Below are 72,089 nucleotides of genomic sequence, written 5' to 3' on the forward strand. Positions count from 1 at the left end.
CACCAGAGAAGTCATTTGGTCCTAGGGTTTATTATTTGGGTTTTTTTTTTTTTATTACTAATTCATTCTCTTTACTTGTTATAGATCTACTCAACTTTCCTGTTTATTCTCAAATCAGTTCTGGTGTTTATGTCTTTCTAGGAAAATGTCTATTCCATCTAGGTTGTCTAGCTGTCGCCATACAATTGTTCCTAGTATTTTCTTACAGTCCTTTTCATTTCTGTAAGATAAGTAGTAATGCTCCCTCTTTCATTCCTTATTTTAGTAATTTGAGTATTCTCTCTCTTTTTCTCTTCTTCATTCTAGCTAGAGGTTTATCAATCTTGTTGATCATTTCAAAGAACAAACTTTTGGTTTTGCTATTTTCTCTATTGGTTTTCTTAGTGTCTATTTCATTTATTTCCATTCTAATCTTTACTATTTCCTTCCTTCTGCTTGCTTTGGGTTTACGTGGCTTTCGTTTTCAGCTTTTTAAGATGGAAAATTAGTTTATTGATCTAAGATCTTTCTTCTTTTTAAATATATTTCCTCTAAGCATTGGTTTAGCTTCATCTCATAAGCTTTGGTATTTTTTTTTAAATTTTCATTCATCTTGAAGTATTTTCTAATTTCTCCTTTGACTAATTATTTATTTAGAAGTGTGTTTTTTAATTTCCACATATTTACAACTTCCCCAAATTTCCTTCTGTTATTCCCTTGTGGTAGGAGAACATACTTTGTATGATTTCAACCCCTTTAAGTTTATTGAGGCTTGATTTTTGGACTAACATATGGCCTATGCCAGAGAATATTTCATGTGAACTTGAGAAGAATGTGTATTTTGCTGTTGTTGGGTGGCGTGTGCCCTAGATGTCTGTGAAGTCTAATTGGTTGACAGTTGTTTTCAAATCTTATATTTCCTAGATTATCTGCTTTCTCAATGATAGTTGTTCTATCCATTACTGAAAGTGGGATATTGAAGTCTCCTACTCTTATTGTTGACTTAAATATTTCTCCCTTCAATTCTGTCAATTTTCACTTTGCATATTTTGGAGCTCTGTTGTTAGGTGCATATGTGTTTATAATTATTATATCTTCTTTATGCATTGACTCTTTTATCACTATAAAAAAATTTCTTGTCTTTAGTAGCAATTTTGTCTTAAAGTCTATCTTTTCTCCTGTTTGTATAACCACTACAGCTTTCTTTTGGTTACTGTTCATGATATATTTTTTACATTATTTTTCTTTCAAATTCTTTGTTTCCCTGAGTCTAAATTGTGTCTTTTGTACACAGCATATATTATTTGGATCTTTTAAAAAAAAATCCCTTCTGCCATTTTTTATTTTGAGGAAGATTAGCCCTGAGCTAACATCTGCCACCATTCCTTCTCTTTTTGCTGAGGAAGACTGGCCCTGAACTAACATCCATGCCCATCTTCCTCTACTTTATATGTGGGACACCCACCACAGCATGGCCTGACAAGCAGTGTGCAGGTCCGCACCCGGGATCTGAACCAGTGAACCCCAGGTTGCTGAAGCAAAACATGCAAACTTAACTACTGTGCCACTGGGTTGGCCCCCTCTTCTGCCAGTCTTTAATCGGAGTGTTTAATTCATTTGCATTTAATATCGGAATTGATGGGGTAAGATTTACATTTGCCATTTTGCTTTTGTTTTCTAAATGTTAAATCTTTTTGTTCCACTGCTCTTCCATTCCTACCCTCTTTTGTACTAAATAGTTATTTTCTGGTATACATCTTAATTCTCTTTTGTTTAACTCTCATTTATTTTGTATATATTTTTGAGATATTTTATAAATAATTTGGTGATTTATAATTGATTTAAAACAATCTATTTTGGATTAATGCTAACATAATTTCAAGGGAGATAAAAACTTTGCTCCCCATACCTTTGTTTCCTCCCCCTTCATTTGTGATATTAAAAAGAAGTTAGATGGTTTTGATGTATGAGGGGGTCTCTTGCTGTACTTGAAGGAGAGAGCTATCACTTTGTAGAAAGAGCCAAAGGACAGGCAATGCTAGGCAGCCTCTCCCTGCTCAGGACAGCCCCAGGCTGACAGCTTGCAGGAAACCAGCCATCTTAGGCCTACTCTTGCAAGTGACTGAATTCTTCCAAGAGCCACATGGGTTTGGAAGATCTCTTGCCTCAGATGATATCAAAGTCCCAGCCAATACTATGATTTCAGTCTTGTGAAACCCTGAGCAGACAGTCTAGCTAAACCATGCCCAGGCTTCTGACCTATGGAAGTGTGAGATAATGTTTGCTGTTTCACCCTGACAAATTTTTGATATTTCTTATACAGTGAAATAAATAAATACAGCAGTATCCTAAGGAAAATCTTTTTTGGTAAGGACATTTTTGTGTTCTTTCAACACTCCTGTGGGCTGCTGCGTTGCACAGTTTCCTGAATGGTTAACATTCTTTCTAGTTGATGTATAATGAATTTACCTCAACTCCTCTCCTCCCAGGGCTATATCCTAAAATGACCTACTGCTGGATCCCTTTGCCCTAACAGGCCACATTATTGGGTATTTTTCCCTTCAAGATGATTTGAGCCCAGTGACCTTTGTAGCATTCACTTGGTCAATGGGATTCACACCCCTTTCCCTGCCTAATATCTAAGTGCAGTTACTCCACTACTACTCTTTTCTTGTCCTGCCATCATGGGCAACTCCAGCCAGAGCTCTTTAGTGGCAGATAATTTCAGGTGTTATCAGGCATGAGTACCATATGGTAGCAGGTTGAGTTCTCCAAGTAGCCTTCTTGAAGTCAATCGCATAAGAATTGGCGTGAAAGAGATGTTTTCCTCCTGCATCTCCCCTGATAGGCAGAGTAAAGTCACAATCGAAACACACCAACTCATTTTCCAAAGAAATCCTGTCCCTTGCCTTCTTAAGCTGTCTCTTACACCCTCAAGTAGGTAGAAGCTAAGTGCTTCAAATCATATTTTCTGGTCAACTTCTTTGTTATTCCTGCATCTGTGGTCCAGAATCTCAATTGGCAATGCAGGAGTTCATGGTACTTAGTGTTTTGTTCTATGCCTTTTGGGAATTCAGTCCAAACTGATCAATCTTGCCCTATAGACATTGTCATTCCCTTTATGAGGGAATTTTGAAGTGGAATTCAGAACCAAGAAAGGATACTAGGTGGTTAGCATAATAAGACCTACAATAGCTACAATTTCAGAATTAATACAGTTAACATCGTGCTAAGCAGTATTATTTGGACTAACTAGAGTGGAGATACTTCAAGAGAAATGCAGCTGCACCAGTGTCCCTTCTTCCTCGCCATTTCTCTCTGACCACCCACCATTCAGAAGGCCTTCCCCTTGGGAAGATCTCACGAAAACTGATGTCAGACATCTCCCAAGTTGCTATGGAACTAGCAGAAACTTATCTGAGGAAGTCAGGGGCATCCACTTGACACCTAAAAGGGCTGAATTTTCCAGTAACAAGAAATTAGTATCTATTGATGCTTTATTATTCAATGGGAAGGACGTGGTGTCTCAAGGAAGAAGGGGAAATTGGATGGAAAATTTATAGAAAGGAGCCAAGTGCAGAAGAGAGCAAGAGAAAGAGAGAAGGGGGTAATTTGTGAATAGGTGAGCATCTATGGGACGTGCCCTCTGTGACCATAAGCTATTTGACTCTTGATGATATTCAAGGTAATTAGTAGGGTAAAATCAGGGCACAACCTCTGCCTAATATCTCTGTTGGACTCTGAGACATACACATGGATTCTTCTATAAAAAGAGACATAAATTAGGTCCCAACGCATTTTCAATTTTTGGAATCAAGCAATAAGGTATTTGGAATGAGTAAGGAATATCCTGGTTTCATGATCCTCTGTAAACCACAGTCACACTCCCGCTGTGGAGATCTGATCAGGAGGAGTATTCATGAGCAGGTGATTACTCAGCTGTAGATTCTTAAGACCGGTATCCTACTTCCAACTTCCCTGAGCGAATTCCTGTGAAAATGAAGTAAACACTCGAGAGTTCAGAAAGATTATGTCTCACATCTCTTTTGGAGAACAATTGATCAAATATAAATAGATCTGACAGTAAAACCAACCTGAGGGTCAAATCAGACAGGCTCCAAGCATGAAAAGGAGCACAACAGGGAGTTCAACAGGGAAAATTTAACATGGACAGCGGGTAAGAAAGTGTTGGAAAAGCTGAACATGCAAAATGGGAGCAATGAGGCAACCCTTATGTTGGCCACAGCTGCAATCTCCCACTGGCCTATAGTTGGTGGAAAAACAGGAGACTATGTGTGAGCCCAGAAGTAAGGACTGGTTGGCAGGAGCTGTGCCTGCAGTGGGACTGCCAAGTGATAAGTGAGGACACAGAAGCAGAGGCTTTACTATGGGAGATGGAGCCATTGCTGGAGCAGAGACAGCCAGGGAGAAGACTCCTGAGGACTTCCTTCCTCCATCTACCACTCCGTTACCAGGCACTTGCATTGACTAAAACTAGCCAGAAGCCAGGAAGCTTGGAGAATGTAGTTTGCAGAGAATAGTGCCAATTATCTAGAGCAGAGCAGGAAATGGAGCTGAACACAAAGAGACAGACGATACAATGGTACACTCAAATGTTAAGCAAAATAGAGTTCAGTCTCACATGTTAAAACCGAATGATCAAATTTGAGTCACTGCTCATAGGTCTAATAATTTTGACCTTTATTGTATGAAGCTAACATTTTATTTCAGAAGGCAAAAGTCATACAGTCAACTATTCTTATACATTCCATACTCAACTTTTTAAATTAATCTCTAACATTTTCACTCACTGGTAAAAGGAAAAAGGCAAAGTTGGTGCCATGGACATTAACTGAGTGGATGAGAGTGGTTTTAAAATGTACCATAAGTACTAGAATAAATGAATGAAAATCTATTGATATATCAAGAAATCATGTGGATAAAAAATAATTTCTTATACTCTATAGAATTATAATTCCATTAACATAGATATGGGTGTCATTTCCAATTATCCATTTTGGGAGATTTAGAACACACATACAGATACACAAAACATGACCTCGGTGTGTGCATCCTTTTCTGGTCCCAGCTATGACCTTCAGGAAATGACAGCCTCCCTGAGTCTCAATTTCTTCAAATATAAATGAGGATGATAAAATCTACCTTATAAGGTGATCTTGAGTCATATGACAAAAGTATGAGGAAAGATTTATAAATTATAGGATACTCTACAAATATGCAGAAATAGTATCTGATTAAGCAAGTAGGTATCAGGAATCCACTCATGATTTTGAGCTCTTAGGTACCCACTCATGTCTAGATTTTTTTAAAGATTGTCTTAAGAAATTAGCAAAAAAACAAAACAAAGGGAGAGAGAAATGAGAATGACCCTGACACTCACACATGACTTGGGTCAGCCACATAACTTCTTTTGACCTTCCCTGAGTATCCAGTCCTGCTTCTGAGGCCAGAGGAGCGCTGGTCTGGTTTATCAGATTCTCTGTCGGCAGCAGAAAAAGTTCAGCTTGCAATTTCCCACAGCTTTTTCATCCTCGGCGCACATCCTCCTGCATTTGCCCCGTCGGAGCCTGCAGGGCTCACAAGCAGCAAACTCACCTACACGGAGAAAGAGCTGCTGATAGGCCTTTCCCAGGACTCTGTGGAAATGGGGAGAAGCTCAAAGGCCACAAAAAAGGGAGGGTTTGGATCTATGATTACAAAGAGTGTTTTCAAGAACCAGCCAGAGTTTTCAAGAGCTTCACTTTTTTCAGAATGGAGTTGGGGAGAGTTAATTTCTGAGCAAGAATTAAGCACAATCCCTGTTCTCTCTGGTTTATAACCTGGCACGTGTCAAAAGGAAGACCAGTCAGACAATGTGTCATATATTTTGTTGAACTATCACAATACATGCCTGATACAACTATAGAGGTTGCAAGATGGAAATGGGAGGGATAGCCTGTGGCTTTGAAAGATCCTTGAAGGAGGAGTTAGAAGACTTAGGTTTAATTCTTGTTTGGGCCTGGCATTGGTCAAGGGTCCTCACTAAACTGCTCAATCTCAGCTGTCCCAGTTGTCCAAAGGACATTCGAGAAATACTTGTCTATATTTTAAATTCTTTTAGTGGTCAAATGGAATAATTTATGTTAGAATACTTTGCAAAACACTATATACTCAATTATCAATTTTTGTTGTTACTTTAAGCAGAAGCATTTTCACACAACCAGAAATCATTTTCCAGGGTAACTTTCATGGATCAGGCAGGTAGTGTCTTTTCCATGCAAAAAAAGTTTTGTTTGTAGCCTACCACTTATTATTTATCTCCCCTGGGCAAAATTATTTAGCATCTCTTCTATGCTTCTGTTTCAACTCTGTAAAATGGTGGCTATAATAGTGCCTACCTCACAGAGATTTTTCAAAGATTAAATGACATAATCCACATAAAGTTGGTAATAGACTGCCTGGTCCATAGTAAGCACTCAATCATGAGTAGCACCCTTAAGCTTTCTCACTCTGAAATTCTGTCTAAACACTTGTAAATTTTGTTTGCAATTACCCAGGAACATTTCTTTCAGTTCTGTTTATAATATGATTTCTTCCTGTATAATATGAGTCCACAAAAATAGATCAGTGGGCCATTCATTATGAACAGCTCTTCTGTACTACGGTGACGAATTTTCATTGAACCATCCTCACTCCTTTATTTGATATTTCTTAGACCAACAGCATACATTAGCAACATACTTTACTGGATTTAGGAGCAGAGCCCATAAGAGCTGGATAAGCATGGCTCAGAGCAGTGCTAATTGGCTGCTACAAGCTTGATCCTGTGACCTTGGTTTAGTTTGCACCATGAGCTAATGAGAATAGCCACCAGGTGCAAATCTCTATGGCCAAAATTACAATCCAGTAACAAAGAGCTTTCTCCGAAAAATGGAAGATCCAGATATGATGCTGGGAACAAAAAGAAGAGAAGAAGGTAGAGCTGGTGGACTGGTTTTCAGGCAATTCTATTTTCAATACTATCTCTATTGCCTCTTTGTCTTCAGAAGTCAGACATAGCTGATGGGTCAGAGTTCCTAAAAGTAAAAATTATACACAAAGGATTTAACTCACCTCCTGGAAATGGCTGGGAATACTCAAGTCCTGCCTGGCACCCTAAATTCAAAACAAAGCACATTTTGGGTATTAAAATCAGTGCAGGAAATAACATTGTGTAAAATAGTTTTCCCAAATTGACACATCTGCTGTCAGGGAACAGCAGACCACAGAGTTTGCTTCTTTATTCTACTTCTGAAGGCTAGCACTCCTGTTAACCAGTAAGAAGAAGGTATAAAAAGAGGGAATAGCACTCTGCTCTTAGAAAATGCCACTGCAGGGTCAAGAAACTCCTACAAGAAGTGCAACGGGGAGCTGATTGTCACTCTCAATTTTTAAGGCCGTACATAGAATCATCAAGTTTTATGACATGCCCATCAAAATCCCATCCGTTTTCATTTACCTGATGGAAATTGAGCCAAAACAAAGAAAAAGGCAAAGAAAAAATAAAACATCTTCCTGTTTGGGGCCATCTCTGAGGAAAGACTCTTCAGAACAGAGGTTTGGGATTTCTCTGAGAGGTCAAGAGGCCTATTTATATTTGAAAGTGATGGGCTATGCTCTTGGTCAGTGAAGTGAATCAATAAAGAAAGCACATTTATATGCTCCATTTCCCAGGATCAAGGACTCACATGATGGATAGTAACCCTGGGCCTCCATAAAGCATTATATTTTGGGCATTCTGACTGGAGTAGGGGAAAGAACACCAGACCAGGAGTTGGAAGACCAGGAACCACATACAGCTCTGCCCTACTGATCTAGGCACTGTGAGCATGTCACTTCTCTCACCTCTCCCAACTTCAGTTCTAGCATCTATCAGATCAGGACCAACTACAGTTATTGAGAAAGAACACAGTTATTCTGTCAGCCTCTCAAAGTTGTTGTAAGGACCTGGCATAACTATGAAGCAAAAGTGCTTTGAACGTATGGAATGCTTAGAAGGAGAGCTGGTACCTGAATGAGCTCAATAAATGTGGACTGTTACTATATTGGCTTTCATTTGTGCTGTCTATAAATATCACAAGGAAAACAGGAGGAGAGCAACCATTTTGCCAAGTTAGCTCTGCATCCCTGAGCCTGTAACAATGTCACCAAGCAGATCAGTCATAATTACTACGCCCTTTTAATTCATTAAGAATATGGATATTAGAAATGACCTTCATATCATTGTACCCCCAAATAAGTCCCATCTTGTTGCCTATCCTTGTACAATGCTCTCTTCTTCATTTTTAGAAAGAAAAATAGGATAATTTTAAAATGTCGACTCTAAGGTCAGACAGGTGGATTTAGCAAGTGTATGAACTTGAACGGGTTGCTTAATTTTTTGAACCTCCCTTTCCTCATCCTTAAAATGAAGATGTAATAATGGGACATAGTCCATAGGATACTTGAGAGGATTAACTGAAATACTGTACATAAGGTGTATATCAGTGTGAATGTCATGCTATAGCCATTCACAATCTCTCTATCTCTCTATCACATATCTCTCTATCAACTTTTCCATAGACTCTTTTTCAAGTCCACTAATTCGTAATGAATATTTCCTGACCTATAAAACACAACAGTGCTGCTATCTGTATGCTGGTATCCGTGGCAGGCAAACAATTCACCTTCAGGAACACAAGCTAATACATACGCACTAGGGGATAGAGAGCTGCTTCTAATGCCTTTCAACTTTTAAGCATTTTTAATAACCTGGACCCAAATGGCTTTGTGGCCATGTGACACTTGCACACATTCTTCTCCCAGACTTGAGGTTTAATGCTCTGCAGTTGCAGTATTGAAGTTCTTAACAATTTTATCTTTGAACATGTGCTTTGTAAATGAAGTCTGATGGAACAAGCAGCATGCTCTGGGACCTTGAGACCTCAACTCATGTATGTTCCTTCCTTCCTTCTCCCCCTCCCCTTCCTGGGAAGGTTCCTGCCCTCTGCCCCTGCCTCATGAGCCCTGGGCCCCCAGGTGAGAGGGTTGGAGATGAGTTTCTGAGCCATGAGCATCTCATGGAGATGATCTGCTCCACCTTGCGCTCACAGTGCTGTGCTGTAGGCAGGTAACTTGACACGAATGAGCCTCTCCCCAATCCCCAATCCAGGACCTAATGCATGCCTGCACAGATGTCATGATATCCATGGGAGTCACCCAACACCATGGAGGGGCCCAAGGAAAAGAGAGATGCCTGGCTTGACTCTCTCTGGGGTAAGGCACACTGGTCTAGCAGCAGCTGGCAGGAGGGGGCAACCCAGCAGGCAGTGGGGCACACACATATGTGCAGAGTAGCAAGACGGGGGATCTCCAGGCGCCTGTGACGGTCTGCAACTACCACTTGCGTATCCCTGTGCCCAAGGAAGTGTGACATTAAATAGCAAACAAAAATACTATGACAGATTGAAGAGACAGGGAAGAAAGGAAAAAGCTTTATATTTTGGTGGCTTTAATGGCACCTTTTCCCTACTTTTTGAATATGGGACTGTGCATTTTCAATTTGCACTAGGCCCAGCAAATTGGGAAACTTGTCCTGACCTGGAGTGAACTTCCAGTCTTAGAAAAGTAAGATGACTGTTGGCCTCTTGAAACTACCTAAGTAAAAGGCTTGCCCTCATCATGGGAATCACAAGGCCTACGTGTTGTATCTGTGGGCCAAGGATGGCCCCTGAACATTGCTCATTATGGTATTTGCTTCTTTACCTCAAAGCCCCCTGCTCCAAACTCAAATTCTTCCACACCCAATTGCTTTGAGTAGAGTACAAATAAGAATATTTTTAGCCAGTTAGAGCTTTCCTGCTTTGCATACCCCACAAAACTTGTACTCAGCACCCGCTGATCATGGACAAGACAAACTCTGTATCTATAAAAGATTCCAAATTGCTGTCGCCCTTCTGAGCTCTCTGAGCTGGAGACTCACTGCTTGCTTTTGAGCAACATCATCCAGATACCTGCGTCCCTCTCTGATGCCCTTCTCCCCTTGGAGTTTCCCTTGGAGTGGAGGCCTCCTTCCACTGTCTCTGGGGAGGTCTTCCCTCCTCATGCAACCCTGCCCAGGTGCCACTGAGGAATGATCGCTGTGTGTTACTGCCTCTTCCTTGATCAGCCCCTAAATCCTGGAACTCCCTACGCTCCTGTCCCTAGCATTCACACAATCAAATGCATCTCCTCTCTCCACAGTGAGATATGGGCAGGAAGACTGTTCTTTTGGCAGTTTACAAAGCTGCACTTTCCTCAGGAGGGTTAGTTGGTTATTTGCGGGAGCTCACACAGATTACTGTATGCATTGGTGTGAATGTTGGTATCTTCTCGAAATTTATATGTTGAAATCCTATACCCCCAGCTATGGTATTAGGACGTGAGGCCTTTTGGAGGTTATTAAGTCATAAGGATGGACCTGTCATGAATGAGATTAGTGCCCTTATAAGGGAGAGCCCAGAGAGAACTGTTGCCCCTTCCCCCGTGTGAGGACACAGGGAGAAATAGGCCATCTGCAACCCGGAAGAGGGTCCTCCCCAGAGCCCAACCATGCTAATGCCCCCATCTTGCACTTCCAGCCTCCAAAACTGTGAGAAATGAATGTTTGTGGTTTATAAGCCACACAGTCTGTGGTATTTCATTACAGCAGCCTGAATGGACTGAAATGCTATACATCTTGCATTTAGATGGAAAGGCACATGAAATCCTAAAACAGAGTGGCATTTCCATAGCCTTATTAACAATCATTCATTTCAGAGGGTCCAACTGTGGGTCTTTTATGTTCACAGCTTTCATTTTCTGACCAATCAGATCCACTTTAAGCGCAAAAATAAGTGAGATAATGACATAATCATTAAGATCAATGAGACCGTGCATAATTGAAGATGTCTGGAACTTTGTCTTTTCTTGTGGATTTAAATCTTTTTAAGTGAGGTTTGGAAGGGAATAGAGAAAATGTGTATTTCCAATTTATTATTCTTAACTGGACAATTCATAACACATAATCTATATACACACAAAAAATACTTAACAAAAATATCATGGTGACCAACAGCACAGAGCGAAGTGTCCTTCTCATCCCAGCCTCGCATCAGGGGTATGTGATACGACCGTGACTGACCATGCTTGATGGGACCCTGGTCACTGGTTGAGATCGTGTCTGCCAGGTCTCCACTCTAGCGTGCCCCCCACCCCCATTCTAGTCTATGAAGTAAATCACTTTCACTTAGGTTGAGGAAATCGAGCCCTACCTCCTGAGAGGCAGTATCTCCATAAACTATTTGGGATTCTTCTGTTAAAAAAAATGTGCTCCTGTTCTCACTTTTATTTATGTAATCTATCATTTATTGATACCAGTATAGCATGAAGAAGCAAATTCATGATCTTATGTATATATGAAAACCATGTTTTCAATAACATAGCAATCATTTGTTGTTTTTCAGGGGTTGATCATCATTTTAACAAACACTTCTAAGGCATTTCGACTTTTAGTAGCAACGATAATAGTGGGGTGATGAGGAAGGATGCTCGTCTCCCTAATTTCAATTTTCTTAAAGAGAGGCATCCCACCCCCTATTTATCAAGAGGGAAGAATTAAAGTGGATAATTCAGATCTTCCCTCAACCCACTCAACTGACTTACTCCAAATTGGGAAAAAGAGTTAACCAAAATAGTGACAGCCTGTAACATTTGAAGTACTTCTCTTCCTGGAGGAAAACATCACACCATTAAAGTCACTGTTATTATTTAAGATACCTAAGAACATTTATATTTCTACACATATTTTAATAATTAAAATACTGTATATAAAATACTATATCAATATTCATATATATAGTCAATCAAATATTCGCTAAGTTTACAACTATCCAGGGAGCTAAATGAGATGATGTATGTAGCACTTAAAGTGTGTAGTTCACATTTTTAAAAATAAATAGTGAAATATATGCTTCAGTCAAGCAATTTGTCAAGTGCACACAGCTCATAGATGTTGGAGCTGGAATTCAGACTCTCTCTGACCGTAGTGCACCAGCTATTAGCTGATGTACTATAATATTACATAATTATGCACATTTTACATGTGTGTAAACTGAGGCTATTAAGGAGCATAGTCAGGTTTTCAATCCAAACCACCAGATTCCAGACCTTTCGTTCTTGCTGACTTATGTGTCTACTCTTGGTCATCAATGTACACCCTAGCCTATCCTCCCTTCATCTCCATTTGCCTTCTTGGGAACTTTCCAGAGTCAGAAAAATGATGAGGTGTAGACTGAGTGACACCCACTGAGGTACGTGGGCTCTACTCAGCAGAGCACGGAGACATCCTCATTTCTGACATGGCTCACTGATCAAGATGCTATTCGGTCTGGGGAAATGTATAAATTTGGGTGTTTGCTGTTGTTTTCTCATGGATTCTGTGCTGATCTCTCAAGACCCTGCAAGTCCTGAGGAGGTTCCTCTTTCTCTTTGCTGTTCTCTTCTTTCTGGCCCCAGGTAAAATGAGCTCCTTTGCAGGAAAGGTTAGTGGAGGTGGTGGCCCAGAGAGAGGGTCTACTTCAGTGAGCACCTGGATGTGATCAACTGTAGAAAGCAAAGGTTCCCTTGGCCAGTATCCCTACAGGGGAACATTTGCTACGGAAGGCAACTTTCCTCTAATGCCTCTTCCATAAATGTTTTCATTTTTCATTATTAGCTAGGATGGGGTGTCACAGATTTGAAGAAATAAAGATACGCCAGGAAAGATGCCTTTTGGTCCCAAGTCTCCTGCTCATTAACAAAACAAAAATTTGAAAAAAAATTTAAAGCAATACTAGCTCATCTTTAAAAAAAAAAATAGTTGTGATAGAAATTAAGACAGGTAAAGAAGAGAGACAGAGAAAGGAAAAAATGGAAGAGAAAGGGAATGGAGCTTAGAGAAACTGTGCCATGCCACTCATGGCATTAGGCAAAATAGCAAAATAGCAAAACTTAAGCTGCCATTCTTTAATCCATACTATAATCCATCCTATAAAACTGGATTCTATGACAAAAACACATAATGAAATGCCTTGAGTTCTACATTGCCGTTTCCTTGAAAGCACTGAGTCTGACCCCAAATTTAGTGATATTCAGAGTAACTCTTTTGAGTTGGGGGCTCCTTTACATATATTTTACAGATGCTGAAACTGGCCCCCTCAGTTGGGCTAAGCTGATACTCAAGGTCTTACAGAGAAGCAGGAGTGAAACCAGAATGCAGTCCAACTCTGTCTTGTCATGGTGAGGGGAGATGTCCTTCCCATATCAGAACTCTTGTCACTCTCTCCTGCTCCTCGGAACCTCCAGTGGCTTCAGTTGAATCTTCCCCAAAATTAAAGTCCAAGACCAGACTCATCCTAAGTTTCTAGGGAACTGAAGAAAGGGCTTTCCAGAACCTACAAAGAGCCCAAATTTGTGCCAGATGCTAGTCGTGTCCCCTGTGTGAAGCTCAGAATTTTCACACCAGCTCTGCATATCTCTGGTCTGTTTTGAAATAAGCCTGTGTGAGTAGATACTTTGCCAAGTATATGGGGACCTATAACCTATGGGGAGCCATTAATTCCACCAGCTTTGATGTATACATTGGAAACTGACCAAGGTATCCTTCTCAGATTACGCATGCTTGTCATGTAATTAGTCAACACAATAGCAGATTATATTATATAAATTTATCTAAGATAACTAAATGAAACCAACCTATTAATATTCCATATGTACACACACACTCACACACAGAGTTATATGAACCTCTAGATGAATCTCTGTAATGATATATTAGAAGCCTTGTAGGCATGGATACTCTTTCTCTTTCCATAGGCTTTGTCTTTCTGGGCCTTCCCTGTGAATTGGATCCTATACAAGGACTCTTGTTAGAGTGAGTCCCAGTATCTCCAGCCTAAGACAGCTATACAATATTAGGAGGGCAGAGAGAGTACAGACCCTGCAGTTGGAGCCACAGTTTATTTAACTCTGAAATATTGGGGTATTTATATTTATAAACTTATATGCTGATGCTAGATATGATTATTGCTCATGCTAGCACTAATCCATCTGGTTTTAATTTTACATATATGTGAATTAGGCACCTTTATATGTTGATATTAATTGCAATTTGTGTCCATCTGACACTTTCATTACATACATCAAAATTAGTCAACTCTAAAATGTTGATTCTGATAAGATGTGCTGTCTGTGCTTAACGTGAAGCCAGCTCTCTTATGACTGCTACTGATAAAATACTAAGGCCTGAATCTGTATTCTATGCAGAATGACACAAGAGAACTCTTGGAGAGCAAGTCCCAACATATGCTCCCTTCCTGCTCTTGAACACAATCGATGGAATGAGGAGGAGAAATCAGATTGAATTTTCTAAGCAATCTCTTTACTATCCACTACTGTAAACATTTTTCTTTCTATATATTTGTTCTTTTTTACTCAAGTCTTGGACCATCTCCCCAATCTCAGGTCTCGTTCTTTTCTCCAAGTAGCATGTTGAGAGTGCTGAGGAAGTTACTGACTCTGGAGGTGTTAAGAGGAACAAGTTGATAATTACCTCAATGGATTTTGATAAAGGAACAGTAGCTTCTGTTTCCCAAATCCCTCCAAAGCCTAATCCAAAATGCTGAAAGACAAATCTATTCTGCCTGATCTTTCATCCTCTATGACAAAAAGACAGAAAACTCAGAAAGAAAATATTTCACCTGCCATCTAATCTACTATCAGGATAAGGCAATACGACGACAGCGCATAAAGAAATCTTCACCAACTAGTTACATGACTGTTCCTGGTAATTTGACATATCTGAGAAGAGAGTTAATCCAGGTGACTCCTTCCCTTGTATAGCCAGGGGTGCATTTTTTGATGAGAAATGCTACCAGCTTGAAGGGAGATGCAGGAAATCTTGTCATAAAAATGACTATCTTTTATCCATTTGTCAAGAGCTTCACTTAGAAGGGGAACATGAGTAGATATCCTTGATGGTCCCTGCCTCCTGCTTTATTTTTCGGTAAAGTTTTGGTGAGGGAATTGCCAAAAAGACCATATCATCTTTATTTTTAAAGGGTAGTGGAAGAAAATATGATCAAGAAATCTCTAGCATGCTCTCATGCAGTCAGCCCCAACCAACCTGTTGAGAGAGTGAGGAAGAAAGATAGATAATAGACAGATAGATATATAGAAAGACAGGTTACATAGATGATAGATAATAAATAAATGATGGACAGATAAAGACATGAACATATATCTAAATGGATAGTTATATTAATGATAAATGGATAGGTAGATAATCCATTGATCAGGGAACTTCATGTGTCACACATCTGTCTAAACTAATCATCTTGGCTCCATGCCTTTAATTGGAGACAGTTAAATACTTCCTATGCATTTATCCCCAATGTGTAAGTCAGGAATTAAATTCACTGATGGTCAGAGGGATTGTAAATATCACTATAATTCTCAGTAACTCCAGTGATCTGAATCCTGGTCCAAATTGACTTTCTACTATTTTCCTAGGAACTGGCTAACTGCCAAATTACTTTCTGACTCTAAGCTCTCATGTTACCTAGTTCAAGCAAGGATTCCTTGTCATATTCCCTCCACTTAAAATCCAGCCTTGGTTCCCTGCTGTGTCAGAAATTGTGCCTTATCTTCCTCTTAATTACGCAAGAACAATATGCTTAATCCTATAGGAATCAATGTCCCTTTTTATGACGTTTTTCTGTTTTGAGACAATTGTAGAATTACATGCCGTTGTAAAAAATAATGTAAGCCATCTCCTATGTCTTTTATCCAAATTCCCCCAATAGCAACATCTTGCAAAACTATAGTGCAATATCAACATTGATACAGGACATTTCCATCACCACAAAGATCCCATATTTTGCCCTTTTAGAGCCACATTCTCCTCCTTCCAGCCCCCACCTCCTCCTTAACTTCTGGCACTACTTATGTCTTCTCTATTTTTACAGTTTTGTTCTTAGGAATGTTGTATAAATTGAATAATTCAGTTTGTAAATTTCGGGGATTGACTTTTTACTCAGCATAATTCCCTGGAGATTCTTTGAAGTTGTTGCATGTATCAATAGTTCTTTCCTTTTTATTGCTGAGTAGTATTCCATGATATAGATAGACCACAGTTTGTTTAACCATTCACCTAAGGAAGGACATCTGGTTTGTTTCCAGTTTTTTGTGCTGTTACAAATAAAGCTATTGTAAGCATTTATGTTTATAGCTTTTTAAGCAAATGTAAGTTTTCATTACTCTGAGATAAATGTCCTGGAGTGCAATTTCTGGGTCATACAGTACTTGCAAGTTCAGTTTTTGTAAGAGAATGCCAAACTGTTTTCCAGAGTGGCTGCACCATTTCAGATTCCCATCAGCAGTGGAAGAGTGATCCAGCTCATCCAATTTCTGGTGAGCTTTGGCTAAAAATATTTGTCAATATTTATTTTATTTTTGCCTTTCTGGTGTGTATTGAGAGCTCATTGTGATTTTAACTTGCACTTTTCTAAAAGCTAATGATGTTGAATATCTCTTCATGTGCTCCTTTGACATTTTTCCATCTCCTTCAGTGAAACCTCTGCCTCATGCTCCTTTTCTTATTGGATTGTTTTCTTATGTTTACTGTTGAATTTTGAGAATCCTTAACACTTCCTTGATGTTAGTCATCTGTTGGATATGTGGTTTCCAAATGTTTCTTCCCAGTCTACAGTTTGTCTTTTCACCCTCTAAATAGGATCTTCTGCAGAGTGAATATTTTTAATTGTGTGAAGTCCAACTTATTTTCTTTTCATGGATAATGATTTTTGAGTCAGGTCTAAGATTTTTTTGCATATCCATAGATGCTGAAAAGCTTCTTCTATATTCTTTTCTAAATGTTTTATCATTTCACATTTATATTTAAATCCAGTAACCATTTTGAGTTAATTTTTCTAAAACCTGTCAGATGGTCAAGGATTTTTGTTTTTGTTTTTGTTTTTGTTTTGCCTATGGATGTTCCATTGCTCTAGCATCATTTGTTCAAAAGGCTGTCTTTTCTCCATGAAATTACTTTGCACTTTTCTCAAACATCAGTTTGTAGGATTTTGCTCATTTGATTTGAAAGTTTATGTCCACACAACCTCCTGCCTGAAATGTTTATAGAAGCTTTATTCACAGTCACCCCAAAGTAGAAGTAACCAAGATGTCCACCAATAGATGAGTTGATAACAAACTGTTGTTCATCCGTATAATGAAATATTATTCAGGGATGAAAAGAAATGACTGTCAAGCTGCAGAAAGACATGCACGAATCTTAAATGCATATTTCTACATGAAAGAAGCCAGTCTGCAAAGGTTACATACTGCCTGATTCCAGTTATACAGCATTCTGGAAAGGGAAAAAGATCAGTGGTTGCTGGGTTTTGGCGAGGAGATGAACAGCAAATGCATTAGGGCGGTGAAACTCTTCTATATGATACCTTGCATTTGTTAAAACCCTTAGAACTTTTCAGCACAAAGAGTGAACTAAGGTTCACTATGTAAATTAAGAGAAATAATTAGGAAGTCAGGGCTTCTCCAGGATGGAATACAGAATGTGACAAAACTATCTGTATTCCAAATTTATAAAACAGCTTCACTGAAGGCAGGGAGGGGAAAAGTGCTGACCTAAGTAACTCTGGAAATGAGAGCCATCTCTAAGTCTAAAGAGAAAAGGAATTGTACAAAATATTTTACACTACTGCACTCTAGTTGATAACATTGTTTCTTATGTAATCCAGGTGTAACAATTCTGATACTGCTATACATGCACACTGAAATTGAACCACTCGGTAAATGCATGGTATATGGTGGGAGCTAGGTTCATGACTATTGGAGTGGGAGTTTACCGATAAGCAAGGGAAAGTTAGAATGATCCGTGTGGGGATGGATTAGAGTTGGAGACATCAATATGAAGTCATGTTTAGCTTAGTATAGACAGAGATGGCTACATATACAAACATTTATAGATATGTGTGCATATATATAGGTTATTAAACAAACATATTTACTTGTTCTTTTAGTTGAGGAAGTCTAGAAATATCAACACTACATCAACTATGAGCACACCTGGCACCCCGATATTGGTGTTTTAATATCATTCTCCAATTAAAGTAGCCAAAGATCCTTGTAGAAATGACTAATGTCAAGCCTGGATCAGGAATACATGAGATAAACCCAGAGCGACTTGTAGTACCAGAACATAACAGAAGTACTAAAAACAAATAAACAAAATGAGAAAAATGCCAAGGATAGGTCAGAGGGATAGACGAGTTGACTGAAAGAGTTCCTAATGACCAAAGCTGGATTAACTTAAGCAAAGAAAACCAAATGAAGTATTATTGGATTATAATCCAAAGTATAAAATGAATATCCATGACCCTGATTCCATACTGACATAAATAACTGATTGAATAAATAAATGGGGAAGAAGACACAGGTCTAGCATACAAATTAATTTTAAATAATTTGTGTAGATACTATGCCCTCAAAGAAGTGGGCATAATTCCCCACTCCTTAAGCCTAAAAATGTTACCTAGTGCATAGTGACTTCCTTCCAAAGAGTACATTATGGGATGGGGAAATAAAATAACTTCACAGGGGTGTAACCTGACGAACACAACCTCAACCAGGTGATCAAAGTCAACAAGAACAGTAGTGAGACATGTTGATAGGATGGGCTCTTAATACACGACAAGAATGGCATTTTACTTCATTGGTCTTCCTTCCCCAAGCGTATAATACCAGGACAATTATGAGAAAAACGTCAGACAAATTCCAAGTGAGGGACTTTTATCCCTGAACAATATTCCTCAAAACTGTCAAGGTCCTGAAAAACAAGGGAAGTCTTGAGAAACTGTCACAGTCCAGTGGAGCCTAAGGAGACAAGACAAGTAAATGTAATATGGTATCCTGGATGGGATTCTGGAACAAACAGAGGATATTAGATAAAAACTAAGGAAGTTAAGTAAGGTATGGACTTTAATTAGCAACAGTGTATTGGTTCATCAGTTGTCACAGACCTACCATATGTTAAGGACAGGGGAAACTAGGTGCCAGGAATATGAGAACTCACATATAAACATGTCTTCACAATTTTTCTATGGCTATTTTAACATCTTTGTCAGATAATTCTCACATCTCTGTCATTTTGATGTTGGCATCCATTGACTGTTTCTTCATTCAGTTTGAGATATTTCTGGCTCTTGGTAGATGAATTATTTTCAGTTGAGACTTGGACATTTTGCTTTTTATGTTATAAGACTTTGGATCTTATTTAAGCCTCCTGTTTCACCCGGCTCCTGCAGATAAAGAGGGAGTACCACTTTGTTACTGACAGGAGGGATGGGAGCTCAGGTTCAGGTTCCCCGTTAGGCCTCTGTTAATGCCCCGTGGGGTTTAGGTGGGTGGGATGCACTTCTTGTTACTGCTGTGGGTGAGGTGAGGCATGGGTGGGTGAGATCTCAGCTCCCTAGCAGGCCTCTGCTGATAACAACCCTGGCTGGTAGGAGTAAGAGTGCCTTGTTGCTTCTCTCCAAAAGACCTCCACTGACTCCACGGGGAGGGAGAAAAGTCCTTATTACCTCTGGGTGGTGGTGGAAGTCTTGACATACCACAGCAGCTGGGAGCTGGAGAGGAGCTCCATCACTGAGGGTGGTGGGGTAGCAGTGGGTGTCTTTGTTAAAATGAAAGCATGCTAGATTTACTCTATTAAAGATGCAATGATTCATTTCTACCTACTCTTTCCCCCGCTAACATGGATTTGACCTATATATTTTAATATATTTCAATATATATGTAACTTTCTGCTTATAACTATAAACTTATCCCAACTTTCTCACTTTTTAATGTATAAAAAACACACAACAACTTTGTTATGTCTGTAACAGTTGGCCTAAATTGGCCTGAATGCCAATAGGCTGACCTTCAAAGAATAGGGAGAAATAGTTACGTCACACACTGAGACTTTCCAGATTTCTTGGTGACTGGATAGTTGTTGGGAGAAGAATTATTATTCTAATTGAAAAGAAAAACTTCTAAACATCTTAAGTATCTCTTATAAGTTGCTAAGGCCTGGTTTGTAATATATTACACTAATATTCATAGCTGTATTACTGATGAAAGCAATTCCATTCTCAGATATGAAGTTTCACAGTTTTTTTTTTTTTACATTTAATCTATGATCAATATTGAATTATTTTTTGTGAAAAGTGTAATGTATGTCTGGGTGTTTCTTTGGGGTTTTTTTGGTATATGGATGTCCAATTGTTCCAGTATCATTTGTTGAAAAGGCTTTTCTTTATCCATTAAATTACCTTTGCCCCTTTTGACAAAGAACAGTTGATTCCATTTGTTTGGGTTTATTTCTGAGCTCTCTATTCTGTTCTATTGATCTATTTGTCTATTGTTTCACCAATGCCCCACCATCTTCGTTACTGTAGCTTTATAGTAAGTCTTGAAATCAAGTAGTGTCTGTCCTCCAATTTTGTTCTTTGAGTATTGTGTTGGCTATTCTGTGTCTTTTGCCTTTCCATGTAAATTTTAGAATGAGTTTATCAATATTTACTAAATAGTTTTCTGACATTTTGATCGGATCAAATTCCTCATCAACTCCCCTCAATGGCCGATCACCCTGGCTTGTCTTTTGCCGGAATCCTGCCAAGTCAGTTTAACCACATCACTCCTCCTCCTGGTGTTTCATCTTAATAATTTTCCACCCACTGACCCCCACTCTGCTCCTTGGCTATAAATTCCACCCTGTTCTTATTGTGTTCTGAGCTGAGCCAGATCTCTTTTATGGACTACTAATCCCACCGTAGTAGTTCTCCTTGCATAATGGCTTCCTTACTGTCTTTACCAGTGTCATGAAATTTATTTATTTTATATCAACTTTATCGATATTTTCAAAGAACCAGCTTTGAGTTTCATCGATTTACTCTATGTTCCTATTTCAATTTGATAAAGTTTTGTTTTTATTTTTATTATTTATTTTCTTCTGCTTGCTTTGTGCTTAAAGTGTTCTGTTTGTTCTAGTTTCCTAAGGTGGAAACTTAGATTATTGATTTTAGGTCTTTCTTCTTTTTAAAATATGCATTTAATCCTATAAATTTCCCTCCAATCACTGCTTTTGCTGCATTTCACATATTTTGGTAAATTGGATTTTTATTTTCACTTAGTTTGAAATATTGCTTTAATTTCTCTCGAGATTACTTCCTTGACCTAGGGATTATTGAGAATTGTGTTCTCTAGTCTCCAAATATTTGGAGATTTTCCAGTTAGCTCTTCAGTATTGTTAATTCCTTGGGTCTCATAGCAGACATTGTATGGTTTCTAGTCTTTTAAATTTGTTAAGATGTAGTCATGACCAAAACTGTTGTCTATCATTGTAAACGTTACATGTGAGCTTGAAAAGAATGTACTGTTGTCGGATGAAGAATTCTGTTTTGTCAATTAGATCAAGTTTTCTACAGTGCTGATCAGGTCAACCATGTCCTTACTGATTTTCTGCCCACTGTATCTGTCAGTGACTGAATAAGGGATGTTGAAATCTCAAAATATAATAGCAGATTTGTCTATTTCTCCTTGCACTTCTATCAGCTTTTATATCTGATATTTTGTCACTCTATTTTTAGGTTCATATACCTTAAGGATTGTTATGTCTTCTTGGAGAATTGACTCCTTTATCCTTATATAATGCCCATCTTTATCACTAATAATTGTTGTTGCTCTGAAGTGTTCTCTGTCAGAAATCAATAAAGTGACTCGAGCTTTTGATTAGTGCTAGTATGAACAGTCATGGCTTGCTTAATGACGGGGCTGTATTCTGAGAAAAGCTTTGTTAGGTGATTTCGTCATTGTGGGAACATCATAGAGTGCAATTACACAAACCAAGATGGTATAGCCTACTACACACTTAGGCAATATGGTACTAATCTTATGGGACCACTGTCATATATGTGGTCCATCCTTGACTGAAACATCACTATGCAGCACATGACTGTATATTTTTCTCCATCCCTTTACTTTTAATCTACGTTATTTTTATATTTAGCTTGGCTTTCTTGTAGACAACATAGAGTTGGGTCTTGTTTTTTGATCCACTCTAAAGTGATTTTTGGATTAACATCTACCATATTTGTTAATGTTTTATATTCCTTGCATTTCTCCTTTGTTTCTCCCTCCTTCTTTTTCTGCTATCTGTTATTTTAGTTGAGCCTTTTAGATGATACCATTTTACCCTACCTCTTATCATATCAATTATACTTCTTTCTATTTGTTAGTGGTTACTTAGAGTAAGCAACATGCATTTTTAACTAATCTAAGTTCACCTTCAAGTAACATCATCCTGCATCCCATGTAGCCCAGTACCTTATAGGAGAGCATTCCCAATTCCTTCTTATAGTCCTTAGGGCATTGCTGTCATCCATTTCATTTAGCTATGTTATATAATAACAATTCATTGTTGTTATTATTATTTTGAATAAATCGTTATGTGTTAGAGCAATTAAGAATAAGAAAAATGAAAGATCTTATTTTACCATCATTTATTTCTTCTCCAACACTCTTCCCTTCTGGATGTAGATCCAACTTTCTGACCTATATAATTTTCCTTCTTTCTAAAGAGTTTCTTTTAAAATTTCCTGAAGGGCCAGTCTACTGGTGAAAACTCAGTTTTTGTTTGTCTGAGAAAGTTGCTATTTCCCCTTCACTTTTGAAAGATAATTTTTCTGGGTATAAAATTCTAAGTTAGTGATTTTTTCTTCTTTCCTTTTAAATATTCCACCCCATCCTCTTGCTTACATGGCTTCTGATTCCACTTTAATTCTTATGCTTACTCCTCCATGGTAAGATGTTTTATTTTCCTTTGGCTTCCTACAAGATTTTCTCTTTTTCTTCATTCTTCTGCTGCTTGAATATGATATGGCTAGGTGTGGATCTTTTGTTTTTAATCCTACTTGCCATTCTCTGAGCTTCCTAGATATGTGATTTGGAATTTTCATTAATTTTGGAAAATTCTTGGCCATTATTACTTAATTTGGTATTTTTTGTTCCTATCTCTCTTTCTGGTATTCCCATTAAGTATTTTTACATCCTTTGTAATTGTCCCACAGTTCCTGGATATTCTACTGTTTTTTCAGTAGTCTTTATTTTTTTCATTTCAGTTGTAGAAATTCCCATTGACATATCATCAAGATCTCTAATTCTTTTCTCAGATATGTCCAGTATACTGATAAAACCATCAAAGACATTCTTCATTTCTATAACAATGTTTTTATTTCTATCATTTTCCTTAATTTTTATTATTGTTGTAAAATACACATAACATAAAATTAAGTATCTTAACCATTTATAAATGCACAGTTTAGTGTTATTAATTACATTTATATTGTGCATCCATCACCACCATCCATCTCCAGAACCCTTTTCATCCTTCAACACTGAAACTCTGTACTCACTAAATTATGACCCCTTCCCCCATCTTTTTAATTCTTCATTAGAGTTTCCCTCTCTCTTATTTCATTGCCCATCTGTTCTTGCATATTGTCTACTCATCCCATTAGAACCCTCAGCATACTAATCACAGTTATTTTAGATTCATGGTCTTACAATTTGAAAATTTCTACCACATCTGAGTCTAGTTTTTCAGAATATGCTCTTTCTTGCCTTTATCATACTTAGTAATTTTTTGTTGAAATCCAGACATTATGTATGGGGTAATAGTAACTGAGATAAATATGCCTCTAGTATGAGGTTTTTTGTTAATCTGGCTAGGAGTTGGGCTGTGTGTACCATTTGCTGTAGCTGTAGGTGTCAGTAGCTTCAATTTCCTCTAATGTTCCCTGGTTGTCTTTGGGTTCTCCTAAAAAAGCTCATTTTAAATAGAGTCTGTGCTTGCAGCTCTTTATAGTTGTAACCCACTGTTATTATACTGGAGACTGTTGGCACAGTGGTAAAGTGTGGGGGAGAGGAAACATCCTATAATCTTAGGATTAAACCTCAGTCTTTTCCTGGCCTGTGTCCCTGCAGCGTGACCTTCACAAGCATTGATCAGCTTCTCCCCTGCACTTAGTTGAGACAGGAAGGCAAGGTGGGGCCAGAGTAGGGGCAGCACCCTTCCCCCAGGAGGAATATGACTCTAGTAAAGTCATTTTCCCAGGAGAGTAAGCTCTTGATATAGAGAATTCTATGGACATATTTCATACACTGTTTCTCCTTACCAGAGCCACTCGGGGTTCGTTTTTGCTCTGCACTATGATAATCTGGTAGATTTCCTGGAGTTAAACCCAGGAAAGTGTGGGGTTCCCTTCGTCCCTGGCACGCAGTAGTTTCTCATCCTCATGCTAGTCCACACTCAGACTCTGGCAATTTGTGAAAATTACCACAAGTGTTCCTACCAGTTTATGGCTCCAGAGGCTTATGCTCCAGTTAACCACATCTTGGGTGTGACTCTTTCTCCAAATTTGAGGTGGCAGTTTGCCCTGTGACCTCAGTTCTCTCAAGGGACCAAGAAAAATCACTGATTTTTAGTTTGTTCTGAATTTTTCTTATTTTAATGGTGGGAGTGGTGATTTCTGGGTTTTTCACATGTAGTAGCTGAAAACAGAAGTCTCTTTGCCTAAGGAACTAGGAAAGTAATTTTTTTTATCTTTTTTCTCCCAAGAAGAAGATATCCGATTTTTTTTGAATTTCTGTTTTTCAGCATCTATATTTGAATTACTTTTATATGTTTTTCTCCTAAGAGCCCCTTTCTTTTTATTATCATCTAAGTTGCCGATTTTCCTCAGAATTCTGATCAAGTAGATAATCTTGAATCTAGGGTAGTTTTACTCTCAGGCTCTTCAACGACCATGACTAAAACCAGCCTGTGACAGGCTGGGAGTGCCCATGGGCCATAAACCATGGTGTTCTGGTTTGTTTGCTGTCAGGAGACAACACCCCACCCAGGCTACTCTCTCCCCAGGCTGCCACCAGTCACTGAATAAAAACAGAGCAGACTCAGATCTGTGCCATGTCTGCCAATGTAGGAGTCGTCCAAGGGAAACCTTAGCTCTGGGGTCCCCATTTACAATGCTGAGATGTCTTGCACTGCAGTCTGAAGCTATTCCTACCTACCTCCACCCCACCGTTTCACAGGCATCGGACTCCTAACAAGGTCAAAGACTTTCCCTGCCCAGTCTTGCTCCTTCCCCTTCATCATCCACAAGCATTCCCACAGTAAATGTCTTTCTCTTCTAATTACATTTGACATCTGCCTCATAGAGATACATATTGTCCTCATCCCACAGGTTTTCTGTTCCAGAAATTTGCTGAGATCCCTTGGCATTCATAACACCCCATGTCTCACAGCATCCTTCTTTATTTCTTTCTGTGTCTTCATTTCAGAAGGGCCCCATGAATAATGGCTTCACCTCAATTGCCTACACTGCTATTTCAACAAGAAGCTCAGACTGAAATTTACTGGGAGCAATTTAATGCCAATTGAACTGAAACAGAACTGAAAGTCCCCTCACCCAAATCACAGACTATCTAGAGAACATCTAATTCAATTATTGTTTCAGATGGGGAAACAAATGATGTGACTTGCACTAGGCTACAAAGAACTCCTCTCAATGGGTTATTTCTATGCGATAATCCGCCCCCTACTCTGAGCACTATCTCGCTGACACTTCTAATGTCCCCAACGCCTGCCCTTGTGCTGCATGTAGTGAGTGCTCACCCACGCGTGCTGGGTTTTGAGAAACTTCAGCAATCAGGAGCAGCACTCTGCCCATAAAGAGAGCTGCTCCTCTCCTACCTGGTGGTAATTCCCACACACCTGCTTCCGCGTCTCTTCAGCAACCCTTGCAGCATGAGGATCCTTGTCCTGCTCTTAACCATTTTTGTTCTACTCTACCAAGCTCCTCCAGGTAAAAAGAGACTTTGAGCTAGAAATTGCAGAAGATGGCAGGTAAAGAAAAAAACTTGACTAAGAATAAACAACCTGTGGGATTCAGCAAACTTCTTAATCTCTCTGCCCTGATTGAGACCATGAGTAAAATGCAGTAGAAGGTTGCCCTCATAAACACTTCCTAGCACCAAGGCTTCATAGCTCAAAAACGTAGGGGTCTTAGATGTCATTGGGGATTCACTAACCATACTTATTGCATTGAAGGGATATGCAATTATTCATTGTTGATTTTCTGGAAAGAGATGCCTTCTGCCCTTGATGGCCCCCATCAGCCTCCCTCTGAAAAGTTTTGATCTGCAAAGAAGGGGGCCTATTCACCCTCCTAAATCATCCAATGCCTCTTCAGATCAAGTCAGGGCATTAGAATCAAGAGGAATGCAGTGATTTCGGTAGATAAAAAATAAATTTGTTGATAATACAAATAGCAGGTCTCTTTGGAGTCTGCTGAGGAAATTTCAAAGTTAGATGGAGATATCAGCAATGTATTGACTCCTATGTTAATCTATGCACCCAGAAGCACACAGTTTTATGACACTACAGTTGGAAGGGACATGCAAGGTCATCTAGTCTAATTCCCTCCCTTTAAAAGCTGAGCCAAATGCTCTGCAGGTACAGTGAAGGAAAATAACTTACCCAGAGCAACTGAAGTCTAGCTGTGCTGGGATAAAACCAATCGTTCTGATTTAAGGAACCCCCAAGGCTCTCCCCAAGCTCCTTGGTAAGTTCCCAATGCTCAAGGGGATTCCCAGGCCACCCTCTTTGCCCAATTCCAGTGTGCATCCGCGCAGTGGTACAGAAGGGTTATTTCTTTTTCTCAAAGGGTCATGTTTAGCTTAACACTTTCTAACTTGTCTTTTTTTCCTGGGGCATTTCCTATGGATGTTTCTCAGAATTTCTGCTATCATCATACTCTGGATCTGTCAAACCATGATAGTAATTTATTTATCACAAAACAGATTCCCCTCAACCTCTGATCGTGAGACAAAGAAGCTGTTGAGATTGAAAGCCTGAGTCTGGGTCCCTCCAGAGCCAGGGGGATGCTCCTGCAGAGCTGGTCGACTTTGCCTGCATCTGGCTGCTGAGGGCTGGGTCAGATTGGCCTCTACAGTCTGATTCTGAGAAAGGCCCTCAGGAGGAAGGTGGTAGGGAGGAAAAGTGGAAGGGAAGGCAGGTGAGCACGAACTACAGTGATGCTCACCCCTCATCTGCTCCTCCTCCTTCTGGTAACTTTGGCTTTTACACACTTCCAGCACCTTGAAATGCCCACAAAGCTGGAGGATGGATGCACAGGAGGGCTATCGGTTAGGTAGCAAGAGACGCAGTGTAATGTGGTCTACTCTGGAATGTATTTATTACTCAGTGAATAGATTGAATTCAGAACCTGTGTTCTCTCTTTTGCATTCCGTTTACTCAAACTGTAAGACACAAAAACTGGGGTTTGGCCCCAGTGTTGACATTAAGTTGTTGTGTGATCTCAGGTGTCACTTTCCTCCTCCAGGCCTCAATTCCTATCTCTAAATAGATGGACTATGAGGGTTTGCTTGAAAGTGACAGTCTAGCATTTCAAGGTCTGTACTCTCTTTCTGTTCCATTCTGATTCTACCCTAAGCTTCACTGTCCCTGAGCTCACTTAGGGTCCCCGTGTTCTTCCTCTAACTCCAGGCTGTACAACAGCTGGCTCAAAAATGTCAGAAATCATATATCTGGTCCCCAGTCTCCACATACCCACTCAGCATAACGAATATTTCAGCTCACCTCACTCTTTTCTTCATTGCCTTGCACTCTGACCTCAGGGCCCGGTTCTGAATGGAGGTCGCAGTACTGAGGACATCACAGCAAGGAGCCTCTTCAGTATTCTTTGAAGTACATTATTTTGTGAACATGCTTTTTATCCTCATCTACACCCTGAACAGAGAACCCTCACACGTAGGCACTGGAAATAGGAGGCTTTCTTTACCAGGACAAAGGAAATCATAAAACCTCAGCCCAAGTATAAGCAACCTGGTTGAGTTGTCCTGCCCCTTTTGCTCTGTGAAAAATGGACAGATGAGGAGAGAGACGGCTCAGGGCTCAGGCACAATAAGGACCTTAGGCCTGGACCTCCTCAAAGGGTGCCATGTGCAGCCTCGACTGTGCACATCACACCCCCCTTTCCCAGAGCTCTCCTGACACCTTCCCCAAACCGTGTTCCTGCCCAGTGCGGGAGGCACCTGTCTACAGAACCGCCCCAGGCAAAGTTCTCCAGGGAGGCTCTTTCAAGCCACCGTCCACTTTCCCTCCAGCATCAACCATGCTTCCGGGCTCTCCTGGATGTGAGATGCAACCAGTTTGACCCAATAGGCAGCTGCAGGTTTAAATAGCTACTTTCAGCCTCATTGAGCGCTCCCAGAGACCTCTAGTAACTAACCCCACATCTCCTGCTTACTGCTCTGGGCCAAGGGTCAAAGGCTCAGGATTCTATCTCCTCTCCTCTTCTCTCCTCACATCTACTCTGCCATAGTCGATCCTTGTCTATCCAATCATGGACTCAACAGGTAATTACCGAGCACATGTGTGTGCCTGGTAGTGAATGAGCACATGATGGTGAGCATGGGACATAAACATTGTCCTCCCACTCAGGGAACTTAGAATTCAACTGAAAAGACCAAAATACTAAAAACTTATGTAGCTACAACTTGGGATACACGTCATGAAAAATCATTAAAAAATTGCATAGGGAGGGCAAGAGCTCTGGGGCACTTTGCCACATGAGGAGGACAGGGGCCGATTTCCCTGACATTGTGACACTCAGGTTGAGAGCCGAAGGTTCAAAGAGGTCATTCAGGGGAAGAGGAGAAGAGTAGTCCTGGCAGAGGGAACAGTGCGAGTGAAGGCACTGAGATAACTTCAGGAACTGAAGCCGGACCAGTGAGGTCATGGGAGGGAGAGTGAAGGCCCCGTGGAACAGCATGAGTCTGAAGAGGTGGTCCAGGGTTAGAGGAGGAAATCTTTGTAGACCACAGTCAGGGGCTTGGTTGGATTCATTTAAAAAGCAACAGCAAACTCTGGTAGGGATTTTAGGTGTGACATGAATCAATTAAAAATTCTTAAAATCATGCTGGAAGAGTATTAGATGGTGATGCCAATCAGCTAGGAAAGCAGAAGAAGGTGCGGGTATTGGGGTTTCTACTCCTCCAGGACTCCCTAGTCTTCTCCAGACTCAATTTCACTCATCCCGCATCAAAACTCTGCAGTCAAAGTCTTGCCTTTTGGTCCTCAGGGACGATTAATCACACTGACTTATTCCATTATGTAGTGAGAAGTGACCTTGACGCAGGCAGGATATGTGGTTATGGGACTGCTCGCTGCCAGAGGAAGTGTAAAAGAGAGGATTCATTCATTGGAAGATGCCCCAACATGTATCCATGCTGTTTGAAAAAGAGGAATGCCAACTCATCACACTCTCTGAAATACTGAAACCCTGATCCCCAGAGTCACCGACAGCTGGACCTCTGAGCCTTCCCTTCTTGAGGCCTCACACCTAGAACATCCCCAGTGGCGGCTGTCAATCCAATTATTAAGTGAGGATTTGCCGAGCTTTCACTCCACGCAGAGCCAATGTAGGAGGTTGTGGCAGAATACGGGCCTCAGGCTTCCGAGCCTCAGACGAGCTTCTCTGGCTGTGAGAAAAGAGGATAGCAATGTGGGTTAAGTGAGAATTTCAACACTTTAAAACATGAACCAAAAAATATATCTAATCAGCCACAAACAGTAAACATCATATCAATTGATCTTGGTAACATTGGTTTTCTTTTCTGATCAAAAGTTCTGCTCAGCAGTTATATATGTCTTTTGTCAATTAAAATGTAAAATAAACCAATATTAAACGCAGTTTTTTGGCCCACACTATCATTCAAAACATAGACCTTCAGGAAGAAAAACAGAAGCGATACTAGGTGGTGAGAAGGTAGGGGTTCACTCAAGCAGATGTCTGTGAAGGGTCACATCCAGCAGATGGCAGCAGAGAGCGGCCCTGCCCCTGGGCAGTGTTGGGCGAATGCTTTGAGACTCATTGTCCCAAAAACTGGTAAAGAAAGGCCAGTAATAAAACATTTGACCTGCCTTTCCTGTCCAAACTGTATTTCAGGGTAACCAAATGGTTCGTGAGCAAAAGATTCTCTCTACAAAAGTGGTCCAGCTAATAAATGAAGGAGGAGAGAGAGAATAACACTATTTCACAAAAACCTAGGGAAAGAATGATCTAGCCAATGAATGTCAAAAGCCACTAAAATAAACAAGAATGACCACTTGATGTTACGTGCCTCCTAATAAATGTGCACAACACCACCTAGGAGCTGTTAAACTGGATTGCATCCTTTTGGCCAGAAACAGTACAATGTCCTTTCATGTTGTCAGCACTCTGCTTCAACATGCGGTTAATTGTTGTTTCATCCCTTCATAAGCTCCCTGCCACCCCAATTATTTCCGAGAATATTCAAGATGCCATAAAACTTCATCAGAAAATACTTTGGAATATATAAGTCAGAGAAAAGGACTCTTTAAAAAGCGTAACCACATGGGGTTGGCCCAGTGGCACAATGGTTAAGTTTGCACATTCTGCTTTGGCAGTCTGGGGTTTGCTAGGTCAGATCGTGGGTGCGGACCTATGCACTGCTTGTCAGGCCATGCTGTGGCAGGTGCCCGACATAAAATAGTGGAAGATGGGCACAGATGTTAGCTCAGGGCTAGTCTTCCTCATCAAAAAAAAAGGAGGGTTGGTGGCAGATGTTAGCTCAGGGCTAATCTTCCCCCCCCAAAAAAAGAAAGTGTAACCACAGCACTATTACCACAGCAGAAAATATCAACACTAATTCCTAACTATAATTTAATAGCCAATCAGTGTTCAAATGACCCTGGTGATTTCCTAGGTGCGTTTGTCAGAATCGGTTTCTTAGAACCAGGATCCCAGCAGGTCCATACACTGGGTTTGGTGGTTTGTGTCCAAGGCCTCTTGTATGGATGGTGTTGCATACTTGCTGTTCCACCTATAAAGTACTGTGCCAAAAATCAGATGTGAACTGAACGAGCCTCTAGATCTCATCACAGTGATTACAGAGGAGAGAGGAACCTGTTAAACAGCCCCCAAGGATGCAACACTCCACCTGCGGGATACGGAATATACTATACGACACCGCAACGTTAAATTTAAATCGTGCCCCATCCTGTTTAATGTCCCTCTTCATTATTCTCATACTTTGCATTTTACAAAGTACATCCACGTACATAATCTCTTCGATCCTCACAGTAAGCTTTTGAATTAGTCAGGATAAGTGGCATCGTCTCGACCACTTAGGTGTGGAAACTAAGGCTCAGAGCGGCTTTCCTAAAGTCAGTCAGAGTCTTGGGCAGGGCGAGGCGTAGACCCCACATCCCAGCACACATCAGAGCAGTACAGCGCGGCGCGCTCGAATCCCAGCTCTCCCACCTGGAGGATAACCTTGGGAAGGTTTCTACCTTGACTTCCCATCTGTGATATGGCCGTTCAAACAACACTTAGAAGCTCAGAGCCAACTTCAGATCCTGTTGAGAAGTGATTAGTTTTTGGTCTATGACGATAGAGAAAAGAAAGGGAGTTTTCTAAACTTTATCACCACCAATGGTAGTGGTCAGGGTAGGAAAAACAAGCAGAGAGAAAAAGCATCTCGTCATCAGAAAAAATCACGTAAAATCAGAGTGGGCTTACATCCTGTTTGCCCTGAGGAACCCCAGGGGTTTTTCTTTCTTTGTTGTCATGATGTCCCAAGCTTTCACTTTCTTAAGGAGACACACTCTGAAATAGCCCCTCTATGTGTAATTCACATGGTCATATAAATGAACTGCAGCTCTCAGCACTGAAGGAAATTACAGTCAAGCTATTTTAATTTCCTGATGGCTTAATAGCAAAAGACCAAAGATAGATTGCTCTATATTATTGTTTCTAGAATTAGCAAGAAATATCTGATGCACTACTTCTACATTCTGAAACTGAATGGCATTGCTAGTTTTCTTCTTTCTCTGAAGGATGGAACATTTGTAGGCTGCTGTTCAAAATGGAAGATCAATAATCATTTGAAATTAGTCTAATGAAAATCAACAGATAGAAGAATTGAGTTTGGACATTTTTCGCTTTATAATTTATACATTTGTATTATTTCAAGCTCAGAGAGAGAGAAAGATTGATGGAGAAAACATCAGAGTGAGCAGATCCACCAACCAGGTCCTCCTTGGAGAAAGGAAACATGCAGGGGGTGGAATTTTCAGCACTGACATGTCCTCTTTCTTGCCTCCCAAGTGGCATCCCATTAAATCCTGGACGATATGACTGCACAATATGCAGAGATATTTTAAGGAGAACATCTTCTTCCGCAATGCCACTGTCATTTGACACCATCTACTTGGTTCGAATGAATCAAGATCTCCATACTAGGCAGCTTAGTTGTATAGACAAAATAAAAATTTAAAAAAGATTTCGAACCACTGGTGAGAATATCCTCTAATGGGTTCTGCTATCCTCCCCACTGCGTGTATTTGGCTTTCAGAAGATAAATTGTTTCATGGTTTTTCTAGAACACAGAATGCCCAGAAGAGGACTGGAACTCAGAACATTGTTCTGTTAGGACAGATGTAGCACCAACAGTCTTTATACCGATTTCACCTTCATTTATCTGTCAAAAAGGAGAACTAGCTTTTCACTGGTCCCTTCTTTTCAAGGTTATTCTTTTCAGAAGTATTAGGAAGTCTTATTTTATCTTAAGATCTGGACAGAGGAAGTAAGACATAACTATTTTTAGTTCAATTTCTTCATCTATTAGATCAAATTATTTTAATGAATTAGAACAATTATTTGAGGATGATTATCAAAATAAAGCTACATTTTGACTCATGATTCATCACTATTAATGTCTGAATATTAGAATAGGCTATCTTTTTTTTTAATAGAGAAGAGCATCTATAGAAATTATTTGCCTACCTAGTCTAAAATTTGCATCACTTTTAGAAAAGATCAGAATTCTACACTTAGGCAAATATAAATGCAAGCGCAAGAAATACCTTCTGGATTAGAGATTAAAAAGAATGTGTAGGTCACGGGAGAAAAAATCTTGAATGAGAATTGAGTTAATGGCAGCTTTCCACATACCTTCCTCACCATCTACTTTTTGTCACAGTCTGGTAGCCATGGTGATTAATGGCCCTTGTCATAGGTCAGTTGCCTCACATCTCTGCCAGTACTCTCAACATCTTCAAATTGGAAGATTTCCTAATGCCTTAAAATAAAAAGATGTGAATGCTCTTATGCTATCTCCAACTAGTACCTCAGTGCTCCCTAATATTGAGTCTGTCACAAGACCTAGAGTAGTGATTGCTGTGTGAGAGCAATGCTGGGACACCTTCTGTGCACATCTGTTCTTAGCTCCAAACCTTCTCTTCCTCATTGTAGCTTCCCTGGATGCTCAGTTTCTGGTGTGGCTGCTGCCTCTTTCTCCATCCACTCTCACCTTTCTCCAAGTGGAGTATAAGTATTTTCATTTACACAAATGATATAAGACATTTTTCCTGGACCAAAGAGCATGTGCAATTGAGAGACATGGGATAAGCATCACCCTTTCCAGCATAATGGATGTCATATTGGACATTAGATGCTTGTAATGCTCTTGAACCAGAGCCTATGCTTCCCTGGTTGAGTCCAGACAGGGCTGCCTGGGTTGTGCGTGCCTGAGATAATGCAGCAAAACAAACCTCTGGCCTGCCAAGGGGAAGGGGAAGGACCCAGGGAAGAAGAGCCTTTTGCTTAATTATTAATAGAACAGAAAATCCAGACTCAGTAACAGAACATTTATAAGCAGAATTGAATTGGACCCAATGGCATCAATAGTCAGGCATCTGGGGAACAGAGAATAGAAAGGAGAGAGAGACGTGAAGAAGAGTCAGATAAAAGAAATTCGAAACAGAAGAGTAAAAGGAGCTGATGGAGTAGTGGAGGAGGCCAAGGACCAGTGAGAGACTTGGGAGAAAGAACAGGGAAGAGAACATGGAACAGCTTAGGAGCCACCTATATGACTTCAGGAAATGACAGTTTTGAAAATCAGATCATACCCAAAATGTTTGTTTATCTGTATGATTTTTTACACTAAAATATATATGTTCAGGAGATAGAATAGAAACAATAGGACAGCTTTTTTTTTTTTTTTTTTTTTATGTCACCATCGTAATGAATAGCAGTGGTTTAATGAGGTACAATTGAGGAAACTGATTTTATGTTAATGACATACTTATTTTGCCTCTCTCTTTGATTTTCTGCTACTTCTCTCTTTCCCTGTTCTTTCTTGTTCACCAAACCCAGCCAAGGCACTCAGGCATGTTATTTACTTCCTGAGAAAAATGGCTCCATGGTTGTTCCCCCAGCAGTGGGAAAACAATGCACCTACATGTGTCCTCTGGGACTGAGAAATTACTCTGGAACACAGCTCTCCTGGGCACGAGGCCTACTCCCCTGCTCAGCTCTATAAAGGAAGCCCTGCTGCCCGCCCCCCACTACTCTCTGACCATCCCAGCCTGCAGCCCCTCCGGGCTATGAAGCAATCCCTACCTCCACTCGCCTCTCTTCTTATGGCCCCGCTGTTTCCAGGTAAGTCAGCAATGTGACCTGGGCCCGGGGCCAGGGTCTCACCAATGATCACTTCCAGGATGGGAGTCCAGGCTGGGCAGTGAGATACTATGCCTTAGTGTTACTCCCCAAGTGTGCTCTTCTGCTCACTGCCAGACATGCCAATAATCAGGAGGCAAGGTTGTAGGAAAGAAAGAACTTTATTATATCTTGCCAGCAAGATGGAAGATGGCCAGCTCATGTCCAAAAGAACTATCTCACAGAACAAAGAATACAGACCAGTTATATACTGGGCCAGTCTCCAGGTGGGGGATGAGGCTGCTCTCTGGGTGGGGCAGACATCTGGTCCCAGTTCCTGATAGTCCTTTGTTTTACTGGATGTGCATCAGAGAATGAAGCAGCTGCCTTATATCCTGATCTTTCGGTTCTCATTGATGATGGCTATCAGCATAGGCTCTCTGCCTGGGGATCATTACATTCCTAAGGAACTCAAAAGAACAAAATTTATCATCTTAAAGCAGCTGGGAGGGGCCACAAAATCTACAGAGCATGCTGGGCTAGTCGGATGTCATTGAAAGTTCCAATATGGTTTCTTTTCTACAATATGGCTTTCCTTATGTCAACCTTGTGTTGAACCAGTATCACTGGGAGCCGATTTCCTGGTGAGGTTTAGGCAGGAGTCTCTGGCTGGTTTGTAAATGACTCTGAATATGCTGATGGCATAGCTTCCCAGGACAGAGGGTCCCTCCCTTGACTCCACTTTCTTATCTTTTAGCATTTCCCTTCCCCTTACAGAGGATAGTCTGTGTCAGAAAGGACCTTAAATTTTAGGGAGTCTCAACAACTGTGTTGGTGATGCCCTAGGGGGATGCTCAGGTTGGCTTCCATGAGGTACTCAGGCTCCATTGTACTTTCACACATAATTTACCACTTTGCCTCTCTCTTTCTCTCTCTCTCTGCCTCTCTTTCTCTCTCTCTCTCTCTCTCACACACACACACACACACACACACACAAATGCTTGCAACCCACTCCATCCCATCCTCCACTTCCTCTTCTTTTACAGCTTTATTGAAGCATAATTGTTATACAAAGACTTGCAAATATTAGTGTGTACAATTTGATGAATTTAGACACATGCAAACACCTATAGTACCATCACCACAGCCAAGGGAACAGATGTATCCATCACTTCCCAGAGTGTCCTTTGTGCTGGTGTTTTTTGTGGTGAGAACCCTTAACGTGAGATCTCCCCTCAACAAATCTTGAAGCGCACAATACTGTGTTGTAAACTATAGACATTGTGCCATTCAGCAGGTCTCTGGAACTTATCCATCTTACACGACTGAAACATCACACCCACTGAGCAAGAACACCCTACACCCCCTCCCTCCTTCACACTGACTCCCACTTGGAGCATATGTACTGGGTCTTCCTGGGTCTGCTGAATAGAGAGCTCTGAAAATTCTCCGCTGTGTATTTACTCTTAACCAGGATCATCCAGAGCCAGATATGTTAACCATCAAGGCAGTGAGGGTCCCAGAGAAGAGTCACCTTGACAAGGAACAAATGGGTTTCACATGTTATGCCACTAAGTACAAGGCCACCTCTTGCCATGTACTCCCCCTTATGAGGGTAAGTACAAAAGCTGGTGACAAGTTCATTCAGCTGGGAAACATTCAGTGAATAAATAGATGGGAAGGTGACTGTGTGCATATGGGTGGGCTGAGCAGTGGTTGAGAGTCAGGACAGGCTGTGTTTCATGAAGATGCTATGTGGATCGACGTATGTCATCATGAGACTGGAATACTTATGGGGACATACAACTCCCTTAAGACATTCAAGCGTCATTCTCTAGCTGACAAGCAGGGTTTTTTTTTGTGTAGAGCCAGACGATTAAGCAAAACCAGAGAGTGAACTTTATAGAGAAGGAGTTTTGAATCCCAGCAAGAAAAGGATTCCTATCAATGATTGTTTTACAACTTTGGCATAGCGTTACTCGAAAAATGTGAAAGTTCTCAGCAGTATTGAGATGATTCTAGGTTCATCTGCCAGAGATGGCATAAAGGAAATAATTCCTGTGTTGTGTTCTGTCTTGAACTAGACCGATAATAGGTCTGAATTTATAGTCTCTCTCTTGGAAGAAGCAGAGCTCTATATCTGGAGTTGACTTCATAGTTTTGAACTTGAAACAATGACCCATATGAGGTTTCTAAAATAATTAAAGACATAAAAGTAGACAATAGAATGATATTTCCAGGAGATAAGGGATGGGGGAAATATGTGGAGAGTTTTTGTTCCATAGATATAAAGTTTCAGTTGTGCTACATGAATAAACTCTAGAGATCTGCTGTACGACATACTGCCTATAGTTAGCAATGTGGTATTGTGCATTTAAAAATTTGTGGAGAGGGGAGATCTTCTGTTAAGCATTCTTACCATGAGAAAAACAAAAACGGCAAAAATCAGAAACAAAGAGACACAAGGAAACTTTTGGAGGTCATAGATACGTTTATTACCTTGATTGTGGTTATGGTATCATGGGGGTAGGCTTATGTCCAAACTCATCAAATTGTATACGTTAAATATGCTCAGGCTTTTGTATATCAAAAACAAGTGGACTATTGGGCAGAAAATGTAGTGATAAGAAAATAATATTAATTGATTGATCAATTAATTCATTGATCTAGAAATAATTGGAATGCATACTGGTGAAAAAAACTAGGAGTGGAAGAGGGCAATATGTTTTCACATTTAATTTGTCTGAAGATCACATCACAAGCCGGTGACAAAGCCAATGATAATCGGTGCATCCTTAGCATGGTGTCTATCAGAAGTTTTCCCCAGCCAGATACTTATCGCTAATTCTCTGATATCGTGCCTCTGCTTGCATTATGTTCTTCTATTTTTTCTTTTTTTAACACTTACCTCTCTCCCATTTCTATCAATTGTCTTCATAGTAAACTATTTAAGATAAAAATCAATGTTTAATAATTCCAGTACTTGAACTTTAGAGTGAGATATCAATTTCACATTACTCAGGTAACTTGGCACACAGTTTAGGTCTCAAATAGTCTTCCAGGCACTCCATCATAGTGAGGGGGAAAAATAAATCTTTTTAACTCTTTGAAACTCTACCCTGTGCTACCCCTGTTCACTTGACCTGACCTAGAGATCCCAACTCTCCTCCAGGGATGGCTCAATCTGTTACTCGAGAGGACCGCTGCACTTTAATACACGCTTGATAGGGCCATATTACCTCCAAGTTTGCTTCAAAAAGTCCTTATTTGTCCCTTTATACAGAATTCTAAATTATTTTAAGTGGAACATTTGTATTGTAATTTGCCAATCATCATTTTTCTTCCCTCATTGCCCCTAACTTAATAGTTCTCTTTTCAGGGGTAGCAAAGATGACGTTCAAGCCAGAATCAAGGATCTGATTTTTATACTATCAGATGGTTACATGGAAATACGAGTGATCATATACAAAAGAAACCCGTTTCCTATCCCTTGTCTTCTTCCATCATATCTCTTCGGGTAAAATGACCAATGTTTGATACTTGAGATGATCTTAAGTGGCTAATGTTGGGCATTTCTTTACACAGAATCTGAACCAGATTTCAAAATTGTTGACTGCAAGAGAAGTGACGGTTACTGTAAGGAATATTGGAATTATATGGAAGTACAAGTAGGCTACTGCTCTAAGGAAAATGAGGCCTGCTGTCGACATCAGAACTGAACTTGCTGACATAGGAACCACAGCTCTGTCCACCTGCCTCTTCTGCTGGGCCACATTATCAATCCAGATGCAGGTTTTTGGGAGAAAGGGTCAAGCCATTATAATCTATGCCAGAGAGTCTAAACAGCTTATTGTAGCTAAAGAAAAGACTGGCTATAAATGGTCTTATAGACTTGATCTTAGAGAAAGTGACTTTGCTTGAGATGTTCAAAATCTTCCAAATCACGGAATTTTGGGTGGTACATGTGGATGTAATAAAATCTCATAGAAAAACATTGAAATAATTTGTTCTTTTGTTTTAAAAATATTTTCTGAGTAACTAATTTTGTCCTAGGCACTGAGAAATGTAATGAATTGGAAACATGAATATGTGGGGAGACAGACATCTAAATGAATAAAAATAATAAAATGCAACATATTCCATAATGTGGATATATCCAAGGCAATATGTGAAGAAGATAAATATAAGAGAATTAAGAGAAGATTCCTCAGGAAATTTGAGCAGGGTTTTGGAGGATGACAAGGAATTTGTTAAATATAAGTGAGAGGCAGAGATTTCCAGGCAAAGGATACAGTTTATAGAAAGACAGGGAGACATGAAAGAATGGTTTGCTAAATAAATGGGTAGAGGTAATGCACTAACTGCAAAAGAGACTAATTACAAGTATCAAATGATGCTGGTCTCAGAAATGGTGGGAAATGATCAAAGAATACAAATATTGTGATAAAGACCACAGACTGCTAAAGAAGCAAAGCTTATCAGGTGCTTCAGGAAGTGACATAATTGTATTTGTGCTTTTAGAATATTCACTCTAACAACAGAATTGAGGATGGACTGGAAATGTGTGAGATGGAGGCAGGAACACTGGTAATGGATGATCACAATGGGGAAGTCCAAGGACATCCATTCAGTGACTAACGTGGAGGTAATGGCTACAAAGAGGGAACAATTAAGGGGGTTCTAAAGAAACTGAGTTTACAGGTTTGGTGACAGAGAAGAAAGAAGGGTGTGGAGTTGATGAGTCGTGTTAACCAATGCCATACACACAGGAAGTGGGGGAGCAGGAGGAGCATGGAGAGGAGTAGATTTGCTTTGGACACGTAGGATTTGAAGGCCTGAGGCATCCAAGATGTCCAGTGGGGACTTGAATAGACTAATGTGGATTCCAGGAGAAAAGAGGTGACAAGAAATAAAAGAGTTGACGTCACTTGTAGGTGGTAACTGAAATCTTGAAAAACTCTTATAATCTATCACCTAGGGGCAACTTTCTGAGGGAGCTGAAGGACAACACTGAAGAATGCTAATGTTTAAGTAAAGCTTAGAAAAGAGGAGTCACTGAGGCAGTTGATGAGGGATGTACAAGATGAGGAAGGAGGAATTCTGGTGCAATGCAAGGTGGTCCAGGAAAGAAAGTGGGGTCTGAAAGAACAGGAAGAGATATTGGGAAAAAGTGAAGGAGGACATCTGTCTTCATGTTTTCTCAGCTACATCTAGCTGAGGGATTGGGCCTCAGGGCACCTGTGTCCTACATCGAGTTCTGTTAGCAACATAGCCTGGGAGATTTCTTCTTAGGATGCCAGTGTCTCCTTCTAAGTGATGAGAACGTAAGTTTACTCAGGGAAGCTTTTTGTTTGTTTTTGGTGTAAGAGTTAAAATAGTGATTATTGTGATAGTGAATGGGTGGAACATATGTGTATGTGAGGAGAAGTTTTTAAAGGAAGCATAAAGTTGAGATGACTGAGAAGGGACGGTAAAAACTAGAGGACCTCCCTGCAAAAAAGCACACCTAAATATGTCACCATTCTCCTTAAAACTCTCTAATGGCTTCCCTAGTCTTTTCACTCACTCATTCATTCATTCATTCTACAAATATCTCGTAAGGATTTACAATGCACTGGATTTTGTTCTAGATACAGGACATCCAGCAATGAACAAAATCCTCATTCTCTTGTAGCTCACATTCTAACTGGGGAGACAGTCAATAAGCAGGGTGTACCAGGAAAACAGGTCATATAATAGAAAGTGATAAATGATATGGGATAAGAAAAAAGTGAAAAGGAGTACAAATTGTCATGCAGGGGGTTACATTTTAGGTGCAGGGCTTAGAGAAGGCCTCACTGAGTAAGGACCTAAGGGAGGTGAGGGAGTAGCCCTCCCTATGCTGTTTTGGTGGGTGGTGGGCATTCCAAAGAGAATAAATGAGAAATGCCAGGGCCCCAGGAAAGTATCCTCTTGACATATTTGAGGACCAGCAAGAGGAGGCCGGTGTGGCTACAGCCAAGGGAACTAGGGTGTCAGCCACGAGGCTAGAGGGCAGCAGAGTCAGGTAGCAAACTCGGAGCCAGAGGAAGACTTGGACTTTCACTTTGAGGAAGTTAGGAAGCCATTTAGAATTTGTTTGCTTCTTTGTTCTCCTGTATTTACAGGGAACATTTTATTGACAATATTGGGAGTAAGGTTCAACATCAAACCTGGGCTTTCCTGGGGAAATAGCCTTGTGACATTCATCAGGTTTGTGAGATGAAAACACTGCACACATCATATTTTCTGTCTCGGGAAGCCAAGTAGAAGTCACACTGGATGAAAGCCTATTGTGTCACGTGACTCTGATTGCCAATGTGAGCCTGTGACCACTGCTGTTGACTGAGAAGTATATTTATTATGATAACTCTAAATTTTCATTTGAACACTTGTAAACTTCAGCAACTTCCCATCCATTTCTTTATCCTTAGTCCCTCACTGGAATCCCATCTGAGTATTTCTCATCTTCTCCTGAGTCACTTCTCATGGAGGCCCCCATAGACAACTGCATTTGAAAATCCTCAGTATCACCTCAGTCCCATTTGCCCCTGGGTTCCTGACTGTAACCAGATTAGGTAAGTCCCCTGATCTGCTCACCAAGGTCCTTTGTCCTTGCTCATTTTGGAAGATCCGTGGGGCAGATCAGGATTTGTTAGGTGCCACTGAGTGTAGGACACAGACTAAGTGGGAATGGAAGCATTTTTGTTTTTGGTTTGGTTTCAGTTCCTTTCTTCTGGCTTCCATTTGCTGGCCAAGGGTTTTTGGGAAAGTGCACTTCTTCGGTATTTGGTTGTTGTTTGTCTCTTTGTCTGCCCTTTTAAAAACGTTAACATGGGAGTTGCCACATCTATTCCACTCAAAAGCCCCTTGGGGAAGATTTTAGCTGATTGGTCAACCTATGGTTACAAGCCAATGACAAAAAAACAAATGGTATTTTATTATAAAACCACCTGGCTGATCTATGTCTCAGAAAGTGAGGAAAGATGGCCATTGAATGGAACTTTGAATTATTATGCCATCTTGCAGCTGGAGTTGTTTTGTGCGAGGTCTGGAAAAAGGGATGAGATTCTGTACATGCAGGGCTTTATGTAGTTGCATAATCAGGAAGGTGACTGGCCAGTGTAGGGGACTGGAATTGGTTAACCCAAGATATGTCTCTTTGGCATGAGTATTATTTTGGGCTGGTTACTTTTAAAAACTGCAGACATGAGAGAAACTCTGAAAAGCAGAAGTTACCTTTTGTAAGAGACACGCACATTTGTAAGGGAAATCTGCACTTATAAAGATATTTCCCTCTCTGTACCAGGAAGAGGGGGATGACCTTATCTCTAGAAACTCTTATCAATGCAGAAGACAGGGACTTAAATCTGCATACTAACCTTACTCTTGTTAACTGTGCTTTTCTGGTAATCTCCCATAACTGACTCACCCCACCCCCAACATCCTCCTTTGTAGCCGAAGACGGTATTTAAGATGAGAACTTCTGCCATTTTAGCGAGTTGTTCAGTTTTCCTGAGTCTCTGCCATGTATACACGTTATAAATCTTTGTTTAATTTTCTCCTGTTATTCTGTCTCATATGAATTTAATTCATAGCCTAGCCAGAAGGATCTAGAGTGGTTAGAGGAAATAGGGACAAAGCTGATAGTCCAAAGAAAAGTCAAGCCTCCAGTAGTCAAAGATGCTCAGACACCAGAAGAAAAACTTGATGACAATATGAGTACCCTAAGTGTGTTGAATCTTTTTAATCCTAATTTCAAGGTGACCCAGCCAATAGCAAGTAACCCAGACATTAGAAGGAAGCTCAATAAGATTGAAAGGGCCATAGCTGTGAATTCTGGTCAAGTGGTTGAAAATACTTTCAAAGTTTATAATGCTTGAGAGCAGAGTAAATCCAAGCCAATCAAGGTGCTCTTCAAAGCTCACCCAGATGGGAGAAACAGAAAAGGGGACACTAGCCTGGGGAGGAAGGGACACCAGAAATTGGAGAAAAATCAGTGTGCCTATTGCAAAGAAGAGGGGCACTGAAAGAAACAAATGCCCTAAGTTAGAAAAAGTCAGCAAAGAAGAAAAAGAGGTCCCTTCAGAGAAGCTCATGACCTCTTGAGTCCAATAATCAAAGGAGGAAGACGATGACTGACAGGTTCCTCACCATGCTGGTAGCCTCTTTCTAATAGCCCCCCCTCTAACCCAGGGTACAAATGACAGTGGAGACACAATTGGTTCACTTTCTAATGGATACTAGTGCCACTTTTTCAGTGTTAAACTACAAATGGACATTATTAAGTAATTCCTTGGTTGCCATTGTTGGAGTCACTTGTGAAACTCAACAGAGACCCATGCTGCAACTGCTGGAATGCAACTTGGGAAAACAAAAGCTGAAACATAGCTTTTTATATATACCAGATTGTCCTATTCCCTTCCTTGGGGGAGATGTGGTTTGTAAACTGAATGTTCAGATAACGATTTCACCCAAGAAGAAACAGTTCCACCTACAGGTGCCACTGGAAAATGCACTCAGACTAAAGGCCCTCCTGGAAAGACTGGAAGAAGGTACGAAGAATAGAAATATTTTTTGTCAGTTTTGTTAAAAAAGATAAATTTATCCTAAAGTACTAGGAAAGAAAAAACAATTTAAAAAAAGAAAACATGGGACAAATTCTGAATGTAAAAAGTAACTGACAGAAGATTTGTGGAAGCAAAACCCTGAGGAGTTTTGTGCATGGTCAAGTTGGCCAAGATTTAAATAAATTCAATTAAACAAATGAGTTTCCGTATCAAGGGTAAGCTGGTGTAAAGTTAGAACTTGACTTTCCTTCTCTTAAAAAGATAATTTCTTGAACTCTTGGTCTGTTTTTAATAAGGAGGTTATAGAAGATTTTTCTTTACTTTTGAGTAAATTTTGACAAGCTCCCTCTGAAAAAAAGTATCCAAGTCCTAAATTAAAAACTTCTTTTGAACTGAAAGAATGAGGAGAGTTTCACTGGGGATTTTCAGAGCACCCCTGAGACTTCTCAAAGAGATTTGCTCTCTTTCCATAGTGAAAAACCTTCTAAACTAATTAGGCTTACTTGGATGTTAAATTAGGTGGGAAGTGTTGTCAAATAAGTAGTGATAAACTTTCTTAGATGGTATTATGTGGATAGATGTTATTGATATAAATATTTAAAAATTATATAAGATTCCTAAAATTCTGATCTGTCTTGGTTATCAATCATAATTCTGGTTATTATCTCAAAGTGATATGTCACAGAAATGGTGAAGTGTCTTTGTCAATTGCCATTTTTAAGTCTTTTGCTGTTTGCAGACAGTTGTTTTACTCTGATGTTTTTGAAAATATGTTTCATCTTCAGAAAAATTCATGGAAAGGATGCTAACAATTGCTCTAGAATACAAGTTTCTGATAAACTTTCAGATTATGAAACTGAACTGAGTAAGAAATTATAGAGGGTAACTGAAAAGCTGATGGACTCATGAAACTGCCAACAGAAGATCAAAAATTGATCTACATGAAACTGACTGAACTGGTAAAAATAATTAGAATTCTTATGAATTTTTGTTTAAAATATTACTAAATTTTAATGGTTTATTTTACAGATTTAAGAAAACCTTTTGCTCTTTTCTCTTAAGAAACTATGAATTATAGCAATTTGTAAACAGAATTGGAGCATTTATCTTTCTCTCCCTATCTGATCTCTCCAGAATTTGAAAACTCTTGATAAAAGAGTATTCGTATTTTCATGGCAATATAATTATTTGCATAAATTCCATAAGAATCTGTTCTTCTTATAACAGTACACAATTGGAAACATTAATTATAATACGAAGGCTTTGACTGGAACATCATATTTCAGAAAAACATGCAGACTCAGATATTACCAGTCAGCTTTTGAGGAATGAAGTTTGACTTTATGGAATAAAGCCATTTGAAAATGTTGGCCTAGTACCTTGCTTACGGGTTCCCAATAACCTGGTAAGGTTGAGTAAAGAAGGTCTCTCCCTCTGGCAGGTGCAGGGAACCTCAATATTTTGAGGATCTCAGAAGAGAGAAATTCACTCAAATCTGTAGGTATTGCAGGCAGACTCTAATGACATGTCCTTGGCTTGCCTTTCCTGGCCTTGAAAGGCCAGGAAGTTTCAATCACCCTCCCTGCAAACAGCAGACTTTTAAAATCCTTTACCCACTTCTCAGTGGGGAGCCAGCAGTTCCTGAAGCCTTAGCCAGCTGTTATTCCCTTTGCCTGGCAAAGAAAATAATAAAACTATTTTTTTCCTTTTCACTCAAAACTCTGTTCTCCTTATTTGAATTGGCACCAAGTTCAGAGACTGAACTTTCTGTAACAATAGGGTAAGTAAGCACATGCTGATGGGAAAGGATGAGTGTGTTCCAGGAATAAAACTCATTTCGTCTTTATCTTAGAACTTTGTGTTGAGTATCTCTACTCAAAAGGATTTTCTGAGATATCTTAATAGATTCATAGCAAGAAAATAGTGGTATTTTCATAAACTTAGTATGAAATATTTATAAGTTGTGGTTATTTTTAAGCTCAAGTTAATTATTAGTAAAATGTTTATAACTCATGTTACAAAACTTTTAGTTCGTCATTCTCTCAACATCTTTCTTTGTCTCTCATGAGTTAAGAATCCTCTCTGCACATCACAAGGAAAAATACTTCTTTCTTTTTCTTTTTCTCCTATCTATATGAGAAGATGGATGTTCACTAAACTTATCGTAATAATTGCACAATACATGTAAGTCAAATCATTATGTTGTACACTTTAAACTTACACAGTGCTGTATGTCAATTATATCTCAATAAAGCCAGAAAAAACAGAAAGATTTTATGTCCCTTCAAAAAAGAAAGAAAGTAAAGGAACCCTTTCTAACATTTTTATCTATGGGCGACTGGATTAAAATCAGAATTCCAGAGCTCAGAGTAACAAAACTAGGCACATAGACCTCTTTACAAAATGCTACCACTCCAGGCTTCTTTCTGCATAAATGCAGTCCATACTTGATTCACTCAGGGGCACACTCACATGAAGCTGACATCCAGCGACAGTGAAGGTATTGAAGCCAGGTACCTGAGGGATATTGTAGGTGTTAAACCAATTTACTGTTTTTCCTGGTTAACTTGGGGAGTGACTCTGGGGTCTTTGTGAGCTTGTTTTTCAGCAGAAAGCAAATGCCTTCAGGGAGGTTGTGATCACCTAAAGGCCCTCAGTGCCTTTGAAGCCCGGAAGTCACATTGCCCAGAGACTTATCAAGAGTAACCCTGTTGTTTCAAGAGGGTCTTCCTTCCAACCCCTTAGCTCTGTAAACAGCCCAGCTTTCTGTCCTTAGGGAGGCAAATTTGAGTGAACCCAGGCTTCCACCTACTTGTTTTGGCCAATTCGAATAAATGTTTCCATCTTCAAGCACCATGTCTCAATGTTTGACTTGCTGGGCAGTGGGCATGTGAACTTGAGATTATGAGGTTCAGTATCAGTAAAATGAAACTAGTACTTACATAAAAAAACAGAAGCACTGCTAATCTTATGTTCTCTTTGTGAAGCAATTATTCAATATGTATGTAAGACATAAAATACTTGTATTCATTGTCTCAGTTATTCTGCTTCTCAGAAATTTCTATTCTATAGGTATAAAGTTCCAGTTTTACAAGATGAACAGGTTATAGACATCTGCCGTACAACGTTGTGCCTATGGTTAACAACACAGTGATGCGCATTAAAAACATTGTTTAGAAGAGCAATCTCATGTTAAAAGTTCTTATCTTTTAAATAAAAAAAAATAAATTATCCTCAGGTAAAAATATTGAGAAATATCTTGAAAAAATCAAAATGTTCAAAATGGAGCAATACCTTAGCAAACTATGGTACATCCACTTAAAGGGATGTTCCATATTCCCTAGGTATAATAAACACAAAACCAAATAAAATCATAAAAAGGTATAATATAAAAATTTCATGATAACTTTCTGTCTTAGAAATTACAGGATAAAATTTTCACCTTTGATGTAAAATTAATTATGAAAAATATGTCCAAAAGCAAAAAAAGAAAAAAAAATTAGTTTCCAACATTAAGATTATTGATGATTTTAAAATTATTTTGTCTTTAAAAATACGCTGTCAAGTTATTGTATTACTCTTAAATTTTAGATACACGTTTAAAAAGACAAAATTGATGTGCCTAAGGATAAATATGTGCGCACATATAAACAGAGACACACTTCCATCCTAGGCAAAGACGGTCTACAGTAGACTTACGTTGAATCCAGGACGTCATAAATTTAGCATAAGAAAGAGCTTCCTGAGCATTAAGCTTGTAAAACATCACAGCATGTTACCCAGAGAGGTTTTGGAACCCACTTTAGGATTCATAAGAAAAGGTAAACACTGATTTTTTTCTACCATTCTACGGTAACTTTTGCAGTTCTGCTTGGAGACAAGGGAATGACCATGATGGCCTCTCGAGGTCAGTTCTGAGCCAGCAACTCGGTTACTTACACTTGTCTTGTTATTTTCACAGAAGCCTGCTTTAGTGCAGGACCCTGAGCCATAATGATGCTTTATGGACACCAGTTGTACCCCTGGTGGGAAGAGATCCTTTAGCCAGCAAGTTGCTCCGGGTCATTACAGAGACAGTCATAACACACCTGACTGCCTTGCTTTCTGCTTTTTTCCACACCCACCATCCACACACAGTGTCCTGCCCTCCCACTGCACCCCTAGAAGCCTCTGTGAGCTTTTATCCCTCTGTCTCATCCATCTCCCAGAGCTTCCATGTCATCAGGTAGTCTATTTCCCCCTCAGTGACAAGGTCTGTTGCGGTGGGGGCAGGGTGGGGAGGCTCAGTCAGTCATATGCCATTTGTCTTCTTGTGCCTTTAATAATGGCCTCACCTAATCTTTTCTTCCTGTCCACACATGTGGTGGTCACTATACCCCTATAGGCTGGGCCCTACTCTGACCTGGCTTACTATTATCTCTTGGGTCATAGTAATGACGTTACTGGACCAAGGGAATCATTTAGAGATAAGAAAAAAATTAAAATTTGTATGTCCAAATGAAGGAACACCGAGTTCACTAACACAAAGTCTTCCTCTTTCTGGATAATGTGAAAAAAAAAGTTCCTGGAGTCAGATGAGTAACACTAACATTACCTATGAGGACAACAGCAAAGATAATTGACCCTGACTGCAGGAAAACAATGTTGACTCCCACTATGAGGCAGAGGGTGCTTCTCTCAGAGTGGTCTGATTAAATGGCTCTGTCAGGTCTAAGTGCATCAGTGGGCACTGTGGTGAAGCATGTGGCCAGTCCTTTTATGCTTTCATGAGAGCAGGAAATCATCAGAGAATCTGTTCTCTCTTCCATCTGTTTCCTATGGACTCCTTCTCTGATTTGTCTCCACTCTGCACCTCCTTTCTCTGAGAGCTATGGGAACTCCCTTAGAAAATTCAGTGCTATCTTCTACCTGCCTATCCAAGGCATCTGTAATGGACTATTTATTATTTCTGTTTCACTGTAGGAAAAACTAAGGTCAGAGTTAAGTGATCTGACCCAGATCAGTTGATATATCCAGGACCCTTACCCAGCTCACTTCAAGCCAAAAGTCTCAAAATGCTGGCTTTCTTTGTCTGACACAACATTGATGTTTCTAAGCAAACACACATTTTTTTTTCTCAGAATATTTCCTGGCCAAATCTCAGAGAGATAGACACTGGCTGGGACAAGGATAATAAGCTGGAGAAAGGTGCTCTTCCTGTGGAGGGCATATTGCTCTGTGATACTGTTACCAAACTGAAACAGGTTTGCTTTCTGATGAGTTAAAATCAGACTGTCCGCCAGAAGTAGTTGCCACACAAAGTAAGGTATATTTGCAGCAAATAGAAGATCACAGAGAATCATCTCCAAAGTGGCAGCTCTCCCCATGCACAGGACAGCAGGGGCCTTTTATCTCATATGGGGAATGAATATTCAAAAGAGATAGGGGTGCATTTTCTTGTGCAAGCTCAGTTTTTCCTCCATGCATGTGCTGCTCTTGCAATGGGGCTCAGTCTGGTTCAGAGTGGCTGGTGATTGCATCTCTTAACATAACAAAACAAAGTAAACAGATAAAAAGACAATTAAGAGAAACAGTGAAATGCTTCCAAAACCTCTCTTTACTTCCTTGAGGCAATTGGTGACAAAATCCCTCCTCTAGATTCACCCTGATCCTCATTCTTGAGGGGCACAGACTGAAGGTCCATTGTCTGTAACTGCTTCCTGCTGAGCATGGGTATTGTCATAGGGACCGGTAGAGGAGCAGAATTTTTTCACAGCTAATCTAAGATGGGTCTGTACTTCATCAGGCATAGCCAGGAGTTATTCATATCCTTGGGTAACAACCATCTGTTCTCAATGTGCTTAGTCACAAATTGTACCAAACAATTAAATATGAAGGGTTCAGAGAGCAAGATAAGACAGATAGCTATTAAGAGGCCCAAGAGTGGGTGGTCTGTCTGGCTTCTTTCTGTTAGCCAAGTGGCCTTTTCCAGTAACCCGGTTGTATTCTCTTCTATAGTGCCACTAGCACTAACATAGAAAAAGCAAGATGTATTATCTAAGGCACAGACTCCTCCTGGCTATGATGTGACAGAAGAACACAAAGGCATCGATGACAATAAAGCTATCTATAACACTGCACGGTAAGCTAGCCATTCTAACTTTTAATGTTCCTACTGGGAGCAGGAGTCATCATCTCTTTATCAAGAGTAGACTAAAAGTTTAAGAGAATTATCCTTTTAAGAGGAGAAAAAAGAAAGGAAAACACCAAATTCTAATTTTGTAACAGCTTACTTTTGACAATTAAAACTCATTCACTTAATTAAATTCACTTTAATCTTAGCCAACTTGACCATGCACAAAACTGTCTCCTTGAGGTTCCTCTTCCACAAACCTTCTATAACATTCTTCTTACACTCAAAATTTGTCCCACACTCTCATTATTTCCATCTAGTACTTTAGGACAAAGTTATCTTTCTTAAAAAACAACAAAAAAATTTCCATTCTTTATAATACCTTTTTTTACTGAAAGCATACATCTTACTTTCCTTGAATACAGAGATGTTTTCCTTATTAATTTTTAGTAGCTTTACTCACATACATTAATTAGAATTTTCAACCCTTACAGACTTTAATTTTTACTGAAAACTAAGAAGTAAGCAGTTATGACTGTCTTTTTTTAATGCTATATATATGTTTTTTTGGTGAGGAAGATTGGCCCTGAGCTAACATCTGTTGTCAATCTTCCACTTTTCTCTTATCCCCAATGCCCCAGTACCTTGTTGTATATCCTAGATGTAAGCACTTCTAGTTCTTCTATGTGGGATGCTGCCACAGCATGGCTTGGTGAATAGTGTGTAAGTCCACACCCAGGATCCAAACTGGCAAACCCCAGGCTGCCAAAGTGGAGCACATGAACTTAACCGCTACACCTCTGGGCTTGCCCCCTGAACTGTGGTTTATATCAGCATTCTATGGCTTAGCAACTTTATGAATACTTTTCACGATTTCTAGAAACATGTTGCTTCATAGTACAATCTTCTAATAAAAACACAAGACGCTTACTAATAGACCCAAAGGTCTTTTAGTTTCTCTGTAATAAGAAGCCAGATGTCAACAAACCTATTTCTAGTAATTAATGTCTAATACTTTATCTTATTTTCAGATGATCTAGATAGTCAATGAATTTTCCATCATTTAATTTAACCTAGCAAAATTTCAAAGATTCAAATTACCAAAGAGATTTTGGAAATTATTTTAAATACACATGCCATAAAATTATTGCTATAATTTTTGCTAAAATTTTGCTAAATTTTATCTTTAATCTCTCTTTTTCTTTAGCAGTGAAAGATTCACCCTGAGCTAACATCTGTTGCCAATCTTCCTCTTTTTTTCCCTCCCCAAATCCTAAAGGCATGGTTGTATACCCTACTTGTAAGTATTTCTAGTTCTTCTATGTGAGCCACCACCATTGCATGGCAACTGATAGACAGGCAGTGTGGTTCCAGGACTGGGAAATGAACCTGGGCCACAGAAGCAGTGAGCACTGATCTTTAACTACTAGGCCATCAGGGTTCTATCTATAATCGACAGGCTCTATCTATAACTATCTCACTTACATCTAAATCATTTCCTCTCAACAATTATAGTTTGATTACTGGTGAAAGCTTCATGAGTCATTAGACAAAATTAGCTATAAAATTAATTTATTATTTTTGCTATCCAGTTTTTTAACAGAGATAACATGAGCTTATTTGAGTAGTAAACCCAGGACATATGTTGGCATCATATCCAATGTTGTTAATTCTGAGAATAAGCCTATTTCAATCAAACCAACAAAGTTAGTCTTTCATTTACCAAAGATTATTTCATATCATGTTAACTTGAAAGACACTTGGGTTAGTTTCTATTGCATTTAGAAATAATTTATATAAGCACTTACTTTAAACCAACTAAATAGTTTTTTTTTTTGAAATTACACTATCCAGAGATAAAACACCAAACATACATAATGTACACATAGACACCTATACACAAAGACTCCACAGCTACTTTTTTTAAACTTTAGGACAGCATATCAAACCTTTAAAAGTCTGCACAAGGTGTTTAACAAAGATTATTTCCAAGAAATGTCCTTTAGTCTCTAGGCTAGAGACTTGGTGAGAGTTTTACACCATAATGGGTAAGCCCATAGTCAGTTTTTCTGCTTCCTTGATGAAGAGGCAGCTGGCAGCTACAGCTCTCAAGCATGGGGGCCATCCTTTCACCGTGGTGTCTAACTGCTTTGAGAAACAGGCTATAACTCTTTGTAAGGATCCCGACATTTGGGTTAGCACTCCTGCAGCTATTCCCTGTCTTTCATAAACATACAGGTCAAATGTTTTGCTCAAGTCTGGTAAGACTAGTGCAGGCACTTCCATTAGCAAGTATTTAAGCTTATTGAAAGTTTGGTCACATAACTCATCCCATTCAAAGGGGTCCATTTCTGGCCCCTGTAGTTTTTCATAGAGAAGTTTAGCAATCAACCAAAGTTAGAGGTCCAAATGTGGCAAAAGCCAGTCATCCCCAAGAGTCCTTGTAGCTGCCTATGAGTTTTGGTGGAGCAAGTTGACATATTATCATTTTTCTCTCTTAAGGAAGGCTGCATTGCACTTTTGAAATGACAAACCCCAAACACTTTATAGTCTCTTTAGATGTGTGTGCCTTCTCTTTAGACACTTTATTTCCCTTACTGGCTAAGAAGTTCAACATATTTAACTTAATTCTGAGACTATCTACCTGGGGATAGCATCAGATCCCGCAGGTTAAGGGTTTAGTCCCAAAAGACAATCCCTTGCCTCCCATTTTAGACGACAATTGCAAGTCCAGGTTGTCCCCTGGGCTTCTGACAAACCGGCTATAGATCAGAGGTTTGCATGACACTCACCTTGGGTTTGATTAATTCAATTGAGCAGCTCACAGAATTCAGGAAAACATTCAACTTAAACAGATGGAAGAGATGCATAGAGCAAGATACGTGGGAAGCGATGTGGAGCTTCCAGGCTCTCTCTGGGCATGCCACTCTCCCGAGCTTGTACATTTTCACTAAGCCAGAAGCCCTCTGAACACCATATTTTTTGGTTTTAATGGAGCCTTCATTGAATGGTTGATTAAATCATTGACCATTGGGGATTGAACTCAATCTTCAGCCCTCTCCCCACACAGGAGGTGGTGAGAGGGGGATGGGGCTGGAAGTTCCAATCCTCTAATAACATAATTGGTTCCACTGGGAACTAGCCCTCACCCTTAGGGGTTTTCTAAAGTCACCTTATTGACATAAATTTAGGTATATTTGAAAGCGGCTTGTTATTAATAACAAAAGACACCCATTTCACTTTTATTGCTCTAGAGTTATTTCAGGAACTGAGGAAAAAAGTACTTTTTCAACCAAAGATGCCCATATGTCTCTTGTTTAAGCAATCACAAGGGTTTTAGGAGCTCTGTGCCAGAAATCAAATGAAGAAAAAATATATATTTCTTATACATCACAATATCACAGTGACCTAGCAGGATTTCTGCTGAGGGAAGGGCAGGGTGACCAGACATCACCTTGGGGGGTAGTGAGGATCCAACGGGATCCAGCACTGTACAAAACCTGCTATCCCAAGAGAGATTAACTAACAGGGCATAAGGATTAGGTACTATAGGATGCATGTTTCCTACTGCTACATTGACAGCCCTAAGGCCTTGAACAAATCTATATTCTCTAATTCCTGGCTTTTTAACAGGTAAAACGGGAATGCTGCATGGGGATCTACATGGCCTGATCAATTCTTGTTCTAAAAGTCTGTTAATTACAAGAAGCTTTCCACTTATGGCCGCTGGCTACAAGGGGTATTGTTTGACCTGAGGCCAACTATCTATTTGTTTTTATTCCACATTTACAACTGGGGCACTGGCTGCTGATCCTACCTGCCCTCATGTCTATACTTCCAAATTAACTTGGCTTAAACATTTAAGGGAATCTTTTCCTTCTCAGGTGCTGTTGTATCTTGTAATAGGATCATGAGCTCAATTCCCCAACTTTTAGAGACTTGGATCTCTATTTTATCTTATCTTGTTCCCAGCTTATTAAAGCCCATAGCTTAGATAGTATGTCCCTCCCTAGAAGAGGAACAGGCCATTCTTGTACATATAGAAAAGAATGCTTCAGCATTTTGGATCCTATTTCCTAGGTCAAGGGCTCAAAAAACCTTTTGGCCTCTCCTTTTCCTGATATGCATTTTATTTCATACTTTTTATTGAAAGTGTTTCCCTTTTGGGTATTCAACACCAAAAATGTGGCTCCAGTATTGAGCATGAATTTCACATGCTTGCCTCACACTGTCAAGGTCTCACATTGATCCTCACTGGAGATGAGAATTTGGTTGCCTGGGTCCAACAGGGTAGCCTCATGGCCCCGCCACATCTCATCTGTAGTCAAGGGTAGTTGGTGTGACCCAGTCCTGTTCAATCACCTCCCTCTCAGGGAACAGTTCCGACAATCCCCCACCAAGGCCCTTCCTGACAGCAGTATGCACATTGATTAGTCCTCAACCATTCTGATGGCCTTCTGGTCCCCCATTGGGAGCCAGCATGACACATTCTTGATGTCTTTATCTTCTTCCTGGGGTTACCTTGAGCAGTCTGGAGGGCTACTAGGAGCAGATCCACCTGTCTCTCCATCTTTTTATCATCCTTCTTTTCCCTAGCTTCATCCAAGTGGTTGAACACCCTGGAAGTGGCCTCTACTAGCTGTGCAGAATTAGTATCAGGATGTGTAGTCAAAATGTGGCATTTCCTATAGAAGTCTGGAGCACTTTGAGATAAGAAATAGCTTTTAAGAACCACTGTACTGCCCTTGGCCTCAAGGGTCCCAATTTGTATATCTCCTGAGGCAGGCCCCTAGCCTCTGAAAAGAAAAGGCAGAAGGGTTTTCCTCAGGACCATGTTGGACCTCTCTTAAGTTAAACCAGTTAATCGGTGGCTGGCCTACCATTTGTATGGCTTACAAAAGCATACCCCAAAAATGTCCTAGCTTTTCTCAGTCATCAGGGTCATTGGGATTCCACCTGGGCTCAGTTCTGGGCAAGGTTTTCCCACTGGGCGCTTGAATTTCTGACTCAGGGACACATCCACTATCTGCTTATTTCCTGGATTTTAACAGAATAGCTGACTTTTCCTTGACTGTGAGGAAGGTAGTTAACAGGCCCTTTGTCAGGTTTATGAATTCCCCTGAGTCAGCCCTCAATCCTCTGGTGTGTGCTCTTCACTTGTAAATGAAAGGGCCAGTATCATCCCTGAATTAGAAGCCTATTTATACTGGCAAAATGCCAACAGCCCTCTTGGCTCCTCTTCTGTCTCAGTGTCCAATCCACAGTGAAGCCACTAGGCACAGAGCCTCTTCCATCGCTTCTGCTGCTGCTCATGGCCCCTGGGTCAAGCCAGGCTGGGCCAAGTGGAGTGCAGAGTACCTGCACCTGGGCACCCACCTGCCCTCTGGCCACATCTCCTGCAGCTGCAGCTGCTGCCTTGATGAGGCAGGGTGCACTGGGAAACCCTGTACCACATCCTGGACACCTTCCCCTCCTTGCTGCCACCACTGCCACCAGCTGAGAGTGTCACAGCCTGAGAGTGTCTGGAGAAGGGTGAAAAGAGCTGGAGTCTTTTCTTATAGTCTGTTTTCAACCTCTCAGGGGCACCTTATGCAGATTTTCCCCAGAGAAGATTTAGTACCCTAGTAGCCTGAATCTAGACCCAAGCCAAGTAACTAAATCTCCAGGGGGAATCTAACCCCACCTAAGGGGAACCCTCCTTCTTTCACAGACACAACACAAACACAAAAGGGGCTCAAATCCACACTCAGTGATCAATGTCAGCATCCCTGACCACAAAGATAGACTCAACAACTCTTGAGGGAATTTAACCCCACACAAGAACCTCTCCTTCAGTGAGAGACACAGACATAGATTACACACACTCAGCAGTTTCAGAGGGGCCTCAAGCCCACATATTCCAAGGGGGCTTTGAACACCCAAAAGGCAGATTCAGTGACTCCAGCGAGGGCCTCAAACCCCCACCTCACCATTCCAAAGAAGGCTCAAACTCCACAGGGGACTAAACCCATTAACAACTAGTCAAGTGTTGGTCACTTGCATTTCACTTGACCCAAAACATTGGGCCCCTCCAAAAGCCAGGTCCTATAGTCCCTTAATCTTATTATTTTTATTTATTTTTTATTTTTTTGAGGAAGATTAGCCCTGAGCTAACTACTGCCAACCCTCCTCTTTTTGCTGAGGAAGACTGGCCCTGTGCTAACATCCATGCCAATCTTCCTCTTCTTTATACGTGGGAGGCCTACCACAGCATGGCTTTTTGCTAAGCCGTGCCATGCCTGCACCCGGGATCCAAACCGGCGAACCTTGGGCCGCGGAGAAGCGGAATGTGTGAACTTAACTGCTGCGCCACTGGGCTGGCTCCTCTTAATCTTATAAAACAGACTTGAATTGACTCAGGCTTAAACAGCCAGAGGGGACTAAAACCCTCAAAGACAGCCAGAGGAGACTTGAATCCCCTAAAGACAGAGCCAGGGTTAAACATACTTTGTGTGACAACTTAAAACACAACTCTTATAGCTGTGTCATGGGGTCAGCATCACTTACATCCATTGAAACACCTTCCAAGAAAAGCACTCAGTGGAGCTAATGGTCTCCCACTGGGGCAGTGATATCAAGCCAGGGGCACAACCACCAAGAAGGGTGTCCCACCTGGGTTGCCAAATTTGTTACCAAAACAAAGTGGCTTTGCTTCCTGGTGAGTTGAAGTCAGACTTTCCACCAGAATTAGTTGCCACACTAAGTAGGGTTTATTTTCAGCAAATAGGAGATCACACAGAATCATTGCAAAAGTCCAGGTTCTCCCTGAGCTTGAGTGAGCAGGGGCTTTTTATTTCAGATGGAGAATGAATATTCTAAAGGGAGAGGTTGGAATTCACTTGCACAGGCTCAGTTGGTTCTTCTGTGCAGATGCCCCTCTTGTGGGGCTTGGTCTGGTTCAGGATGCTTGGTGATTTCATTTCTTAACAAAAAACAAACAAACAACAACAATAGAAAACAATTTGGAGAAATAGTTGAATGCTTCTAAAACTTCCCTTGAGTTCTTTGGGGGCATTTAGTCTGAACAAAGCTGGGGGCATCACAATCCCTGACTTCAAAAGGTATTACAAAGCCATAGTGATCAAAACAGCATGGTACTGTTACAAAAACAGGCACACAGATCAATGGAACAGAACCAAAAGCCCAGAAATAAAACCACTCATCTACAGACGGCTAATCTTTGACAAAGGTACCACGAACATACAATGGAGAAAAGATAGTCTCTTCAATAATTGGTGTTGGGAAAACTGGACAGCCACATGGAAAAGAATGAAAGTAGTCCATTATCTCACCTCATACACAAAAATAAACTCAAGATGGATCAAAGACAAGAAGATATGTCCTGAAACAATAAAACTCCTGGAAGATAATATACGTAGTACATTCTTGAACTGGAACTTAAAGGGATCTTTTCAAGTATCATGTCTTCTCACACAAGGGAAACAAATGAAAAAATAAACAAGTGGGAATCCATCAGACTAAAGAGCTTCTGCAAGGCAAAAGAAACTAGGATCAAAACAAAAAGACAACTCACCAATCGGGAGAAAATATTTGCAAATTGTATATCCAATGAGAGGTTAATCTCCATAATACATAAGGAACTCACACAAATGAACAACAAAAAAAACAAACAGCCCAATCAAAAACTAGGCAGAGGATATGAAGAGACACTTTTTCAAAGAAGATATACAGATGGCCAATAAACACTTGAAAAGATGCTCAACGTCACTAATCATCAGGAAAATGCAAATCAAAACTACACTAGGATACCACCTTACCCCACTTAACATGGCTATAATCACTAAGACTAAAAATAACAAATGTTGGAGAGGGTGTGGAGAAAAAGGAACCCTCATACACTGCTGGTGGGAATGCAAACTGGTGCAGCCACTATGGAAAACAGTATGGAGATTACTCAAAAAAACAAAAATAGAACTGCCATATGACCCAAAAATCCCACTACTGTTGTTTACCCAAACAACTTGAAATCAACAATCCAAAGTAACATATGCACCCCTATGTTCATTGCAGCACTATTCCCAATAGCCAAGACATGGAAACAATCCAAGTGTCCATGGACTGACGATTGGATAAAGAAGACGTGGTACATATATATATATATATATATATATATGCAACAGAATACTACTCAGCCATAAAAAAGATAAAATCATCCCATTTGCCACAACATGGACAGAGCTGGAGGGAATTACACTAAGTGAAATAAGCCAGCGAATGAATGAATACTCACATGGAAGAAAAAAAACATGGATGAATGAATAAATGGATAGATGGAGGAAAGAAATAAGGGAGAGAAACAAAGAAAGAAAAGACGGAGGAAGGAAGAGAGGGGGACACAGGGAAGCAGACATTTCCCACTCATCTAATAATGGTCAAGATATATTAATAATCAATACTAATGTTAGGGAGTCAAAAGGGATGTTGCTTCTGAGATGCAGATATCAAAGAAATCAAGCAAGCCCTGAAGGAAGCTGTGGACTTTCGGGGAAAAGAGAAAGAAAGAACTTCATTCAATAACTAATAAGGTTTTGAGTCAGACAGACTTTGGCTCAAAGTCTCTCCTCTGTGACTCATAAACTGAGTAATCTTGAAGTAAGCTTTTAAGGCTCCAGGGTCCTAGGAGGAGTCAGTGGCTGACTAACACCTCTCTATGCAGAGAGATGGGTTTGAATCAGGATCACTGCTGAGGGTTTCAACATAAACTATAAGAAGGACTTTCTAGGCGACTTATGGGCCTCCAAAATAACACAAGAGGTTAGTTTCTTCCATCAAGGGCTGGAATGGCTCAGAAAAACACTGAAATTTAAAACTTAAATTGGTCTGGGTCAAGGCTGCCCCAGGGAGAGAAGCCCAAGGTGTCCTGGCCTAAATGCTGATCTATATGACCTAATTCATATCTCAAGTTATAAGACTGCACAGTAACCAGACCCTGCCTTCAATGATACCATTTTAATAAATTTTTGCATGATCTTTCCTCTGTCTAATAAAAAGAACTCACATACCCATGCCTTATAAATTTAGCCCTACCTTCAATGTTTAGCAGCTCTTCACTGCCCATGGGTCCTGTCCCCATGCTATTCTCTGAGTAAACGTGCACTACTACCAGACCTTGAGAGTCCAAGAAATCTTTCTTTCGACTCCTTGGTTCACTGAGCCCACATCGTTTCTTCGTGGGCCTATACGGGGATTTTGCTTCACCAGCTTGTGAGCTTAAGTTCTGGTAAGTGGACTTTTCTTCCTTGTGCCTTTGTCTTTTTCAAGGATGGATCTAAATTCACTTCATTGGGAATCTGCTCAGACAGCTGTATGAATCCACGTTTGCTGTCCATGGCTACTCTATGGGGCAAACCATGGCATTCAGCCCAAAGAGAACCAATACCTTAAGCCTGAGGGTGATGAAGAGTGATTTCATCCATTCCTTCCTAGTCCTACTTCTAATATATAAATTTTACATGGACACAGGTTGACCACTTAAATCATTAGGATGGTCGCCAATCTCCAAGACTCCCATGGCAGGTTTCTTTTCCCAAGCCTGGACTGGGATCCCTCCTCGTGGCTCCTGATCATACCCTAAAGCATGTGAAAGTCCCAACTGAGACTCCAGTTCAAGGAAAGTACAAAACTCTAATCTTTGGTTGAGTATGGGAACCCCTTCTTGGGAGAATGGCTCCAGGATGCAATTGGGTAGAATGTCCCATAGCCTGGAGGAAAATTCTTCACTGTTTTTCGCTATTCTTCTTTTACCTCTTGGAACATTCACCAGGCACCTATTACTTCCAGGCATAATAGGGAAGATATACAAAGGATGTAATGTAGGGGAGCACCCCTATCACCTCTTGCTACAGGAACCCCACAGGCAGAACAATGGGTAGGATGCTGCCCTAAGTTCAGGGGGGACTTTCAAGGTAATGGACCCTTTCCTTTCATCTCTCTTGTGTTTTTGCTTCCTAGGACCGTGGGAGCTTCTAATTCCATTCCTAAGGACTCACCTTTGGGTTGCCTTTTAAATAACTGGGCAAAATTCGATCTACAAGATCTAAAGAAAAAGAGGCTTATTTTTTTTACTGTAGTACTTTTTGGCCTCAATACACTCTGAATGAGGAAACACAGCCCCTGAATGGCACCATAAACTGTAATATTATTATTTAAGTAGACTTATTTTGCTGCTACCTGAGAAAATGGTCTGAAATGCCTTATTTTCGGGCATTCATGGCCCTAAATCAAGACCCTGAACTCAGAGCAATTTTTCACGTGTCTAACTTCCCCTCCATCTGGAGTCCTTACGCTTATGGCAAGGTCATCTGGGGTCCAATAGGACCATCTGGGTGCACACTCACATTGGGAACAGTTGTAGGACTTTATCCCCTAAATCTGGGAACTAGTCCACTAGTGTACTGTGTTGGTTATGAGGATAGGAGACCTGTAATTTATTCTGTAAACTGTCCTGCCAATGTTGTGTGCCCAACATGGGAATTGTTGTGTGACTCTTATCTTGATAACTCTTGGGAAGAGGCCATGAGAGTAAGGCCTGGCTTCTTTTTTCCTTTCTTTGTCTATTTCCATTCATTGCCTCCTCTGTTGTCACCAAGTTGGAGGTTAAGTTCGAGCTGGACCTGAGCAGAACCTCGACCTTCTGTAAAATTGAAAACTTGAAAACATTTTGCCAGGGACTTAACTGTCAACCATGGCACAGAGAGAACAAGCCCCCAGCCAGCTCCAGGACTTTGCCTCCTGCTTCCCAGGCTCACCTTGTGCTGGCTCAGGGATTAAGTGCCAGCGCTGAGAAGGACTTGACTAAATCTTATATACATTGACAGCTGGAATCAGGGTCTGCACCCTTTCTCTGGCCCACTGTCATTCAGACACTGACAGTGCTTTATCACGATGGGGAATGCCCCAAACATCCCTGGAGACTGATCCGTCAGGTACATTTTAACCAATTGGAAATATTTTTAATTGATTGGGTTATGCCTCAGAAACTCCACCTGGAAGAAAACTTGAGTAGTTTCTCTATGCCTTTATGATGTAGTTGAACAGGTAGATGAACATATACCATCATTTGAGTTACAACCCAGTTTCTGAGAAATCAAGAGCAACTTTCCTTAGAAAATCCTTCCAAGACAGGTAAAGCAGATCAGATTCCACCAAGTTCCTGTATCTGAAAAAGGATTATCATCTTGCCTCTCCAGGAACTATATAGCCCAAGACTAATTCCTAGGACTGAAGAAAAAAACAAAACGTAAAAAGGAAAAAACAGTCACAAGAGTGCCCTCACAAAAAATCTAGCATCTTGAGTGTCTTATCCACAAATATTAGTAAAAAGGCTCAAAACAAAATTTGGATTCACAACTGGTGAGCTTTGTATTACTCTACCTTATTCATGGCAGTAATTTTTAAAACAATAGCTGTGGAGACTCTGTGTATATGTGCCTATATGTATGTTATATATGTACGGTCTTTTACCTCCAGATGGTATGACCAAAATTAAGAGCTCTGTTTAATTGGCTTACAGTAAGTGCTTACATAAATTCTAAATGCAGTAGAAATTAACCCAATGTCTTTCAAGTTAACATGATATGAATTCACCTTTGGTAAATGAAAATTTGCTTAAGATTGTTGGTTTGATTCAAATAGGCGTATCCTTAAAGTCAGTATTTGGATATGATGCAGACATGCAGCCTGGGTTTATTGGACAAATAAACGCTGCTGTCTTTTACAAATTAATCAGTAAAATAATAAATTTACAAGATAGCTAATTTTGTCTAATGTCTCATGAAGGTTTACTGGGTAATCTGAACATAATTGTTGGAAACAAATAATTTAGATAGATGAAAATGGGTAAGAGTTTTTGGGTACAATAATTATGTTTTATGGTCTGCATACTTGGGGGAAAAAAAACAGCTTCCAAAGTCTTTTTGGTAAAAATTATATAACATTTGTAAAACTCTGATCTGCCATAGTTGTCAGCTATAATTCTAGTTATTATCTTGAAGTGTTGTATGTCACAAAAGTAGCCAAGTTCCTCTGTCAATTTGCCCTTTGAGTCTTTTGTCATTTGCAGATAGTTGCTATTTCACTCTCATGCTTTTGTTTTTTCGAATGTGTTTCATGTTCTGAGGAATTCATGGAAAGGATTATGACACAGGATTCTAGAATACAGGTTTTTGATAAAATTTCAGGTCATAAAACTGAACTGAGTAAGAAATTGCAGAAGTCTAACAGAGAAACTGATGACCTCATGAAACTGCTGAGGTAAGACTAAGATCAAGAATCAATTACACAGGACTGAATGAACTGATGAGGATGATTATATTTTTTTATAACTTTTGTTTGAAATATTGTTGAGTTTTTGACGTTTTGTTTTGTTTTCTCAGATTTAACAAAATCTTTTTCTCTTTTCTCTTATGCTAACTATAATTTATACCAATTTGGCGAAATTATACATCTGTGAACAGAATTGAAACATTTACCTCTTTCTCTCTACCTGATCACTCCATAATTTAAAAATTCTTAGTGAGTATATTTATTTTCATGGCAATATAGTTATTTGCATAAGTTCAATACAAATCTGTTTTCCTTATAACAGGACATATTTGGAAACATTGGTTATATAAACAAGGTTTGGATTGGAATGTTATATTTGAGAGAAACATACAGGCTCAGATATGACAATACAGCCTTTGAGGAATAAAGGTTGACTTTCTGGAATAAAGCCACTTGAAAATATTGACCTGGTACCTTGTTTACAGAGATTCCAGCAATCTTACCTGTTAAGTAAGGAAGGTCACTTATCTGGCAGGTGCCTGGAACCTCAAAATATTTTGGGGGACCTCAAGAAGATAAAAATCCACCCAAGGCTGTAGGTATTGCAGGCAAAAATCTCATGACAAGTCCTTGGCTTGGCTTTCCTGGCCTTGAGAGGCCTTTAAAGTTCAATCTGAGATTCCTCACAAAACATTCCAGTAAACCAGATTACTGTTCTTGCTTCAGTTAAGTAAATAATTGGACCAAGTTTTACTGAAAGTGAATTCATTTTGCAATCCATTTAATCTAAATTTGTCTATCTTTTGTAAAAAAAAATGAGGGTGATTTTAGAGAGAAAACATATGCTTCAGTAGAAGCTATAGTACCCATTCATGGATATTAGATTCTAGCTCTTCTCTTCTACAAGATTCATCTATTACTAATCATAAAGTCTCCTGGTCACCATCCACCTCTGATACCTTGGTGCTCCCTAGCTACAATCAAACCTTTTCCTTCAACTCTACCAACCAAATACTAACTAGATTTGCCTTGTCACAGGTGGATCATGAGCACTGGATATCTTGATGGCAGCACAGGGGGGGACTTGTGCCATTATAAAAATCAAATGTTGTGTCTATATTTCTGACTACCACAAAAATATCTCTGGCCTCCTATTCAATATGAGTCACCAAATTAAATCCATGTCTGACCCTACCTTATCTCTAAATGATTGGTTGGACTCCTGTTCAGGTCCCAGTCTCTGGACTACTATCAAAACTTTATTCATTGGGTTAATCACATTGTTTGTATTTATTACTATAATTTGTTGTCTACTTTGTTGTTTGTCTTCCAGATGTCAACAAATTTTTGACTCCTGGGCAGCTTCTTGTCAAATGATTCTCTCATCTCCAGGGGACCTGTATACCTTGGACTCCGCAGGCACAACCTTCTGGTCCACTGAAATTCTTGCCTATATCCCTATCGCCCCCACTTAGGGACAGCTTTATGACTTTGTAGGGCTGGAAGTAGTTACAGAAGATGGGCCATCATCCATATCACCAACGGATTTCAAGGCCAAATGGGTTCAGGGGAGATTTTATGATGTGGATCAAGGCTGTCCCAGGAAGAGAAGTCCAAGCTGTCTTGGCCTACATGCTGATCTATATCATCCTCTGGGAAGTATAGGACGTCCTGACCTGATTCATATCTAAACTCATACGACCACACAATACCCAGACCTCATCTGCACTGATACCATTTTAATGACTTTTTACATGATCTTTGCTTTATCTAGTAAATAACTCACATACCCAAGGCTCATAAATTTAACCCTACCCTCAACATGTTGCCTCTGGGTCCTGTCCCCATGCTATGGCTCTTCACTATCCATGGGCCCTGTCCCCATCCTATTCTCTGAATAAAACAGCACTAATACCAGACCTTGAAAGTTCAAGAAATCTTTCTTTTGACTCCTTGGCTTGCCAAGCCCACATCAGAATGAGGTCAAATTGTGCTTTTTTGAGCCCATGGAACTAGACACAGATAGAAAAACTTTGGTTATTTTTGGCAACAAAGAAAGATGCTTTTAAAAAAGAACCTACAACTGTAGGTATATACACACAATTCCACATTGAATTTCACTTATGAAATCAACCATGACTTCATAAATTTACATCATTTAATTCAATGATATTGAGCCTCTCAGTCCAGTGAGAGGGAATGGGACACATCTTTTTTGACGACTTATTATATCCCAGGAATCTTAAAAATGATATCTCAGTTCACACAATTGCCAAGTGAGGTAGATATTTTCATTCTTTAAGCAATCAAAAGCAGGTTGTACAACTAGTGATAGATCCTAGATTTGTACTCTGCCTATCCGTTTTCAAAACTTTTATTTATTTTGCAGTCGTTCCTGCTGAGAAAAGAAAGATAGCTCTTGCTGGATGAAGGAATATAGCTATAGTGAGATAAACGTGTTTGTGTGTGTGTGTGTGTGTGTGTGTGTGTGTGCATGTATATGTGTGCACATTTGAGACCAAGTGTGTGAGTGAGAGAATGAGTGGGGTGCTGTGTATCAAAAATATTCTAAATTATCCTTTCCTCTCAAAGAGGGAAATGATGTGGCATAAATCATGTGAGTAAAGGTTAGTGATCCCTGAGCAAGTTAACGAAATGATTTATCAACAAAACTGGGATACTTTTTAGAATGAAACGGGTGTATTATTCATAGCTATGCTGGAACAATAGACTAGGACTGTCTCAGACAATGTGAGAGATATTGCCATGCTGTCCCTAAGAAAACCTCCTTAATAAGCACAAATTTCTTTGCTGAAGTTTAGGCAAAGACTGGGAGTTGATGATTCTCTCTCCAATGCTCTCTCCACTGCCTCTCTGGAAGTGGCCAACAGCACATCGACTGAACACAAGGGTCTCCTAGGACACAGTGATAATCAATGGCACTGGCTTGACTTTCCAAATCATCCTTTGCCCATTTTCCTCTCTCAGTCCAGAGACGGTGTCAGGGTTGGACTGGGAAACATACTACTACCATATTACATTTAGAAGTCTTGTCAAGTTAATTAGTAGGCACTTCTGATGTTTTGCTAAGGAGAAACACAGTTTTACTTCTAACCATGTACCATTCACAAAGCTCTAATAATATACATAGCATTCTCGCAGATTTATGAATCTGGGAGGAATCTCAAGAGGGTTTTCCTGCTTCCCATTCTTTTTGGTACAAACTGATCCACCAATTCTTAGAAAACCCTCCCCACACTAAGATAACACAAATCCTTTTTGGAACAAGCTTGGGGTCTCAACAAATAACTTCTTTCATATTTTGGCCCAGGCATGATCTTCTGGGTTTGGAGGGTAAGGTGAGAACCCATTAACTTTCTTGATCCTAGACTGTTCTGTGTGAGCATCTACACAGTCCTCCCCTCCCTCAGTCTGTCATTGATCTCACCTTCCCACACCCTTCTCTTTTCCATCTTAAAGGAACTAAATATATTTCTTATATTTTCTCTCAGTCTGGACACAACTTAGCAATAACATAGATCCACTTTTGAATCTTGTGATCAGCATTTTAATATTTCACAAAGTAGACATCTATTTTAGTTTAGTGATATTGACATAAAAATAGAGTGTGCAGATGTAGTAATCTGTTTAGCTAAACCGTGCTTAATGCTATACAGTAACTGTGAGGGTTTTACTTCTCTGGACCAGTAACAGTACCTTTAATAATAAAAATACAAATAAATAATAATAATAGAAAAGAAAGTATAGACTGAGAGCTCTGCTCCACATTCCTATCTCCTATACTTATACACTGAAAGCAATCTTGTTGACGGACTCCCTAAATAGTATGCATATATCCCCACCCCTTCTTCAATCACAAATGATGTCTTCCTGATAACCTATCCTGCAGCTGGTTCCCCCACTTTCACAGGCTATCTACCGCCTGTCCATTCAGACAGGCTTGCCTGAAAGCAGCTGCCCACCACCTCATAATTAGTGGTCAGAAAAACAGTGGGCAGAGAGAAGGTTGAATGGGTAATGCAGGATGCATTATGGTCCCGTATAGAAGAGTCATTTGGGGGAAGAGTTGGGAAAGGAGCCCAGTTTGGATGGTATAAACTCCCAAGAGAAGGATGAGAAGACATGTTGACTGAGTAGACACTCCTTCCAAAAGATTTTGCTGAAAAACCAAGTGAAGACAAGAAATATTAGCTGACCAATGATACAGTGTCAAAGAAGAGGCGTTTGTTTATTTTCAGTTTTTATAGAGGCAGTGGAAGGAGGTACGAGGTAGAGCAGGTGAGAGTTTTGTCCATGAGTAGCTGGAGAAAGGAGACCCAGGACCCAAGTGGCAAAGTTAGCCTTAGACCAGAGCATGACCCAATAGTTCATGATTCACATGGAAAAGTCACCCCTTCTTCCTACTGAATTTGGAAAGGTATTCCTCCCATGTGAGAGTCATAATAAGACACTTAGAACTGTTTTAACAATAAGATATTAACAGATTGTACAGGGTAAAACTTAAAATTTTAGAGAAAATTTAAAAATTGAAACCCCAATAAAGAGATAAAAGTCTAGTAAATCACATTTAAAAATGATGAATGACAACAAAATAAGCTAAAAATAAAGAATAAAATTGGATGCAGGATATATGAAGTATTAGGTTAACATAAAGAATACAACCAATGAGATGAAGGAAGGAAAAGTTGTTGTTCTTAATGAATGGAAATTCAGAACTGGGGGCAAAAATTTAATAAAAAGTTACACTAGAAAAAGCATAATAAGGATTTTGGAAGTCAAGGTTGAGGCAAACAGGTCAAAGAAAATGTTAAAGTCTTTGTTTAATTCCTGGGCTAAGGAAAACTTGTGAAGGGTTTTAAGAAAATTAACATTTGGAAATATGAACTGTAAGATCTCTTTCAAGCTATCATAAAATAATTTTTGTGTGGATAAGGAAGAGATTGTTAAAAGTTAATGTGATTCCATCAGACAATGAAACCTTGTGCAATAGGAATAAAATTCCACTGATGAGATTTCCCTCCCTTTCTGATGTGTTGGGAGATGCATTTTTGGGAAGGCATCTTCACGGAACCCATGAAAACACAGAACATGGAGGGTTTACCCAGCACCTCAGCCTAAGGGCAGAACTCTGCTGCATAAACCCCTAAGTGCAATCTTGAAATGAGTGCCTGCCACATGAAATTGAGCCCAGGGATCCTTTGAGGGAGGGGGAATTTGCAGATGTGTTTGTGTGAATGAATATAAAAATGTGTACAATCATCAACAAATTCAACAGTTTTTCATTATTTTGTCTGTGGTTCCATTCAACAAATCTAGGTTTTGGTGCTGTACCATTTATTCTCACAACATATAATTTTTAAGTAGTAAAATAAGACAGCAGAGTTTAAGAAATTAATACCCTAATACATCAGTAAAAAACAACAAGTCTATAAGGCAACATCAAAGTGATTTAGCTTTGAGAATCAAAGCCATTAATTCTAGGACATTCTTCTCCAAATAGGCAAAGCAAGATGATGCATAAGTGTAAAGATTTAAGGCTGCAGTGCAAGCCTTTCTTGAAAGCTTCACTAAGTTTCCCTTTTCTTTACGTTACAGAACTCTGCATGACTCTTTTGTCTCATTGGGGGAAGACTGCAATGAGACCAACAGGACCAATGCTGCCCCATAGGACTTTGACAATGATGGAAATGTTCTACATCCATGATGTCCAGTATGGCAGCCATTGGCCTCTTGTGGATATTGAGCACTTGAAATGTGGCTGGTGTGGCAGAGGATCTGAATTTTAAATTCTATTTACTTTTCAGCTTTTTCTTTTTTTCCTTTTGACCCCTTTTGTAGAGCCATTATTAGTCCATATTACAGGTGGAGAAATAAATTTTGGAGTTGAATCTTTGTCTAAGTTCATTGAGGATGCTAGTGACTTCTAAGGCAAATCTCTCTGATGTTCAAAAGGAATTCTCTCATTTTCTATGCTGTCTTTTCTCTCAGCTGACCAATCAAAGACGTCTGTTGCCAGGGCATCAGGAGAGCAATCATGTGATTACATCCATCCACTAAGACAAAGCATTTCTGGTCTAATTGTGTTAGAATATGTCATATTCTATAAAATTCTGTTTAACATATTACACATTATATATGTAATATATAGATTAAAAAGCTATGCAAAAATATACAGTCAAATGCATAAAAATTGCATAGATGTGGATCTTCTTACTATTAAATTCCCTCAACAAGAAAGACTGAGGGCCATTCTCTTATCTCTTTCCCTTGAACTCTGTTGCCCTCTGCCTGAGTCCCATGGGATATTTTTATTTAATTGTGTCTACATTCCCATGTTTCCTGCCAACATTTATTTCAGTTATACTACATCTTTATTCAGAAAATAAAACCTAAAGAATTATACCGTAGTGTGTCCAATTCAATATTACACAATGAGATGGAAATCCATTGGAAAAAAAAGTCCTTGTCTGCAAAGACCTTGCAGCTAAGTGGAATATGTAAAAGAAACACAGGAACACAGTCAAAGTTGAGGGAGAGGCATCCATTGAAAGGAGCAGAACCGTGTGCTGCTCAGACGATAGAGAGATTTTATTCATTGGTGGGTTGGGAATGGTTTCTTGAAAGGCACAGGATCTGATCTGGGTCTTGAAGCATGGGTCAAATTTGTAGTGATCTAGCTGGCATAGGAGGTGACACGCCAAGCAGCTGGAATAGCGAGAGCAATGTATAGATTATAGGAAAAGAGGGCATAGATGGGAAGACAGGTGTCCAATTTGTCTGGAGCTTAAATGGTAACCCAGCAATGTAAGTTCGGGTGCACTGTGGAGCTGCTGAATGCTAGTGTGAAGACTATTTAATTCGGAGGCAAATGAGAAATAATTAGGGATCTCTTTGACAGCCCTGAGTGAAACACCACACAATACTGAGAATTACAAGAGGTCAGATTCTCTGATTCTGAGCAAAGTGATTTAAGTGGGTGTATATTTTATAAATATGCCGTAAGGGAACAGTTTCTGTCTCCATAGGGGTCCCAGTAGCTGGCTTCCTTTATTCCTATTTCCCTTTTCTGAAGCATTTTTCTGTGGGTAGGAGATACCTGCTGGTCTCTACCCAGTTAGGAGGGCATCTGATGAGAAAACAAAAGCTCCTGCTCCCAATGCAAGATAAAGGAAATAAGACTCTTCTGGAGAAGCCTAGAATGAAAGGAGAGCACCAGGAGAAGTTCCAGCACCATTTCAGGAGAACTCAAAACATGAATCATTGTCCCTCTTCATAAATACTTTGGGGAACAGCTTCTTTTCCAAGGATGGGGCTATCTGATGGCAATGATTTTGACAGGGGGTTACAATTTGTAGTAGATGATTTTCTGACAAAGGTTCTGGAAACTTGTTCTTGAAGAAACAGATTGTTAAACCTTCCTATTTGTGGCTGAGTGACCTGGGCCACTAGGCCTTATCAGGTAGAAGCTTGTGGAGTATTTCTTGCAAATCTCTCCCCTTGGCAAGGAAGTCAACTGGAGGCTACAGAAAGTCAGCAGTTACCAAACACAGGTCAGCAGATCTCAGTTCAGAAAAGGCAAACAGGAGTCCATTTGTTTGTTTTTCTTTTTCCCAAATCATCTGGTTAACTGAGTTAGAGTTTAGATGGGAAGAAATCCTAATTGTATGATAAACATTTAATCATCTGAGTGCTATCACGTCAACTCACTAGTACAGTTATACAAACAAGAGATTTATAATATTTCTTATTTCTGCTGTTTTCTCAAGTTCCTTCTCTCTCTTCTTCCTTCCCACCCTGTCCTTCCTCTCTTCTTTCCTGTTTCCTTATCTGTTTTTCAGTTCCCCTCATTTCTATCTTTTTACTTCAATTACTATAAATGCGAGGACAAAGGATAGGAAGTCAACCAAGTAAATGTAGCTCAAGCTCCCCTGCTTTCAGTTCCCCTCATTTCTATCTTTTTACTTCAATTACTATAAATGCGAGGACAAAGGATAGGAAGTCAACCAAGTAAATGTAGCTCAAGCTCCCCTGCAAACCCAAGAGACAGCAATACTCTCCAGACAATTTCTAACGTGAAGAGACAACATGGCACACCTATGACAAAGGTTTCCAGAGTGTTACCATGGCAGCCTAGTTGTATTATGAATTTCCCTAGGTGTCCAAAGGATCCCTCTTTTGATTATAAAAGGGTAGCCTGAATTTATATCCTTGAAATAAAGTTAATTCTCCTATTTCTATTTAGAAAGGCACTTAACTTATGCTTCAAGTATAGGTATTGCAGTTTCCTGCCATGAAAAAGCAGTGGGATTTCAGCAGTCATTTAGTTTGTTAGGTTGGGTTAAGAAAAAACAAACTCTAAAAACTTCTTCAAGATCTTAAGCATCTTCACTGTTAATGAGAGGGTGTTTAGTTTTGATGAGCAATTCAAATAATCTATTTAGTCTAGAGAAATAATAAGTAAAAAGCTTCAGTTTATCTTCAAATTATTTCAAGCCTCTTGTTTCTCGGATCCATCTTACCTGGAGCAGGGATCAAGAATAAAAGTGGCAATGTGAAGAAAGATAATGGAACCTCATAGCTGACAAGTGACAAACACAGTGACTAGCTAAAGTGGAAGAGCAAATGACATTTTTCCCAGTTTTTATGAAGATTCAGGCAACGTGGTTACTTGCAAAAGTCATGTTTGCAATTCTAGTAAAATTATGCAATGATGAAATGTCACATCTTTCCTCCCGGGTCTCATGCCTTGCTCTTAGAACATGTAACCCTGAGCTGGTGGTAACATGCCCCAGAAATTGTGATCTTGCTTCCATTTGGGATAGAGAAGGCTTATCCATGAATGGATTCCTTCTGGTAGTGGATATGGATGGGGTGGAGGTATCTTGGTTTTGTCTCCATTTGGTAGTAATCCTATAACATGTAACCAGGGTTTAATGTATTCCCACTGTGGTCCTTTATACTCCTAATGTCCTATCCTCTCCCAAGAGACAGGAGACAAAACGAGGCCAAAATGGTCTTCAATTCAGTACGCCTGGGGCATATTCAAGCATGGACATGAATTAGGACTTGCTCAGACCAAGAATCTGCATAGATACTCTAGGTGTTTGGACAGGACAGAATAGATTAATTTTTGCCAGTAAGAGCAGAGAGAAAAAGTGAGTTACCTTCAACAGATAAATGACTGCGTGGCACTTGATATTTCACATAATATTAAACTTCATGTGAACAGCCTCTTAAATTCATCATTAACTAAAAGCCACGGACATCATGAGTTAGGATTACATGTCATTTCTCATCTTCAGAGAAGGAGAATGTTGGGCTAACGTAACTGAGCGGATCCTCACTTTTTTAGATTCTCTGACACTTTTTATGCAAATGAGGATTCTAGGAACTTACCTTTCTGATGTCAGGTTATTCATAGTTTATGATTATTCATGTCCAGAACTCAGTTGACACTTGAAGGAATTTAAGGCAACTTAGCATTTTGTGTGGCTGCAGTTGGCTTTGTTTTCTGTAAAATACCCCTCTGGGGCTATGTGATGGATTACTAAAGAATTAAACTTTGAAGTGTAAGAATAAGCCTTCGATAGTAGAAATTTATTCCTTGTCAACTGTATGAGGAAATGCTTTTTGGGGTAGGGATCTTCCTGGAGATGTGAAATCACAGGACACAGACAGCAGCCCTCCACCTCCACTTATGGCTAGAGTTGTTCACAGTAAATCCAAACTACAAATATGAAATAAATGACTCCTTCTTCTAACAGAGAGCCCAAGGCCCCCACTAAGGGAGGTAAGTTGACATATGAACCAAGGGCATTTCTGTGAAAAAAGATATGTAAAATTGAGTAAAATGTTGATGGTTTTCACCAATGTTGCCATTAAACAATGCAGGTTTTCATCTCTACTGCTGCTAATTTTATGCTCAGTGCATCATTTTAAACTACTAGCATATTCGTGCCTATTGTTGCTAGTGACGAATTGCCACAAGCTCAGTGGCTTCAAACAAAAAACATTTATTATCTTGCAATTCTGGGTATCAAAAGTCCAAAATGGGACTCACTGGGCTAACATCAAGGTTTTAGCAAGACCGTGTTCCTTCTGGAAGTTCTAAGGGAGGATCTGTCTTTTTCTCTTTTCAAGCTTTAGAAGCTGCGCACATTCCTTGGCTGTGGCCCCTTCCATCATCTTTAAAGCCAGCAGTGGCTGCTTAAGTCTGTCTCACACCACATCACTCTGACACTGACGGTTCTGCCTCCCTCCTCCACATTTCAGGTTCCTTGTGATTACACAGGGCTCACGCAGATCATCTGCCTATTCTAAGGTCAGCTGAGTAGCATCCTTATTCCATCTGCTAATTTAGTTCTAATTTGGGAAGTGTCTACGTCT

General features: G+C 39.9%; 3 protein-coding genes across 3 annotated transcripts; 2 read left to right on the plus strand and 1 right to left on the minus strand.

Moving 5' to 3' along the window:
• Nucleotides 1-5,470: 5,470 nt before the first annotated feature.
• Nucleotides 5,471-7,547, minus strand: LOC106823822 (beta-defensin 105). The gene is made up of 3 exons (XM_014829733.3): nucleotides 7,478-7,547; nucleotides 7,093-7,134; nucleotides 5,471-5,595 (listed from the first exon to the last, which is right to left on the minus strand). The coding sequence occupies exons 1-3, from the start codon at nucleotides 7,545-7,547 to the stop codon at nucleotides 5,471-5,473; spliced, it is 237 nt and encodes a 78-aa protein (XP_014685219.1).
• Nucleotides 7,548-25,918: 18,371 nt separating this feature from the next.
• LOC139039665 (beta-defensin 104A-like) lies at nucleotides 25,919-29,473 on the plus strand. Its single transcript, XM_044760658.2, has 2 exons — nucleotides 25,919-25,976; nucleotides 29,313-29,473. Exons 1-2 carry the CDS (start codon nucleotides 25,919-25,921, stop codon nucleotides 29,471-29,473), a joined length of 219 nt encoding a protein of 72 aa, XP_044616593.1.
• A 5,133-nt stretch (nucleotides 29,474-34,606) lies between these two features.
• Nucleotides 34,607-38,377, plus strand: LOC106823819 (sperm-associated antigen 11B). The gene is given in 3 exon segments (XM_070500157.1): nucleotides 34,607-34,661; nucleotides 36,133-36,273; nucleotides 38,244-38,377. Coding segments are annotated over 3 exon segments (330 nt in total).
• Nucleotides 38,378-72,089: the final 33,712 nt, after the last annotated feature.

The sequence above is a fragment of the Equus asinus genome, chromosome 27 (genome assembly GCF_041296235.1).
Source record: "Equus asinus isolate D_3611 breed Donkey chromosome 27, EquAss-T2T_v2, whole genome shotgun sequence".
In the NCBI taxonomy this organism is placed as follows: Eukaryota; Metazoa; Chordata; class Mammalia; order Perissodactyla; family Equidae; genus Equus; species Equus asinus.

Excerpts from the sequence above, each read along its gene's own strand:
- LOC106823822 (XM_014829733.3), bottom strand. The coding sequence starts at position 7,547 with ATGGCCCCAAACAGGAAGATGTTTTATTTTTTCTTTGCCTTTTTCTTT. Across the intron at positions 7,135-7,477 it reads TTTGGCTCAATTTCCATCAG|GGTGCCAGGCAGGACTTGAG; the intron begins GTAAATGAAAAC and ends TTTTGAATTTAG. Across the intron at positions 5,596-7,092 it reads TTCCCAGCCATTTCCAGGAG|GTGAGTTTGCTGCTTGTGAG; the intron begins GTGAGTTAAATC and ends TTCTCCGTGTAG.
- LOC139039665 (XM_044760658.2), top strand. The coding sequence starts at position 25,919 with ATGAGGATCCTTGTCCTGCTCTTAACCATTTTTGTTCTACTCTACCAA. Across the intron at positions 25,977-29,312 it reads ACTCTACCAAGCTCCTCCAG|TGAGAAGTGACCTTGACGCA; the intron begins GTAAAAAGAGAC and ends TCCATTATGTAG.